General features: G+C 37.8%; 2 protein-coding genes across 4 annotated transcripts in view; one reads left to right on the top strand and one right to left on the bottom strand.

Moving 5' to 3' along the window:
- Nucleotides 1-3,904, top strand: part of SPIRE1 (spire type actin nucleation factor 1) — a 248,136-nt gene extending 244,232 nt beyond the window's left edge. For both annotated transcript variants that reach the window (XM_044667073.1, XM_044667065.1), the window contains one exon: nt 1,948-3,904. In XM_044667073.1, the coding sequence (XP_044523008.1) occupies nt 1,948-2,206 (259 nt within the window). In that variant the 3' untranslated portion in view covers nt 2,207-3,904. The remainder of the gene's footprint in view (nt 1-1,947) is intronic.
- Nucleotides 3,905-28,335: 24,431 nt separating this feature from the next.
- On the bottom strand, nt 28,336-42,506 carry PRELID3A (PRELI domain containing 3A). 2 transcript variants are annotated; one of them, XM_044658071.1, is made up of 5 exons: nt 42,342-42,503; nt 42,025-42,114; nt 37,083-37,153; nt 36,868-36,970; nt 28,336-28,407 (listed from the first exon to the last, which is right to left on the bottom strand). In XM_044658071.1, exons 1-5 carry the CDS (start codon nt 42,477-42,479, stop codon nt 28,336-28,338), a joined length of 474 nt encoding a protein of 157 aa, XP_044514006.1. In that variant the 5' UTR covers nt 42,480-42,503. The 2 variants fall into 2 exon arrangements, with proteins under 2 accessions (XP_044514006.1, XP_044514007.1); XM_044658072.1 differs by lacking the exon at nt 28,336-28,407 and adding an exon at nt 33,006-33,105 and having other exon boundaries at nt 42,342-42,506.
- Between the last annotated feature and the right edge of the window lie 29,583 nt (nt 42,507-72,089).

Raw genomic sequence — 72,089 nt, 5'->3', positions numbered from 1 at the left:
AAACAAAATAGTCATAAGGGACTGTGCTAGGTTATGCCAGGGATAGGGCACTGGGCTCGAAATCAGGAAAACTCATCTTCCTGAGTTCAAATGCAGCCTTAGACACTAGTTTTGTGACCCTGGGCAAATCACTTCACTTTTTACCTCAGTTCTTCATCTGGAAAATGAGCTGGAGAAGGAAACAGCAAATGACTCTAGTATCTTAGCCAAGAAAATCCCAAATGGGGTCACAAACAGTTGGACATATCTGAAATGACTGAACAGCAACATAAAACATCAAATAAAGCTTGATACCAGGGGTTGGTAATGTCATAAAATAGTGCAGTGTTAAAAGCTACTTTCAAAGCAGCACCACATCTTGAGTAGGCTAGGATAGGTTAGGGACTGAGTCAGTTTTGGTTCTTGAGAAGGGAGATAGGTAAGACAACACTAGCTACAGACTTTCAGAGAAAGAATGATTTGAGTATTGACCTCACAAGCCTGAAGTAGATTGATGCCAGTTATTAACTCTTGCAGCTCATTGCACTTCTACAGGGAGAGAAGAAGGTTAAAAAGAAGTTATTCTATAAACTATTTTTGGATCTTGTGCTAGAGGCTGAAAATCCCCATTTTAGACGCTCTCTCTTCAGATATTGTATTTGAATCAAGCTTTTGCTTTTGAATAATTAGTGAATTTAGGATATGGAATTCCACAAATACTTAGAATTCATAAAATAGCACATGGTATTCAAGAAAGAGTTTGCATTGAGCGCAGACAGATTGAAATCATTTTACTGCTGCAGTATTAAGAGTTATATTTATTTTCAGCTTAAATGAAATGATAAATATTTTTTAATTTAAGCTCTAAGTCTTTGAAAACTATGAAACTAAAATAGCTTAAAATATAAAAATAACTTCCATTATGAAGGTAGAAGAATAAACTTCTTTTTCTCTAGACTCCAAACAACCAAAAAACAAATCAGCAGAATTTTTCAGAAGTGATATTCTCCATTTAGCACTCTGTTTTTATGAGAAAGAAACAAATATTGGGTGAACTGATATATCATGTATTTACTCAAGAGAACAACTTCAGGTTTTGTTGATTATGTCACTTAGACAGTAATGCTAACTACCTTCTATTATACAATGTTAATTAATATTCATAGTGAAGAGACTATGCCACTGCAAGATTCTGAAAGGTCATCTAGAGAATCAAAGATTTTAAAGTATATGCAATGTGGTGTTAATATTGTGTATTTTTTTAATCTTTGTTTTTTGATTCTTTGAAATACAGTAATCCATGTATTCCCATGTGTGGTAATTCTGTTAAAAAGAATATTCAGTTAAATAAAATATCCTATTTCTCTAGCATTCTAGTTTGAAGATCCATTACATTCTACATGTAGTAATTTTGAGATTCTCAAGCATTTTACATAGCAAATTTCCCAAGTTTCTTGGACTTTGTCTTCGGTGCCTGATGCCTTGAAAGTACTTCAGGATTTGAAGGACCCTTGGTTTTGAGTCCATTGATGAAGATGTAAACTCAGTGTGTCTTTCCAGGGGATTAATGAGTTTCTATAGCTGAAAAACCTTACTATCTGGTGACCAAACCCTTTGCAGATGACTTCAAGGTATCCTTGTATCATTTTTAGTTTTGTAAGATCTGCCAGAGATTGCCCTCTGCTGGCATAATCTTCCATCATTCTGGTGTTCCCCAAAGTTAACCTCTTTGTCACAGTGAGATTGGAGTAGGAACGAGTGGAGTGGACCTATATAAATGGGCCCTAATAAATAAATGAATAAGAAACTCCTTCTTGGTAAAGCAAAATATAAAATTTTCCTTATTATTTCAGCAATGTCATAAGTTTTTTACCTTCAGGATTTATATTTGTTTCATCTGATGCTCTTAATTCATATTAAGGTATTAATTCAAATAGAGGTATTGATTCTGGCTTTTTTTTTTTTTAGGTTCTCCTCAAAATCTAAATCTGTAGATAAATCAGATGAAGAACTACAATTTCCCAAAGAACTGATGGAGGACTGGAGTACTATGGAGGTGTGTGTAGACTGCAAAAAGTTTATTTCAGAAATCATCAGCTCCAGTCGGCGGAGTCTGGTGCTGGCCAACAAGCGAGCTCGTTTGAAAAGGAAAACACAGTCATTCTACATGTCCTCAGCAGGTCCCTCGGAGTACTGCCCTTCGGAGAGAACTATCAATGAAATCTGAGCCTTGTGCCTTTCCAGTTGCTCTTGTTCACAAAGTCAGCATTGGTGGGAGAACACTAAGAACTGCATTGTCTTTCCTTTCCTTTCCGTGGTTTTATTTCATAGGCTTGAATTTGCATTAGATCAGATATTTGTCTCACCACGTTGCTCTACTGACTGAATGCAGTGTTCATATCTGTTACTGATATGCAACAGGTCAGCCAATCAATCATTTGCACTGAAAGAAAACAGTGGTTTGAAACTTGCCTTCTTTTTAATTTGTACATTTGAAGGTCAGAACAGTTTTCCCTGAGTTTAGTTCTTTACTATTTCTTAAATCGTTTTCTAACCAAGGCTGAAAGGTTCTTTAAGGAGAAACCAATCTAACAAAGGAATCAGTGTTAGCTCAGTTCTAAGCAGTAAGTCATATTGGCATTTCCACCTAATAGTGTTCACATGTAGTGTATACAGTAATCCAGAGCCCTCATGGAGGACACTAAGCTCCTGGCATGGGCCATAGTAATTATTGTCTCACAGCATAAAATCTAGGATTTGCTAATGCTAACAAATTGATTTTTAAATTTATTGTTAATCTGAGATTTTTGTTAAATAAGGGACTTTATGATGTCTGTGTTCTAGTGTAAAACACCAGCATAAGCTGTACACCCAAATGGGTGACTCTTTCCCTGAAGCTGCTGGACTTGTCAGCCCTAGTGTAACTGACCAGTGTCTCTCCTGGAAGTGACACCTTATTCCTTTGAATGTATTATGATTATTGGTAGTATTAGTAATAATAGACTGGGTGATAAAGGTTTGGCAGAAGTTTGGGGACTAAGGTATATGGCAACAGTTTGAGTGTACTCTTGCAATGTCAAAAGAGCCTGTGATTCTGCTTGAAAGGTGGCTGGTCTGTTTTGAAACTCTACAGGTTGGCAGCCTCTGACTACACTGGTGTGGCTCTGGTAGCAGATACGTTATCAACTCTGTTTTTCATATCTTAGGAACTTGGCCATCAAGTCTAAACTCGGCTGTAATTTGGTACCTAAGGTCTTAGACTGGAAACAAATTTATTTATTTTTGTAAATGAACTTTTTAAAAACAAACAAGGTTGTTTAGCTGTTTTAAAGTTACGAGAACATTAACCTGCTGACTGGCTTCAGATGCTTTTTTTGCATTTTTTTTCTCACAGATGGCTTCATGTGTGTATTATTGGGGGGGAGGGCAAGGGTGACCATTGTGCATCTGAAATTTATGAGCTCATTTAAGATCATAAAATGGGTTAGATTATTTTGGTATGCTTAAAAACAACCAACCAAATAACCATTGATGTTTGTCAGATCAATTAATGCACATGCACTGTAATTTTCATGAAGCAGTAGTAGGTACATCCATATTCAACCTGGTGACAGCACCATAGGTGGCATGATAAGTATTTGTTATTGTATCAAAATATAGTTAACATTTCTATATGAAATTAACATGCCTCAAAATTGTCCCAATACTACTTTAAAATGGACTAAAATTTTATGATTTCATAGCTTAAAATTTGCAAAATAAATTTTAATGATTAATTAAATGCACGTTAACAGTTCCTCCATATTTGCATGTGAAACTATAACGTCTCCAGGGATTTCTGATCATGTAGAAGTTTAAAATTGTTTTAAGGGCTTTGAAAAATATATTCAACGAAACTTATTTGTAAGATTTTCTAAGAGACCAAGTTGTTTGAAATTTATATTCAGGAAAAAATTTTATGTGAGCCACAATATTTTGGGACCCTCTATTCAAACTTTTAAAATAATTGCTAGCTAGAAAAGGGTATGTGAAGATCAGGGATAAAGATAGCTCCATTAAGTTCCTTAGTGTGTGTGTGTGTGTGTGTGTGTGTGTGTGTGTGTGTTTATAAATATTCCCACAGCCATGCTTGTCCAGTTTTTTGTTTGCTTGCTTGTTTTTCGGTCCGGACCCATAATTTAATCTATATGGAAAGATTCTAGTGTTGAAACTCCTTTCATTGATGCAAAGCAGTAATACAACTTTCATCTATAATCTTAGATAGTTGCTAGGACTACCAGAGTTTGCTCATGATCATATAATCAGTATGTATCAAGACTTTTTCCCAGAACTTCCTGCCACTAAGGCCAACCCAGTAGCCATTATACCTTGCCTCCTCTCATAACAAGCTATATAAAAGCAAAAGAAGGTAGCATCCTAAAATTGAGGGATTTGCTTCCACTCTCAAAAATAAATAAAAGTAAATAACAAGAGGTGACCTTTCTAGCCTATCTCCCTCCTTTTAGGCCCATGACATTACAGAAGTTTATAAAATTCCAGTCACATTCAAATGCCCTCTTGATCTTTAGAATACAAATGGGCAAAGTCAACATAATAGGATACGTGATGGAAAAAAATTAAACAAATTTCAAAGTGGTCACTATAAGAAAAAGGCCAACTTGTCATTTATATTAGTCCTATTGGTGTGCTCTTTTGGGGTGCCAAAACCAATCCTGGTGTTTTAACCCTTTGTTCTCTTTTGCTAAATTCTATAGTGAGTTTCCCATAAGAAACAATTCTTGACTTAAAAGGCTGGAATTTAAAATCCTTTGCCTTCTCTGACTTTAGGAACGTGTGCCCATTTTTACATTTAAAATTGTTCAGCATCCTTCTTTATACTATTCAGCATTCACCTTTATTCAAATTTTGTTTTTTTAACTAAAAGCATTTGTGCTGCCACTTTCATTTGGAGTCTAAGGGTTCTTGGAGCAATGTGTGCTCAATGAAATAATGAAATATTTGGGCATGCTTATGCTTAAATATGAAATGAAATAAATGACCTACTGTATGTGATGCCCTTTATAAAACCTGAAAGTGCTGTCTTCAGTGTTAGGTATTATTTCTTTTGGTTGGCAGCACTATCTGATTTCCACTTCCCTCTTTCCTGACTCTATTTCCCCACTCACTCTAGGTTTTGAGTGCCACTTCTTTTTGTTCTCATACCTCATGAAGTTACCCTGTGGAGAGGTCCATGTTTCTCTCCCTGCGGTTTAACTTCATATCAGTGTCAGAATATATGAGAAAGTTTGTAAATACATGTAATATATTTATTAATATTTGAAAGGCTGCCATCCAGCAGACACTGGGAATAGATTTTCCCAAGATGATTTAAAATGAAAACAAGTCTTATTGATATGCAAATTGATTAAATTATTTCACTAGATTTTGAGTTTTGAGCCTTTTAAGTCAAACCTTGGAGACTTTATGGCACGTAGCATTTTAAGAATTAAGTTGCAAGAGGATATGTGACTAGCAACATGAACTCACCACCATGAACTTCTCTTAAAGCTTTTATTTTTCTAACTGTATTAATAAATGTAGGACTTGGTTTTAAGGAACACATAGGAGATATGAAGGTTCCTAAAATGTGCCACCATTATTTGCTGACAGTGAAAAAAACAGAGAATTTGATACCGACGAATTACTAAATTAAGGCCATGAGGAATGTACTCCCAGCTTTCTATGTGTACAAAATCCCAGGTCTTACTGGTTTTCATGGTGATAGTAATAAGCATTTTTCATTAAGGCCTCTTATTTGAAAATTATCTGGGAAAAAAAAATAAAAAAAGCCTTTCCATCATAGCCTCTGTCTCTGTTCATTTTCCTGTTCTGTACTATTTTGTCCAACTAGATGACTTTTTTCTGTTCATAACTAGTAGGAATCATCTGGTCTAGAAAAGGAAGAGGAATTTTTATCACTGATAGTCTTAAGAATACTTTGTGCCAAGTACTACCTGGTATTGAGTGGCAGTTCATGTTTCAATTACTAAATGTCTATGCTGATCAGATCATTAATTTTTTAAAAGGCCACCTTATTTTTTTCTGAAATGGGATGTACCAAATGTATGTGTATATCTGTGTCAATAATTAATGGCAAAACTAAAGTTTGATCTCCCTTTTCCCATGCCAAATAAAATCCTATTTTCAAAGCTTTTCTCCTTTTTACCCAAAGAAATGAAATGTTGACTCTGTGATTGAAACTCCACTTACACTAGAGTTTAATAGCTAACAAACACCTACTTGATAAATTCAATATATATTTAATATTGCAAAAATTTCTCCCTTTCAAAGTGATTGAGCTACTCTGATATTTTTAAATTTTATTTAAAAAATGTTTTCTTGGGGACAGCTGGGTAGCTCAGTGGATTGAGAGCCAGGCCTAGAGATGGGAGGTCCTAGGTTCAAACCTGGCCTCAGGCACTTCCCAGCTGTGTGACCCTGGGCAAGTCACTTGACCCCCATTGCCTGCCCTTAACACTCTTCTGCCCTGGGGCCAATACACAGTATTGACTCCAAGACAAAAAGTAAGGGTTTAAAAAAAAAGTTTTCTTTTAAAAATTGTTATATTGATTGGGGAAGCTGGGTAGCTCAGTGGATTGAGAGCCAGGCCTAGAGACGGGAGGTCCTAGGTTCAAATCCGGCCTCAGACACTTCCCAACTGTGTGACCCTGGGCAAGTCACTTGACCCCCATTGCCTACCCTTACCACCCTTCCACCTATAAGTCAATACACAGAAGTTAAGGGTTTAAAAAAATAAAAAAATAAATAAATAAATATTAAAAAAAATTGTTATATTGAAATTGAGCTAAAATTTAAAGACCGAGAAGAAAATATTATGGTACCTCTAATTTTAAGAAAAATAGATGTTTTCATACAGGAAAAACATAAAGGAAATAAATTTTTTTGCATTACAAAAAGAAAGGAAAGAAAAATAGACTAAGTTTGTGTCTTGTTAAATGAAAAGTGAAACATAGGCTGCCATTAACACATTTCTACCTTTTTATTCTCAAGGAACAAGGAGTAGATTCCATCAATTATGGTTACTGATAAAAGGCAATGCAAATGAAAGCATATTTTGTTTTAAAGATCTTTATTAAAAGAATATTGCAAAGTGTTTTCACCATTTAAAATGTGTAATCCCAACCTAGTTTTTACCTTAATCTACACAAGAAAATATTTTATATTTTTTAGCTTTTTATCAACATACCAAATTTAGTTTTAAAAAAATCACTGTAAAGAAGAATTTACCATAATTTTCTCTTTATGGAAAAATATTTCCCAAACGTATCTTCCATCTAATTCTGGGCCTCAGTTTTTTCATGTAGAAAAAGGGGATTGTTATTGAAATTCTCCTTATGTTCTGTGATTCTACGATTTTTTTCATAAGTCTTCTCTGTTGTTTCCAAACTGTGAAACTTGATTTCTAATGTATGTAGTTATACTTTATATAACTCCTTCAAGGGCCTCCATAAGGCATTTTTGAGCTTTACTTGACTTCCTTTGGAAGAATATATATCGATAACTTGATTATCCCTGAGACTGAATGGGATAGAAAACAGTAGCCTAAAAGTAACATATAGCAGTTATTCCCCAAATACACTCATTATCCCTGTCTTCATCTCTTGACAAGTCCCCTAGTCAACCTAAAGGTCAAGTCCATATGATCCAGCTGTGGCCAAAGAGTATAGATAATACTAAAGCTAGCAATTAATAGTTGACTGTTAGTGTCTTTCTTTTATTGAAACACATATAAAATACAATGGGGATCCCAATAATTCTTTGTGGAAGCAAGGCAAGTCAGTCCTATATTCTAATTCTAAAGTTTTATTCCCTCTCCCAAAAATGTGTGGATTTTTTTTGAAAAGTGAAATGATAGAATATTTCAGGGCTTTAGACAAAGTTGATTGACACCAGTTCAACCTCATGACCATAGGCTTAAACTTAATCCTGTCTTAAATCATGACCAATACATGCCTTTAACTCTGGGCATCCATCTTGCTTATGCTTAACCCTGGGCACAAATGTAAATAGGCAAGAATATATAGAAGGAGGGAGAAAAAAACTCTTCCAATGCCACTTCTAGGAAAAAAACTGGGAACTTGCACCCAGTTGAACCCAATTACCAAGTTAAAAATCTTAGAGTAGAGCCTATCACTTAAAATAGGACAGTGGCTCAGTGGATTGAGAACCATGGCCTAGAGATGGGAGGTCCTAAGTTCAAATCTAGCCTCAGACACTTTCTAGCTATGTGACCCTGGGTAAGTCATAACTCCCACTGCCTAGCCCTTACTGCTCTTCTGCATTGGAGCCAATATGTAGTACTTATTAAGAAGAAAGGTAAGGGTTTGGGTTTTTTTGTTTTTTTGTTTTTTGTTTTGTTTTTATGAAATAGGAGGACCTGAGAGGTCTTTCTCCCACTAAGTTGAGAAATGTAAACAAGTTGGTGAAAAAAGAGTTTTGTACAGGTAGAACAGTGGCTAAGAGGAGAGGCCAATGGCTTTGTAGCTTTTGTTGAGGTTTTCACAGTTCTTTGTTATATAAAAGATGGCACATTCTAGAGTTTCAGACCTGAGGCATGATTTTGAAATACCTCTAGTGTGGCAGTTATTATGTCAGTATGACAATTTATAACAATTATAGCAAATATATAATTTTTCACAAAGTACCAATTATTAGTCAATCATTAGATAGATTATTCCCAGTCATTTTGAAAAAGCACAGTAGGCAGAGGGGGAGAGAATTGGGAGCTCACTTTTATTTATATATTTATAAATACTTCCCTTCTGTCTTAGAATCAATATTAGGTATCGGTTCTAAGGTAGAAGAGTGGTAAGGGCTAGGCAGTTTGAGATTAGATGATTTGCCCAGGGGCACATAGCTAGGAAGTATATCAGGCCAGATTTGAACCCAGTTTCTCCCAACACCAGGCCTGGGCTCTCTATCTACTAAGCATGTCTAGCTGCCCCTGAAGTTCACTTTTTTTTTTTTAATAAATGTTAAATTTGTTTGTGTGTAATTGGGAAATATTTAACAAAAGATTTTTTTAATTTTAAAGAAAAAGAAAAACCTTAGTAGTCAAGATATTGGACTTGATGATCTCTATGGTCCCTTCTAATTCCAATGATGAGTTTATTATCAATTCCAGATGAAAGAGCCCCAAGAATGTTGCCAGATACATATATGTGGCAGTTGCCTTTGCTCTTTCCCTAGAAGCCTCTCTTTCTCTCCGCCTTATATAGTTTGGAGTTTGAACCCAGTCTCCCACAAGTCTCCAGAAGTACTATTACTCGTCCACCAGCTGATTCATAGAGTCTAGTCTTTCATCACATCTTGCCTGCCTTGAAGTGTCTTTCATTTACTGCTCTGAAAGACCAGACCTAAGAACAAAAAATAAATCTTTTCTCCATAGCAGTAACACTAGTAAAGAACCACCCTTCTAGGTGGCTGTATGAAAACTTCAACAAAAATTTCACCCACATACTTGCCACTCTCAATTTAGCAGAAGGTGGGGACAGCTGGGTATCTCAGTGGATTGAGAACCAGGCCTAGAGATGGGAGGTCCTAGGTTCAAATCTGGCCTCAGACACTTCCCAGCTGTGTGACCTTGGGCAAGTCACTTAACCCCCATTGCCTAGCCTTATTACTCTTCTGTCTTGGAACCAAGCATCAGTATTGATTCTAAGACAAAAGGTAAGGATTTTATTAAAACAAAAACTAACTGAAGAAGAAAACCCCCTCGGATCCTTTCTCCTGTCTATTTCATTTTTAAAAATGATAGACAGGATTATAAGATTCCATCAATTAACTTGGTAACCTAGTGATATCAGTTTGGGCACAGAGTAAGAGATGAAAAATTTTAAAGATATATATTTCAAGCCCAAGGGCCAAAATAAAAGGTACCATATCACTTTATGGATACATTTTTCCATTTCCTTATTCTTGGGAAATCCAACTGTTAAAGCAAACAAAATAAAATGGATTTTATATTCTTTATATTATCATTTTATATCTGTCTTATTCCTCATTCTTTTCTCTACCTTCCCCAATAGTTGTAACCACCTTAAGAGCAGAGACTATGTGAGCCTTATTTGTATCCCTGAAATACATAACATAGTACCTTGCTCATAGGAAATACTCAGATTGCTCATTGAATCAAATTGAAAAGTTTGGTTTAGATCAGTGGTTCCCAAACTTTTTTGGCCTACCGCCCCTTTTCCAGAAAAAATATTACTTAGCCCCCTGGAAATTAAATTTTTTAAATTTTAATAGCAATTAATAGGAAATATAAATGCACCTGTGGCCATCACCAACCCCCTGGATTGCTGTAGCACCCACCAGGGGGTGGTGGGAATCTCTGGTTTAGATCATTGTTGAACTATTTATCTAACAGGTAAATGGCAAAATGGAACATTTGGAATAGAAAATATAGAATAATATATTAAATATAATTAATAAAATAAGTAAATAAAATTTAAAATTAATGGAATATTTGGAATCTGAAGCTGTTCCAGGCTAACAATCCAGCATTTTCTTGGATGCTTATGGGCACTAAAATAAGCCTTGTATGGTGCAGCTAGCAATTAAAGAATCCTTTATGAAATGATGGATCAGGAGCTCTTGACGTGTCATGTTCCTAGCCTGATGCAGTAAGTTTGGGCTGGAATAAGCAAAGACTATAAAAATTGAAATTAGATTTGGGGCTGATCTATGATTTTAATGGAGAGAAGAAAGAATCTCTGATATTTGACCAATTGTTTCTTTCACCTATGCAGTTGATGAAAAGTCAGTTCGACTGTTAATTTCAAAAACTCCCCAATTCTCTCCTCTTTGTGTTTATATTTTTGGTGTGTGTTTGAGGACATTTTATAACTTTTTACCAAAAGGCATTTGTTCTTTATCCACAGAAGATATTGCAGAGAAATCAATTACATCCTAACTTCTTTCTGAAGTAACATTTGGGAAAATAGAAAGCACAGAGTTTATGGTACTATATTATCTGACAATGAATAGTAAAATTATTATTGTTATTATTATTATTATTATTAAAGCCTTTACCTTCTGTCTTATAATCAATTCTAAGAATTGTTTCCAAGGCAACAGGAAGAGCTAGGCAGTTGGGGTCAATGGACTTGCCTAGGGTCACACAGCTAGGAAGCATCTAAAGCCATTTTTTAACACAGGATCTTCCATCTCTAGGCCTGGTTCTCTGATCCACTGTGTCACCTGCCTGCAAAATTATTGATGAACAAATCTGAACCTCTCATCCTTGGGCAGCTATAAAGGGGAAAGCGGCAAGAAAGAGTAGCCAGCAAAACTCTCTGGAGGTGTGTTTTCAGAACTAAGAAGCCACAGCAGGGCAGAATCTAATTCCCATGTAATGTGTCAAAGGATATAACTTCTGTTTTAACAACAACTAAAAGAATTATGTTCAAATAGATAGTATATAAAAGATTCCCCAAAGGAAGACCACCAAATATAACCAAGTGAAAAAAAAATTAGCATCTCTCTTAAAGGGAATATTAAGGTGGAAAAAAATAAACAAATCATGGAATTGTACTATCAGCATTTCCAGATAATTCCTTGAATGACAGATGGAATAAGTTTCATGCATTCCTTTGACAATAACCAATGATAATGACAAACTGTGCCAGCAATAAGAATTGGCCACCACACCCACAAACAGGCAGGCAACAGTGCCTTTCCTCCTGGCACTGACAAATTATAAAGGTCCTTCAGAAACCATCAGATTTCTGTAGTCTTCATCCCATTGAAACGATTCTGTTCTGTCACTAAATAAGAAACTTCTCCGTAAAATCCTTTTCTGGTTTTTAGATATTTTCGTAGTTCTGAATAAATGATGTCTTGCCTCTGCCACCAATTAGCTACGTGACTTTTAGCAATTCATTTAACCCCTTTGGGGCTTCACTTTGTAAAAGGGAGAAAATGTACAATATGATCTTTGGCTTCTTAACTCTAAAATTCTTTGATTCTATGACATCAATAACAGATCATTATCATGGTAATACAGAGAGTTTGGGTACTCTCTAAATTTGTGAAAAGTACAGAAAAGGAGATCGTGGTGCATTGATTCCATAGTTAATAGCAAGAGCTGATTGTGACAGGAACACAAAAGAAAATTTATGATCAAATTTCTAAATTAGACTGTCTAAGGAATGGCAAGTCAGAGGAAAGTGGACAGAACATTTAAAAATATTTGAGCAATATTTAACATTTGTCATTAACACCTTTAAGATTAACAAAGCATCTTAAGCAATTATCTAATCCTCCAGAGATCTGGGCTTACTGGGGGGAAAAAGATTCTGTTTTAGGGAAAATTTGAAAAAAAAACAACAAATTAAACCTTACTATATATATATATATATATATATATATATATAACTTTGTCATTTTTAAATGCATCCAGTAACTAGAATTGGAGAAACCCCTGCTGTCAAAATGGGTTCAATTAGAAAGTCATTTTTCATGAATGAATATCATGGTTATCATAACTTCCCTTTCAACCATATGTGTGGACGCTTCTAAGGTAGTTGAGAATCCTTGAATATAAATTTGTTCTTTTGAGTGGTTTCAGTGGCTTCCCTGAAATAATTAATTTGCTTAGCAAGACTTTTCTTCCTAGATGACACAAACTTTAGCCCAAAATTGTGGAAATGGTCACAATTTCTAAACTAATGAAGTTCTACTGACTCTCCTTTTTTATACAATATACTCTCTTGCCTGTACAAATTATGTCTCAAGTTCTTTTGTTAATAAAGTCATATTACTAGGTTCAAATCCTTTCTGCAAAAAAAGGCTTCCCAGATAAAATTCTATTTTCTGATTTCTACTGTTTATCTTTGGAGATTGTGTAAGAAATGAGCACAAGCATATCCTGAGGGCAAGCATCCTTAGACATTAAGAAAAGTTTCACTTAACAAAAATGATCTTATTACATGAAGAAAATGTAAGAGAGCTGATCTATCTTAGTAAGACTTCCTTTACTTTGACCATAAACTTTGTTATACATTGAAACAAGGCATAAGCCTGGAAAACACCAGCTGCTTTACTTGTCACCGGGGAGAAGCAGAGGCTAAAATTCCTTTAGTTTTATGTTATCTCTAGAGCCGTACTGTTCAGTATTCTATAAAGTTTAGAAAGAGAGGAGCTGGGCCAAATTAAGAACAAACAAACCCCGCTTTGAAACCTGGATGATGTTTTAGCAGCTGCTGCTGCTGAGAAAACAGCCTGCTAGTTTCCTTCCCCGCTTGGTCTCATTTCATAGAAAGGCATTGTCTGCCTTGGCAATAGCAAGCAATAGCCATTTCTTGGGAGATCTTACAACTTTTCATTTTTTCTCCATCACAAATATGTGTTTGTTGCAACTGCTTTATGGAGTAACCAAGTAGCACACTTCCAGTCAGATGGCAAGTCTTCTTTGAAGACGGAATCCACATTTCTCAAATTTGTTCCCATCTCTCCAATCGCATGGCCACTCTCACAGTTCAGGTCCCCATTGCCTCTCGAGTGTTGACAGCAATATCTTCCCAATTGATCCTCCTGGCTTCAACTTTCTTCTCTCCAAAGCATCCTGTACCCAGCCACCACATCGATATTCCTAAAACACACTTCTGATCATGTGTTCGCTTATCTTTAGAGTTCTTCCTCAGTAATGAGTTCCCTATTGCCACTGGAATTGAATTCAAACTCTTCTGTTTCACTTTAAAAGCCTTTGTAGCCTCTCTCAAACTCACTTTTCCAACCATATTATATATGACTTCCCTTCACTTCTACTATGATCTGGCCAAACAACAAATCTGTTGTTCCTTCACCTGTCCCCATCTCCTGCCTCTGGGTCTTTCCTCTTTCCTCCATGCCTGAAATATATTTTTTAAAACTCTTACTTTGTGTTTTAGAATCAATACTGTGTATTGGTTCTAAGCCAGAAAAGCAGCAAGAGCTAGGCAAGAGGGGTTAAAAATGACTTACGTAGGGCCACACAACTAAGAAATTTTCAAGATCATATTTGAACCCAGGACCTACTGTTTCTAGGCTTAGCTCTTAATCCATTAAGCCACCTAGCAGCTATTCCCCTAAATATATTTATTTCTCATTTCAGTTTCTTAGAAACTTGACTTTTCCTCAAAGCTCAGATCAAATACCATCTCTTACAAAAAGCCTTTCCTGATTCCTCTTCCCTACCACCCCCAGTGACTTTATTAGAATAGGGAGTTCCCTGTGATGAAACAGCTACAGCCAATGCAGACCTGTACCTACCTGTTTTGCAACTTAGAGTCTTAGAGAGTTGCCCAGAAGCCCTTAGGTTAAGCATCTTGCCGAGGGACTCCAAACCAATATTTATTAGAGGTGGTGCTTGAACAAAACAAGTGTTCTTGACTCCAGGGCCAGCTCTTTATTCACTATTCCACACAGATCCCCAAATTACTTTGCATTTACTTGGGTTCTTGTCTCTACTTTGTATCTACAGGTGTCTATACATGTTACCTCTGAACTTAATGGCAGGGACTTTTTGACTCTTGCCTCTGTATTGTCAACCATCTGCATAGTGCTTGGAACACTATAGGCACTTAATTAAAAGTTCTTGATTGGTTGTCAAGAGGAAAACAGATACAAGAAATACTCCCAAGCAGAATCAGGTATTTAGACCCAAAATTACAAGATACACAGGGCTTCCTCAATGTGGGTAAATCATCGGTTTTAGGGCTATAAAAGACCTTTAGACATCACTTAGTTCAATCCCCTCATTGTTTGTTGAGGAAATTTAAGCTCAGAGGAAGGAACTTGTCCAAGTATACACAGGGAGTAAATAGTACTTGACAATCTAGAATCTGAAACTGGATGCTGTGTAAAACCAGTGCCCTTAACCCACAATGTCCAATATACATACCTTATGTACCAAAAAGTTACCTGTAGGTACCATCCTTTTTATACTCTTTTTACACTCCTCCTCCTGCTGCCTGAGGAATCTAACACCCTGCCCTGAAAGCCTTTTTTTTTGTCCCAGTCCCAAGGCCAGGACAGGCAGCAGTGAAAAGGAAAGAGAGAGAGGATATAAGAGCAAATTCAGATGGAAAATCTTTCCCATTCTTACAGCTGCCAGCATGAGTTTTAAAATCAGCATCTCTGTTCTCCCTTCGTTCTCCCTTATTTCCTCTCCAAGGTCCCATTCTAATCCCTACTACAAAAAACAAAAGACAAAAAAAATTACCCACTTTCCTTATCATTGTGACGAGATAGCTACTAAGTTCAGGATCACAGAATCTCCAAGTTAGAAGAGATCTAGTCCAATCTGGACCCAAAGAAAGAAACCAGACAAGTGACCATCCAGAACTGACTTGAAGACATCTGGTCATTGAGAACCATTTCCTCCCTGGGCAGTTTATTCCATATTGAGATAACTAATTATTGGAAAGCTCTTCTGTAAAGTTCATTGTTCCTATTTCTTCTGCCTTTTAAGGCCAGTGGAACAATTCTTTTCTTTTTTAATTAATTAATTTATTTTTAAGTGTTTTTTCCACGGTTACATTATTCATGTTCTCTCCCTCCCCTCTCTCAGAACTGACAAGCAATTCCACTGGGTTATATATGTATTATCACTTGATACCTGTTTCCATATTATTCATTTTTGTAATAGAATAATCTTTTAAAACCCAAACCCCAAATCCTATACCTATATAAACAAGTAATAAATCATATGTTTTCCTTCTGCTTTTCTACTCCCACAGTTCTTTCTCCTGATGTGGATAGCATTCATAAGACCCTCAGGATTATCCTGGATCATTGCATTGCTACTAGTAGCAAAGTTGATTACATTTGATTGTTCCACAATGTTTCAGTTTCTGTGTATAATGTTCTCCTGGTTCTGCTCATTTCACTCTGCATCAGTTCATGGAAGTCTTTCCAGTTCATATAGAAATCAAGTACTTCATCATTCCTTACAGCACAATAGTATTCCATTACCATCAATTTGTTCAGCTATTACCCAATTGAGAAACACCCCCTTCATTTTCCAATTTTTTTGCCGCCACAAAAAGCACAGCTATGAATATTTTTGTACAACAACTTTTTATCATCTCTTTAGGGCACAAACCCAGGAGTGGTATGGCTGAATCAAAGGACACACATTCTTTTAAAGCCCTGTGGGCATAATTCCAAGTTGTCCTCCAGAATGGTTGGATCAATTCACAACTCCCCAGTGGAACAATTCTGACCCATTTTCCCCATGCCACCCAACATAAATTGAAGACACTGGAGACTGGTGAATACAAAGTAGTGCTCCTGACAGAAATTATCATACTTATTGGGAGTTTCTGGAGTAAGATCAAAGCTAAACATAAAATGTTATATGCTTATAGATGATTCTTGAAATTTGGTGACAAGACAATAGGCATTTCTTAAGTACTTACTATGTGCTAGGCACTGTGAATAAAGTACCAAGACTTAAGAGTACCAAGGAGTTTTGGGGAAAGAGATAAAGAAATAGCTAAAGACAAAAGAGGAGAATTAGCATAGCACAGTCAAAAGGATACTGGACTTGGAGTTAGGGACATGGGTCTGAACCCTACCTTAAATATTCACTAGTCATTTAATCTTTTGGAGTCTTGGTTCTTAATCCAGGAAATAGTGATAATATTCATATTATTTTTTTGCCTTCTTTTTTATTATAGAAATATTTTATTTTACCAGTTACATATAATAACAAATTTCCACATAAGTTTTCCAAAGTTTTTTGATCCAAATTGTCTCCCTCCTCCCATCCAGTTGGCAAGAAATTCAATCTGGGTTACACATGTATTATCATGCAAAACATATTTCCATATTGTTCATTTTTTGAGTGACTCATCTTATGAAGTCAAAACCCCAAAACATACACCCAAATAAACAAGTGAAAAATCATATGCTTCCATCTGCATTCCTACTCCCACAGTTCTTTCTCTGAAGGTATATAGCATTCTTTTTTATAAGTTCCCAGATTTGTTCTGGATCACTGTAATGCTAAGAGTAGCTAAGTATTCCCTTTTCCTTTTTTTAAAAGAAGAAATAGGAGGTGGAATTCGGAATTATGCATGAAATGAAAAGTGACTAAAACATCTATTCTCTCAGACCCAGAAATCTTACTGCCTTGGTCCAAGGTAGTCCATAGACAAAGTTCCTTTATTCTTAGCAACATTTTTTTTTTAATCAAAAACTCAAAATGAAGTAGATACTCACCAGTAGGAGGAAATGGCTGATCAGATTGGGATATCTGAATGTTATAAAATATCACCATGTAGCAGGAAATATGAAATTAGTAACTCAAAAGGCCTGAATCGATTCAAAGTAAAGTCAACAAAAGCAAAGAATATGGACAAAGATTGCAACAATGTAAATAGAAAAAACAACCACAACAGAAACTGAAAGCTATGTAATTAGACTGGTCAATGCTGGCCCAGAAGGCCACATTTAAAAAATGGTCCTCCCTTTCCTTCACAGGCTATGAGGCTGCAACACAGCATCTACTTTCAGAATACTGACATCTTGGTTAATTTTGCTGAACTGCATCTTCCCCCTGTTGTCTATTCTTTATGACAAGGGATAGATTGATTCATAGAGGAGTGAGGAGAACATATTTAGAAATGAAAGTGATCCAAAACCAAAAGATAATAAAACATTTTTAAAGGAAGGAATAGTAATAGTCCTGCATAAGCAGAATAGTATGTACACTGACTACAAGTATAGGGAGGGGGAAAAAAAACACAGGGTGGAACTTGGATATAGGCAAAGAACCACAGAACAAAAACCTTTTCTTTTTTTGTTTGTTGTTGAATACATTTGGTGCTACCTTATAAAAGGCTAAAAGTTTGGAGTTAGATTTCACCTCGTGTTTTTATTTTTTTAATGTCCCTTTGATTGTTATTCAAGATTAAATTTATGATCAGAATTTTTTAAAAAGAAAAATATATAGACACTGAACCTGGGTTTTTCTGGAGAGTACAGATGACTTTCATTTCTCTGTGCCCTAAAACCTACTATTATGTCCTCCATAGTCTTTCTGTATTTAATCAGTTCACCAGTAAGCATTTGTTAATCGCCTGATGGAGGAAAAAGGGGTTTTGGGGTTGAATATATTAAAAGGTTAGGTCGCCAGGGGATTGAACAATTCTCAATCCCCAATTAAAGAGTAACCTCAAGTTAAAATGACTTTTATGGAAATTTATTTACAAATGAGAAGAGGAAGAAGAAATAAGGAAACAAGAATCTAACACAGTAGGTAATTTGCTCTGATCCCCTAGTTAATCCAGATAGCTCTAATTAACCCAAGACGGGAAACTCAGAGAGCCAGGGGGCCCAGAAGCGAATGAAGCAAAAGCTTCAGTCACAAAGTCTCTATTAAAAAGGAAGTTCCTCAAGAGAAGTTCAGGAAGATTCAGTCTTACACTCACCACGTGGAATGCCCTGGTCATGAACCAGCAGAGCTCCTTCAGGTCCCCTTCACAAACCAGAAGAGGGGGCCCAGCAGACTGAGGTCTCTTTTTAAAGGGGCCTCTTTTGCATCACTTCCTGTGGCCTCCTCTTAGTTTACGTGTCCAATCACAACGGACGCTTTTCTTAGGACTGTCCACAAGGCAGTCAGTAAATTCTGATTTGTTACTCTAGCATACGTGGGTTACAGACCACCCGAAATGGAGATGTTTTCACCTTTGGTGATTAAATCTAAAGAAGGGCAGTATAGATTTAATCTCATTATTGCAATGCCTATCAGATATAGTTTTGGAAATGGGATTCAAAGCAAAAGGGAAAACAGTCTCTTCCCCCAAAGAGCTTACAGTCTAGTCAGGGGAGACAGTAAATTCTCTCTCTCTCTCTCTCTCTCTCTCTCTCTCTCTCTCTCTCATAGAATATATATATATATATACAGATGCATACAAATAGTTTGTGTTTGACTGCGGAGGTAAAAGAGAGCCACAGTGATATTTGAGTTGGAGAGTGACATGGTCAGATTTGCATTCTTAGAAGATCAGGTTGGCAGTTGCATAAATGATTTGAAGAGGGGAGAAACTTGAGGCTGGGAGAACAATTAAGTGACTCCTGCAGGTAGTAGTATGTAGGTTAGTAGTATCAAATTCAATAGAGGGTATATAAGGATAACTACATATTGACTTAGAAAACCTCAAATTAACTTCATCCATGATGTGTCATACTTTTCTTCATTTTGTTAAATATTTCCCAGTTATATCTTAATCTGGTTCTGGCTGCTTCTCTCCAAGTATTTCAGGCCCCATGTAGCCTGTGGGCCAAGGGTTTGATATCTCTGGTGGAGGCAATAAGGACTGAAGCAATAGTGGCGGCTGTGTGAATGGACAGAAATGTTGCTTCTAATCTAAAAAAAAGAAGAAATGGAGCTGTAGGAAGAGATCTTTATCAAAGGACTGGGACTCACTTTCTTTTCTTTTCTTTGTTCATTTAGCTCATCTCCCCACCCCTAGTAATATTTTATTGTATTTTCCCAATCACTTGTAGAAACAACTTATTTAATTTTCAAAGATATTTTATTTTTCCAATTACACATAATAACAATTTCAAACATGCTTTCCAAAATTATTAGGTTCAAATTGTCTCTTTCCCTCCCTTCTCTTCCCCCTCTTGGAAATGATAAGCAATTTGATCTGGACTACATATGTATTATCATGCAAAACATACTTCCATATTGGTCAATGCTATAAGAGAACACTTATAAGAAAATTTAAAAAACACAAGTAAACTAATGTGAGAAACAGCATGTATGCTTCAATCTGCATCCAAATCCAGAAGTTAGAAAACGATTTATAACATTTGTTTTCTGACACTTTGCAATCCAATTTTTCCCTTCCCTCTCTCCCTTCTCCCTTCCCTGAGACAGTAAATAATTTGCTATGGATACATATTTTTCTATTTGTCATGTTGTGAAAAAAGACACATTGCAAATGCAAGAAAAAACTTGGGGAGAAAATAAAGTGAAAAAATGGTATGCTTTGATCTGCATTCAGACACCATCAGTTCTCTCTCTGACAGTGGATAGCATTTTTCATCATGAGTCCTTTGAAACTGTGGGACCAACTTTCTAATTTTTCTCTCCTTTCATTTTTATCATATCAATTTTCTATTTTATCTGCTCCAAAAGTCATATATTACCAGACTGAAATGTGGTTGAAAGAGTAGCCCAGTTATACAATTACTAATTTATCTAGGATATTTTCTTTCTTTCTTTTTTAAAAACTTTTAGCCTCTGTCTTTGGTTCTAAGACAGAAGAGTGGCAAGACAATTGAGGTTAAAGTGATTTACCCAGGGTCACATAGCCAGGAAGTATCTGAGATCACATTAGAACAAAGGTCCTCCTGACTTGAGGCCTGGCTCTGTATCCACTGAGTCACCTAGATAGCCCTCTGGGAAATTTTCAAAAGGTATACATGAATTCAGTTCACAAATAAGTAGGAGTAGTAGACTAGCCATGGCACTGAATGCTGCAATGAATTAATTAAAAGTCTTGTTAAAAGCCATTCCCAGTTGACAAATGGTCAAAGGATATGAACAAGCAATTTCAAAGAAGAAATCAAAGCCATCATTAATTATATGAAAAATGTTCTAAGTCACTCTTGATTAGAGAAATACAAATTAAAACAACCCTTAAAAACATTTGCCTCACACATAAGATTGGTCAATATGATAGTAAAGGAAAGTGATAAATATTAGAGGGGATGTGGCAAAATTGGGACACTAATGGATTGTTGGTGGAGTTGTGAACTGATCCAACCATTCTGGAGGACAATTTGGTACTATGTCCAAAGGGCTATAAAACTGTGGATACCCTTTAATCTGGTAATACCACCACTGGGTCTGTATCCCAAAGAGATAACTACAAAGGAGAAAGGATGTACTTGTACAAAAATATTTATAGCAGCTCTTTTTGTTGTGGCAAAAAAATTAGAAATTGAGGGGATGCCCATCCATTGGGGAATGGCTGAACAAATCTATGGTATATGTTGGTGATGGAATATTATTGTGCTGTAAGAAATGATAAGCAAGATGATTTTTTTAAAAGCTGGAAAGATCTGTAGGAACTGATGCAGTGTGAAATAAACAGAACTGGGAGAACATTGTACACAGTAACAGCAATATTGTACAATGATCAACTGTGAAAACTTGGCTGCTCTCAGCAATGCAATGATCTGGGATAATTGTGAAGAACTTATGACAGGAAATGCTTATCCACCTCCAGAGAAAAGCTTTGAGTTGGATGGATGCGAATCAAGCATACTATCTCTCAGATCAGTGTGTATTCATTTTATTATGGGATTTTGGTTTTATATGAGTATTCTCTTACAACAATGATCAGTATGGAAGTCTATTTTACATGACAATTTTTTTTAAGTCTTGTTAAATTCTCACAATATGCACAGCACTCTGTTGAGCATTGGACACTGGGTATATAAAACAGAGAAACAGGATGAACCTGGCAGTAATCACAAAATGCTCACTTCTGCAAAACCCCATCTCTTACAAAATTTTTTCCCCAGAGATGCTATGTGGCTACAAATCATGAAATATCAAATCATAGATGGATTTTTAAAAATTCCCAGTGGCACAAGAGAGAATGGAAAAGTATAAGGAAGATGTTAAAAGTTCCAGGGAATGACTTATATGCAAAATGTGGTGTAAGACTGGCTAAAAAAGGAAGCAGGAAAGGAATGTATTGAGATTGAGGAGTAACTGCATGGTCTAAGGTCAATGCTACTGCCCTCCTCCCCCAAATGAAAAGAACTAGAAAGAATGGTGCTGCATAATTAGTGAGTCCTTCATAGAAGGGATCCAGAAAGTCATAAATGAGAAATATCTGCAGTGATATACTGTGGAGGAACTTCTGGCTATATTTAGTGAAGAAAGTAATCATATCAATTAGCAATCAATCAATAAACACTAAGGGCAACTAGATGGCACAGTGGATACAGACTCTTCTTCCTGAGTACAAGTCTGGTCTTGGACATTAGCTGTGTGACCCTGGGCAAGTCACAACTCTGCCTCAACTTCCTCATTTAAGTATTTTGGAATCTCTAAATAGGGTCACAAAGTCGTACACAACTATAGGATGGAATAGGAAAACAACAGGAACCTACTAAGTATCAGGCAATAGGTTTAAGAAAAAAATACCCTATGGATCCTGAGCTCAAAAAGCTTGCCTTCTATCAAGATAAACAACATGTACACGTATAATAAGCATGCCCAAATAAAAGGAAAACAGTTTTTATTATTTATTTGTTTGTTTTAAAACCCTTACCTTCCATCTTAGGGTTAATACTGTGTATTGGCTCCAAGGCAGAAGAGTGGTAAGGGTAAGCAATGGGGGTCAAGTGACTTGCCCAGGGTCACACAGCTGGGAAGTGCCTGAGGCCAGATTTGAACCTAGGACCTCCAGTCTCTAGGCCTGGTTCTCAATTCACTGAGCTACCCAGCTGCCCCCAAAAGGAAAAATGTTTAAGAGAGGGTACATACCACCACCATTATCATCTCCTTCTCCCATCTCAGGCTTTCAATAATAAAGTAAAAACTTACTGTGAGCCTGAATAGAAAGACTTAAGTGATAATAACATCAAAACAACATTGTTTGATTATGTGTCATAATTTTTAGTTCATAAAATATGGCTACTATGTTTATGGGTTTAGCTGAATTGAATCAATTATTGGTATTGATAAAATGTTGAAGTAGTCAAAAAAGATTTCCAGTAGATAAAAAGGTAGATAAATCAGCTTCTTTGTATCTTTATTGTACCATGAAAGAAACCTCAAGATCCAATTAGTGAGTGTTTTTAAACAGATTCTTATATTGGGCCAATATCGAAAGTAATTTATTTTTCTAAAAAATAGAGAAGCTATAGGCAAAAGGCTCTCAAGACTACATGATCTGAGCATTGTTACCCTTTTGCTTTAACCCTCTGTAAAAGTAACCGGTGAATGCACTTATTTCTAAGTCTGAGCACAGAATAAAATTCAGCACCAAGGTGCTGAATAGAAGAGTTGAAATCTAAAGCTGCTTGGTTCTGGGGCTCATCCCATCAGCACCTTTGGGTATTATGGCCTAATAATCTCTACTATTCATATTTTGTTTCACATCACCTCTTACTAATTTATCTGGGACATTTTCTTTCTTTAAAAAAAAAAAATCCCCTTACCTTCTGTCTTAGAATCAATACTATCTACTGGTTCTAATGCAGAATTGTGAGGCAATTGAGATTAAGTAATTTACCCAGGGTCATACAACAAGGAAGTGTCTGTGGTCATATTTGAACCCGGGTCCTCCCTAGTTTCTTCAACAGCAGTATCTATTTTATTATTGAGTTAGCCTCCCCAAATCATCAATCTTCTGAGGTAGCACTCCATTTTTAGCATTTCACTGCTGAGTTTCCATATATGTCTCCTCCTCTCTTGAGTCACTGATCCCAATTTGTAAATCAACAATTAGAGTTTGAAAAACTCTCTGGAAACTGTAATTTTCTGTAAGGCTGTTGTGCAAATGCACAAGAGATTCTTTTTGTTGCCTATATGAAGGCAGTATTTAATATGGCCACAAAGTTTATATGAGGGTACATATATGAAATAAGGTAGAATACTTAAGACACGATTAAGTTAGTATTTGGCATTATCTTTACTTCACCTTGAGGACAATCGGGTCAATATAAGCTTGAAATATACAGAGGCATTTTTTGATGATAATCAAAGATTCTATGTTGTTATGTAGTTATGATTAAATTGCAACTTACTCCTTTCCAGTGAGCCGCTAATATAATTTGATTATTCAGTCAACATGTAACTAAATGCCTATTTTGTCTGTGTTGGAAATCTAATCCATGCCCTTAAGCATCTTAACAATTTAGTTGCTATATAGTCCCTTTCCTCATGGAATTTACAACCAACAGAGGTATAGAACACATAAAAGAAAGCCTCAACTTAGAAACAATATTTAATTTTCCTAAACCATTTTATCTAGCTATAATTCCTCAGGTCTAATGGCCCATGACCTTAATTAAGGCACACAGCAATTAGCTCCCTCCTGGACCCAAGAAAGTAGTGTATTTTGCTCCAGAATTTCCCATTACCAGTTTTGATTTCATCCCATGGGCAACTGGAGTTGGAAGGACCATTCGACAATATCAGCCTTTCATTTTATGCTCATCAAGATTCACTGAGAGGGCATTTAGGGTTTTGACGTATTCCACTGATTTCTCCATTTGCTCTCTAGTCACCACCACCAAGGAAAAGAAATCGAAGTCCAAAGCTATTCTAGGTAGTGTTTTCAATGCCTCAAAATCAAAATAATTCATGAACACTCATAAGTTTTAAAAGGGCGAACTCCACAAAGAACTTTTAAATTTCAAAATTCAAAATTCTGTAATAGTTTTTCCAATACTGGTATTGATTGGTTCTATTATAAAGTGAATTGCTCTCCAAAGTTTTTTTGGCATGAAGTCTTACGTTTCATTATGGCCAAAAAGATCCAAATATGGTTCCAAATTCAAAATGACATTTACTTCTCTCCCAATTGCAATTCAAGTCTCCATAAAGAAGACTAGATGTAAGATTTCATCAGCTGATATTCACATCTAAGCAACTCTCCAAAGTCCAGCTCTTGGCTCTATGCTATTAACTCTTTTTTGGTTTTCAACAACTTCAAATTTTAGGGTATAATTATTTTTTGTGGATGTTGCATTAAAAAACACCTTTTTACCAAACAGTAAGAAACATTTTTAATTGGGAATTAAAGACAATTTACCAGAATGAAATGGTATTTTTACACTAGGTTATGAATGCCTTCCATTCTGCTCTTTCATATCTCTAACTCAATGCTTGGCATAAAACTCAGCTCATCTAGATCTTAGCTTTCCATTTCTCTCTTCCCTAGGAAGGAACTCCTTAGCATTTATGTGCTTAGCTTGAAGGCTAATTCATGACTATTCATATGTTCTTAAAAAAGATTATTGATTTTTCTATGTCTTATCTTCTCACTTAACCAAAGTTTTAGACAGCCAAGTCAAAGTCCAATTTCTTATGTACTTCTTGTGATGTCTAAAAACAGTGTTCTGCATCCAAGTTCCTAAAGAGTAGCCCCAGATGGGTCAATGAGGACCATGAGGAGGTCTCTAGTGGATGGGAGGGCACTGAGATCTCTCTGTAGACTGGATCTCTGCTGCTGTCGAACATTTTTATCACTGACTCAGAGAAAGGTATGTAGATGGAAAGCTTATCAAATATGAAGGTAACAAAAAACCGAAAAGGACAGTTAACACACTGGATAAAGTCAGGATCCCTAAAGATCTTGGCAGTCTAGAACTTTAGACTGAATCTCTGAATCTAAAAATATAAACCTGATTAAGGACAAGGGTATAGACTTGTACTAAGGCTCAAAAAAAGGACCAAATTCACAAGTATTAGATGGAGGAGACACGACCAATATAAAAATTCATCAAGAAAAGATCTAAGATTTTAGGCCAACCCAAAATCTATCAACAGAATGATGTCTTCACTAGGAAGGCTAATGTCATCAAAAGCTGGATTAAGAGAGGCACAGGTTCCAGGATGGGAAAGATAATGGCCCTGTTCAGAACACACTGGGAATATCAAGTTTCATTTGGGGCTCCATGTTTTAGGAAGAATAATGATAAATTAGAGCTTATGTGGAAGAGGGCAAATATGTGTGGAGTCTCTGTGTGTCACCCCCCCCCACATACACACACACCATATAAGGGTTTAGTTGATAGATCTGGGGACAGGAAGACTTAAATGAAGGCATGATAGTTGCTTTCAAGTGTTTACAGGACTGCCATAATGAAAAGAAGACTTAGAAGTGTTCTATGTGGCCCCAGAGGGCAAAACTAGGTGCAATGGGCTGGATAATAGTAGTAATATGAGTACGAGTATACTTATAGATAGCACTTTTAGATTTATAAAATATTTATTCATATATGCATATCTACATATGTATTATATATACACATATCAAGTATCTATGTATATATACACAAACATGTGTATGTATATATAAAATATCCCTTGTGATCCTTTTAACAGGCTATGAGGTAGATGCTATTATTAAAACCCATCTAACAGATAAGGCAACTGAACCTCGGAGAGGCGGACTAACTTTTCCAGAATCAAAGAGCTTGCAGGTGTCCATGCCAGGATTCAAACCCATATCTACCTGATATCTGGTCCATCAAAATCACTTCCTTGTTTCTGAAACACGTCTCTAGGTTCTATGTTTTTGTGGGGGGCGAGGATGTTGCATGCACCTCAGACAGAAATATAGAAGACTTTATTCTGTTTTGGAAAGAAATATGATATCAGGTATGGTAACACATGCCTGTAATACTGGCTACCAGGGAGGCTGAGGCTGGCAGTTCTCTTGAGCCTGGGAGTTCTGAGCCGCAGTAGGTTAAGGCCTACCAAGTATCTGCACTGAATCTGTCTGAGCATCCAAAAGCACAAGATTATTAGGCTGCCTAAAGAGAGGCGCGGTGACACCAACTGGAAGCAGCAGATCAGACTTCCGTGCCAGATGGTAGTACGATCAAGTTCATGAGTAGCTCCTGAACTCCTAGCCTGGGAAATATGGGTAGTCTTTTTTTTTTTTGAGACAGAGAGAGAGACAGAGAGAGAGACTGAGAGAAATGGGAACAGGGAGGAGAGACAGAGATGGGGAGAATGAGGGAAAGAGGGAGAAAGAGAGGAGAGAGAGAGTGAGTGAGTGAGAAAGAGAGATGGGAGCAGGGAGGAGAGACAGAGACAGAGACGGGGAGAATGAGGGAAAGAGAGGGAGAAAGAGAGGAGAGAGAGAGAGAGCAAGAGAGAGGGAGAGAGAGAGAGAGAGAGAGAGAATATCATGCACCCAAAGCAAAGAATATGTTAGCAAAATAGTCTATTTCTCCTTGAAGTATCTGAAACAACTTAACTGGTCATATTAATTATAATAAACATAAATTAAGAAAATATAGTCCCACTCCCATTTCCAAATACTAGAATAAAATAAGGATTTGTTATTCAAGTTATTAATTATGTAATTCTAGCCAAGTCCTGCCTCTTAAGTTCTCCCTAAATTCTGCTGTTAAGGTGAGGCAATGAAATCTCCCTAGTGGGGTCGCTGTATGTGCAAAATGGACATAAGTCCCTGGAAGGTCAATAAGCCTGACAGGAAGATGCTTGCTATAGAAAGGAGTGCAGAGACCTTCCAGTAGTAGAATCTACCTGCAGCCCACATTCAGTTGTGCTTTGCCAATGCCCCTCTCACCCAGGTATTATTTTTACCTGGAGTCTACGAACTTAAAAAAAAAACAAACCACAACCTTTTGAGAAATGGTTTTCAATCTCCTTGGCTTCCTTTGAAAGGCTAAATATTTTATTTGATGCATTAAAAATCTGTCTTCTGAGGGCAGCTGGGTAGCTCAGTGGATTAAGAGCCAGGCCTAGAGATGGGAGGTCCTAGGTTCATACCTGGCCTCAGATACTCCCAGCTGTGTGACCCTGGGCAAGTCACTTAACCCCCATTGCCTACCCTTCCCACTCTTCTGCCTTGGAGCCAATACACAGTATTGGCTCCAAGACAGAAGGTAGGGGTTTTAAAGAAAAAAAAAATCTGTCTTCTGAGAACTCAGGGCTCCACAGGCTTCATCAGCCTGCCAAAGGGATCTGTGACCCAACAGAACTAAACCCCCTGCTCTAGTCCATGAAAATGACTTTTTGTCTCAGTTAGATGAAGGAAGCTTTTCTGTCTATGATTGCAGTGAATTTTCAAGATCTAAGGATGTACTTTAATGAATTGCTGTGTTACAATGTGAAGAAATTAGACCCTTTCTTACTTTGGGACTCACAGAGAATATGTCTTTTTTGTTGGTTTTTGATATCTGAATTTCAACTTCATAACTCCTAACTAATATTATTTTCATCCTCTGAGGGGGAAAAAAGGTCAAAGATTTACGTTTAACTCACTTGGTAAAAAAGGTTAGTTTTGCTTAGGATAAAACCAAATGAGCCTCCCCACAAGCCCCACCAAAAGTCATCATATGGTGAATTCACAGGCTCCTTTAGAATTAATTTCCTAATTCAACTCGCAATCATGTTCTGGGTGTGCATTAATAGCTGATGGTCTGATGAACCGAGTAGAGCACAAATTGCACAAAGAGTCCAAGAGGGTACTAGGAAGGGAAAATGATATCCTTGACCTATCCAGGCTTCTGGATGTTCCACATTGCCTGGGCATCTTGAGGCTGCTGCTGTTGCGGATGCTGCATGCTTAGTCAAGGAGGTGCTGCCAGTTCCTCCAATTCTGCATTAAGTCTGCTGATCACCCACTCCAAGCCATCTCGACCCTGCCAGACAAAGGAAGAGGAGTCAACAACGTGCCGATGGATGAAATCCCCAAAGTTAAACAAACAAAAGGCATAACTAATCAATGTTTCCTCTTTGGAGTCCATTACCCCTCTCTTCTAATGCCACTGCCAAAAAGCTTCTCAGTAAAGGACCGATCGATCAGTCTCGTCTTTATGTTGCTATAGAAACTACAAAGCATTAAGGCAATGGCAGCATAAAACATAATAATTACAAAGCTTCATTATTAATGTCATTTAGACCGATCAGAGGAATAGAGTCAGGAAGTCGGGGCTTGGGATCAGAAAGACCTATGTTTGAATCCTATCTCAGATGCTTCCCAGCTCTGTGACAGTGGGGAAGTCACAGAATTTCTTTCAGCCTCAGTTTCCTCATCTGTATAATAATATATTATAATATATAATAATAATCTGGGGATAATAATAGCATCTACCTCATAGGGCAGGTGTGAGGATCAGATGAGAAAACACGTGAGAACAAAATGTTCTCATCTACCCATTCCACCAGAAGAAGTCTCCACATGCCTGGGGTAGACATTCCCCAAACTCATTAATGAGCTTAGGGTCTATCTGTTATCCTCAACCTGGTTTAACCTGTCTGCCAAGAAAGTTTTATCAATATATGTATAACCCAGTGGAATTGCTTTTCAGCAACAAGAGTAGGGAGGAAAGAGGAGAGGGAAGAGAACGTGAATCATGTAACCTTGGAAAAATACTTAAAAATAAATAAATTTTTAAAACTAAAATAAAATAAGTCTAAAAAAAAGATAGTTTTATCAGCACGTGGCTGCTGTGCATGTGCCAGTTTCTTGGAGCCACAGGTGAGTATGAAAGGTGGATGCTAAAGGTGGATGAGCCATCCTGAAGAAGTCTTGGCCAGCTCTCACACCAGGGGTGCTAGTCCCCCCCTAAACACTGGTGGTGATCAAAAAGAGTCAGAATGGCTTCATCAAAATGGTCATTCCAGACTAAATTTAAAAAAAATTACTAGGATGAAAGATCAAGGAGATGTCGAAGATATGGTTTACCCAGCTTTTTACAAAGCACTTGACAAAAATTCTCCTGCCGTTCTTGTGGATAAGACAGGAAAATGTGGGCTAGAAAATACTAGCGTTAAGTGGATTTGGAACTAGCTGAATGGGCAGATCCATGATTTAATACAGACTTACTTAGAAGATCCCCACTGGAGTGCCCCATAGATCAGGCCCTGGCTATTTTTTTTGGATTGAGACACACATGGTGCACCGATCAAAACTTGCAGGTCACAAAAAGTGAGTAGGGACTGTCAATACAATGAATATTAGAGACAGGATCCCCAAAAGCCCTGATAGCATTTAAGAGTCGGAAGGAAGCTCCAGGGTCATCTAGTCTAACTTCCTCATTTGACAGATGTAGAAACTGAAGCCCAGGGAGGGTAAGTGACTTGCAGTAATTGGCAGATATGGGATTTGAACCCAGGTCACTGACTTCTGAAATAGTGTGCTTTTCTCTGTACCAGGATGCCTTCCTTGGGCCAGAGTTTTGAGCCAAATCTTTGAAAATAAAATTTAAAAAAATTGTTGTAAACTTTCATATCTGGATTAAATATATCCATGTCACAAGTATAAGATGAGGGAAGGAGACATGGTTAAATGGCCACTTATCTGAAAAAGATCCACAATTCTGGAAAATTGCAAACTCAATACAGTACAATAATAGAGTGCAATGGCAGCTCAGAAAGCTCATGATGCATTATGGGAAGTACTGCTTCTAACACAAGGGAGGAGATAATTTCCCTCTATTCCACTCCAGTCAGAACCATCTAGATTGGGCTGTATGCTACCACACATAATACTATATTCAGTTTGGGGAGCCACATGCCAGAAAGCATTCTGTAAAGGATTGGATACTATGGTGAAAGGTCTTGAGAAAATGTGAGATGAGAAATATTTGAAGGAATTGGGAACATTAGCCTGGAGAAAAGAGCTCTTGGGGGTGGGCAAGCGATAGTATCTGAACTGATGTTATACAGAAGAGGGTCCAGATTGTTCTGCTTGGCCCCAGAAGACAGAATTAAGAGCAATGGATAAAAATGAGAAAGAGGGGCAATTAGGTAGCCCTGTGGATAGAATGCCGAGCTTGGAGTTGGGAGGATCTGGGTTCAAATCTGTCCTTGGATGCTTCTTAGCTCTGTGGCCTTGGGCAAGTCACAGCCCCAATTATCTAGCCTTTACTGCTCTTCTTAGAATCAATACTTGGTGTCAATTCTAAGACAAAAGGTAAGAGGGTTTTTTTTGTTTGTTTGTTTTTTAAGAAATAAATGATAGAGAGGAAAATCTGGGCTTTTTTATAAAATAAGAAAAAAAACCTTCCCAATGATTAGAGCTATCCCAAAGTGGAAGAGGCTGCCTGAGTAAATAGATGGGCTCCCCATCCATCACTAGCGGCCTTCACTCAAAAGCTGGATGACTACTAGTTGGCTATGCTAAAGACAGGGTTTTTATTTAAGTTCAGGGAAGACAGACTATCTTCTGAGATCCTCTGCTACTTTGAGATTTTATGATTATATTCCCTTTTTTGGAGTTTCCTCTTAAAGTAAAATTAGGGCACTTAATTATTTAATGAAAAAATGTAAAGCTTAAGTTTATTCACTCTTTAAAATGGGAAATCTGCTCACATGGGGCAAACACATGAATAAGCAAGCATGCTATTATAATTTTTTTTGCAGATATCAAAGAGAAGAGCTCATAAATCATAAAGCTGGCTTCAAGGAAAAATTCTTTGACCACCATAAGCAGTCTAAGCACAAACTTAATGAAATAAGCCATGGAAGCTGCAGAGCTTGTTTTTAACTGATGGGACGATACACACACACACGCTGAACAAGCAAGTCCTAGAAAGCTTGGCAATCACAGAGAATGTGGCTCAGAAGGTTATTACAGGTGCAAAGCTGCAGGGTAGGAATTTGAGGGTATCAATTCATCTAAAGAAGCAGGAAACTATTCTGTTTCCAAGCCACTATGCAAAAGTAGCACAAGCTACCTAGTAAAACAGAATCAAAAAATAAACCCACTCACAGACCAACTGCTATTTCAGTTGTCATTACACTGGCTAAAAAAAAAAGCAATTATGCACCACCATAAGAAACGATAAGCAGGTTAATGAAAAAAAAAATTACTAAGACCTACATGAAATTGGGAAAAATAAAAATGAGTAAAATTAAGAGAATATTATATGCAGCTACAGAATTGATGTTTGAAGAATAATTTGTCAGTGTTCACCTCCAGAGAAGGAACTGATAGATAGAAACATGAAAGACATAATTTATATATATTGTTTTTTATATGTATATAATTAATATATACTATATTTCAACTAAAATGAAAGATTTCCATCATCAGTTTATAACTCTGCCTATATATTATTTTAAAAAGAATAATTATTGAAAGTAAGAATCAAAGTTGACTTTCAGAGAATGAATTGCCTTTTAGAAGTTGCAAAAAATGAACTAATATGGTTTTCATCTAGAAATAAAATATTGTCATGAAATAATATCTTACATTTGCATAACATTTTAATCTTTGCAAACACTTCCCCAAAATTATTTCACTACTGTCAACCAATGAATAAATGCTTAGTAAGTGCCTACTATGTGTTGGGCTCTGTGCTAATAAACACTGGATCCTTCCAAGGACTCTGTGGTATTATTATTCTCACATGATAATTGAGAAAACAGAGGCTCAGACATGTTAAATGACCTGCTCATGGTCACAGAGGCAGGAATGCTGGATTCCAACTCTGATCTCTCCTGATCCTTCTTCCCATTGAACCATGTTGCTTTTAAGTAGAAAATGCAGAGTATAAACCTGCATGTCCTTTTTAGCATTGCTTGACAAATTTGCTCTCAAACCAGGAACGAACTTCATCATTTAAGAACCAGATTACTTTTTCAGCTTTCAAGATATAAAAATGGCAGCATGTACTCTAAAGTACTTGCTTTGATCCATAGATTGACTCAAATCAGATTCCCAATGGGCTATAGTAGTGATGGCGAACCTTTTAGAGACCAAGTGCCCAAACTGTACCCTCATGTCGCATGTGAGCTGCCCCCCTACCCCAGACAGGGGAAAAAGGAAGTGCTCCCATTGGGCTGCTGGGCAGAGGGGTAGGTAATGTGAAAAAATGTCCTCAGTGTAGTGGAGAGGGGGAAGGAAGTAGCCCCCTCTGGCACATGTGCCATAGGTTCACCAACACAGGGTGTGTGTGTGTGTGTGTGTGTGTGTGTGTGTGTGTGTGTGTGTGTGTGTATATATATATATATAAAATAGAATTTGAAGAGATCTAAGAAACCGTTGATGTCATCTCAACAAGGCACTTCCTGGGCCATATTCTAGTAAGTGGAACTGCTCAGGTACAATGATTACCTGGAACCTCAGATTTCCAACCCCCGTCTTAGAATATGAGTAAGGTGCCAAGGGAATGGTGTTACACAATTCATGCAAAGGAATTTTTAAACTCCTCTCTTCTACCTCCTCTCCCCCCAAAAACATACCATGCAAACATTCAATAAAATGGTAAGATGCTATACCAGGGTTAATGAATGCTGTAGTTGCCACTATTTATCCCAAATGGTAGGTGTGGATGCAGTTAGCTTACAGCATTTTCAGAATTTTGAATTATCCACTCAATAGCAGCCCACCCCTGGAGCAACACAGAAAAGATTTACAAAATGGAGTGAGACACTCTTTATCTATCACTTTAGACCTCTAGCAATAAAGCTGCAAAAAAAGAAAATTCTCAGAATGAAAAAAAAAAATTCCTTTCACAGTTAAATGAACAGTAAAGGCTTTACCTTCCCCAGCAAGCTTTTAACATTGAATAGATTGTTTCTCAAATTCAGAAATAAGATGCTGTTTATTCAGTACTTGCAAATTCTTCCCTCTGTGAACAGACCATCTGTTGGATTCAAGATCTCATATACCAGGGGTCTTAATTATCAACCTGAATTTTTTGTCATTTCCTTGAAAAAATTGGGAGAGATAAAGGAGCTTCCTCACTTATGACATGCACAGCCAGTCAAGTGAAAGTCATTGGCATAGCTCTCATTGGAAAAACTCTGATCTGGGAACGATGTTCCCTCAGCTTTCCTAGAAGTTGAACAATGGGACCCAGGATGTCTAGGTAGGAAGGGATGGGTAGGAGGGGCAGAGATCTGAAGGAGGCTCTCTAGGCCCAAAGCAAATTGCCACCCCTCTCCATGACCCTGATTAGATTCCACTAAAAATCAAAACACAAGTTTTCTACCCTATTATATACCAACAATTTTTTTCTATGTCAAGACCCACTTAGCAGTATATGAGGCCTATGGAACCCTTTTCAGAAGATTTTTAAATATGTAAAGTAAAATGCAGTTTCACAAAGAAAAGCAACTGTATTGAAAAACAATTATCAAAAACTTTTTAAAAAATAAGTTTACCAACTCCAGAATAAGAACCTCTCATTGTCCCACCTTAAAGGAAATAAGGTCATTATTACTATTTATTATTATTATTATTATCATTAAAAAAAACAGAAAAACCCTTCAGCCGTTGAGTTTAATTGCCAAATGAGAGAAATATTTTCTAGCAACTCCTAAAAAAAACTGGATGGAATTAGAAACAATTTGGCACCCTCAGTTTCCTGAAGTATTTCCAGGCATTCACAGGACAATGTTTAATCCAATTCTTTGATTGTAATTTCCCAAAGTCTCCCTGGACAAAGCTCACCTGACTATTGCCTGAATTTCTCAAATTCTAATTTCTCTGAAAACAGAGTAAACTCATCAGTCAGTGTGGTGAGACGGAAACAACCTTGCATTTAGAGTAAGGAGACCTGGATCCAAAGCCTAGCTTTCTCTATTTACTGCCTAGATAAATCATCTAGTGTCTCTGAGCCCAATCTGTAAAATAAAAAGGTAGGATTAGACGGCCTCTAAGTTTGTCTCTGGCTCTAAGACTATGTGCTATGATCCTAATGTTAATGCAAGCTACTGTCTTCAACTGGTTTGTGACTTAGGGGTTGGTGAACACAAAATATGATTGGCATTCCATTGACCTTTGAAAGAAGAAAATTATGATTTTTATATGGCAAGAATCAAATAAGCCCAAGAAAGTGACCAAGAGATAGGATTGAAAGCATGGGACCCGAGTTCCTAAGATTATCTTAGGTTTCTAAAGTTCCTCTCTTCCAATGAGTTCAAGGCATTTTATATGCAATAGAAGTACAAGGAGATCATTGCTGTCGACTCTCATGGACATTCCTAGCTGTTTTTCCAGTTGTTGTCCTAGATGGCTTTGCTTTTAAGTGGGAGAAATTGAGGGAACCATGAATGGCATACTAGGATTTCCACTCCACTTTCCTTTCTAGTCCTGATGCTATAAAGCGTATTTTCTGCTGGAACAGTTCCATTCTCACTGTCATTACTACCTGCTGTTACTCTCATTCCATGAGAATCGAGATGCATTGAGGTCTCAAAGGATACTAACAGGTAGTTTTCAGATGAAAAAAATCAAAGCTATCTACAGTCTTTTGTAAAAATGTTCTAAGGTACTATTATTAGAGAAATGTGAATTAAAACAACTCTGAGATGCCACCTCATACCTACAGATTGGCTATGACAAAAAAGCAAAATGAGAAGTTGGAAGGGATGACAGAAAATTGGGACACTAATGCACTAATTAATGTTGGTGCGGTTGTGAACTGATCTAACCATTCTGGAGAGCAATTTAGAACTATGTCCAAAACTGTTCATTCCCTTGACCGTTAATAGCACTAGTAGGTCTGTCTCTCAATGAGTTTTTTTTTTAAGTACAAGAGCCTATATGTGCAAAAGTATTTATAGCAGCTCTTTTTGTGGTAGCAAAGAATTGGAATTTAAGGGGATGAACAAGTTGTGGTATATGATGGCATGCTGTTCAGTCGCACCTGACTCTCATAACCCTATTTGAGATTTTCTTGGCAAAGATACTGGAGTGGTTTTCTATTTCCTTCTCCAGTTTATTTTACAGATGAAGAAACTGAGGCAAACAGAGACTACTATTCCCTAATGATACTATGATGGAATATTATTGTGCTACAAGAATTGATAAGCAAGATGCTTTCAGAAAAACCTGGAAAGACTTGCATGAACTGATGCAAAGTGAAGTAACACCAGAACACTGTACGCAGTAATAACAATATTGTAAGGAAGAACAATTATGAATGACTTAGCCATTCTCAGCAATACAATGATTTAAGACAATTCCCAAAGACTCATGATGAAAAATACTATCCATCTCTAGAGAAAGAACTGTTTGGATCTGAATGCAGACCAAAACATACTTCTTTTTAGTTTCTTTCTTTTTTCCCCTCTTTTTTGGTCTGTGTTTTCTTTCATAACATGGCTAATGTGGAAATATGTTTTGCATGACCTATATCAAATTGCTTGCCTTCTCAATGAAGGGAAAGGTGAAGATGGGAGAAAATCTGAAATTCAAGAAAAATTTTTTTAAAGTTAAAAAATTTTACATGTAATTGTAAAAAGAAATGAAACATATTTTTAAAAAGATGCAATGGGGTAAGCAGTCCTTAGGAAAATTATACTGCTATAGCCTAAAACAGTGATGGGCAAACTACAGCCTGAGGGCCAGATGTGGCCCCCTGGAATGTTCTAGCCAGCCTTGTGACATTATTCCTAATCTGACGAATACAATGAGTAGGATACAATACAATGAAACTTCAAAAGAGTTGCCTTAGAAACAGACTGGCAGATGAGCATTTCCTTTCCTTTGGCCCCCTCTTTAAAAAGTTTGCCCATCACTGGCCTTAAATGTAGCAGAATGGACTTGATGGCATTAAATATGAAACTATTGGAAATCTATACTAACCTTTCTGGCTTGGTTAATGAAATATTAATTCAGTCTGTAACATTTCAGTAGAAGCTGATTTAATATGATTTATTTGCTAACTTTACCTGATACTTGAGCTGAGAGGCACTGGGTTTCAATACTGACTAAATTACCCTCACCTAAGACTGAATCTGTAGGCATCCCTTCAGGTTTGTTTTTTTTTAACCCTTACCTTCTGTCTTAGAATTGATACTAAGTATGGATCGATTCCAAGGCAGAAGAACAGTAAGGTCTAGGCAATTGGAGTCAAGTGACTTGCCCTGGATCAAATAGGTAGGAAGTGTCTGAGATCAAATTTGAACCCAAGACCGCCCATCTTTAGGCCTGACTCTCTATTCACTGAGCCACCTAGCTGTCTCCACCCAAACAACTTTTAAAGTAACCAAGGCATTGATTGTACTGCCAAGAACTTTGCTTAGTGGGAACTGTAACTCTCAGAACTCAGAGCAAGAGAACAATGATTAAAATGTTTCACACGTTTAACTTTAGCAGCACACACAGCCCATGCACCCATGGCACTGGGGTTTGCAATACCTACCTTCCGGGCATTGGATGATATGGTGTTTGCCATTAGGCTTTCCAAGTAGCTGCCTAAACTAAATCCCTTCACAGTGATGACTGCTTCGTGTGTCAGCACCGTCCTATGGAGAAGCAAGCCAAGAAGACTTCACTGGCATCCAAAGAAACATTTCCCTACCCCCCTGCCCTCACCCTTGGAATTTGACTGGCAAAAGTTAAGTTGTGATTACTTACATTTCAGGGTTGTCGGGATGAGGTGTGTACACCAACCTCTCCTTCACCAATACCAAATTTGTGAGTGTGATCTTTAAGAAACAAACAGTAACTTCCATTTTTCATTCCTCTTTTCGGTTCTCCCCAAGTCCTAGTTCATTAGCTGTCTAGGCTCTGTAGCTTTAAATAACAGTATTTATTGACACCAGAGCAAAAGCAGCATCTGGTCATTGGTGCCAATGGTTCCTGAAGCCCCAGGGAAATTATTTCCTATGCGTTCCTCGCTGCTGACTTCCACTTTGAGAATGGTTTCCAAACTATACCCAAGAGGTTCCAACAGTTGTGGAAGAGGAAAGAATATTCTTCAGTTAATTCTCCAGGGAATGAATTAGATATTTTTCACCACATGTATCCAAAACATCCATTCCGTAACACAACTGCTCCCCAGGAACTCAAGAAGGTATTTTAGGTCTATGAACAAAGCTTATGACATCTGGGATAACATCTACATCTTAAAAGCAGTTAAGTGGTTCAATAGATAAAGAGTCAGGCTTAGAGACAAGAGGTTCTGGGTTCAAATCTGACCTTGGCCACTTACTAGCTGTGTGGCCCTGGGCAAGTCACAACTCTAATTGCTTAGACCTTATCAATACTTACTATCCATTCTGAGACAGAAGGCAAGGGCTATTAAAAAAAAAAAAAGCAACATGCCTTGAATCAGTTCAGGCAAGATTTATCAACTACCTATGCAAAACTTTCCATTAGTGAGAGCCTGGAAAACTAAAGTTTTGGAACTGATAGCTTTATGAGCTTTTCAACTCCCTTAATGCTAACTCCAGATCTCATTTTCAAAAGTTTTTTAAACCCTTGCCTCCTTCTTTAGAATTGATACTAAGTATGGATCAGTCTCAGGGCAGAAGAACAGTAAAGCCTAGGAAATTGGGATTGAGTGATTTGCAAAAGCAAAACAAACTACTGGCGGTACTGAGGTCATATATAACCTGCAATTATGGGACTTTCACAGCCCTAATATGATCAAAAGCATCCTCTCAAGGAAAGGAATCAAGTCTGAAATCTTTGGTGAGCTTAGAATTGCCCCATAGACATAAAGTAGTCAAAAATGAACTTCTGAAGATGCAAAGAGAAAATTCTGATGAAGAGGAAAATGCAGTTGACTAAAGAGACTTAACGTATATGTCCAGGGAACTCACTGGCCAACTGGAAAGACATATGCCAGGAAATGAAATGGAGAATTCGTACAAAAAATTGACAGTGTGAGAAGAGAGAAACTCAGGAGCAGAGAGGGAGGAAATCTAAGAACCACAAAACTGGGTTTTTATTTTCTATTCTGATGGGGGAGGGAAGGAAAATCAAGGAAAGAATAGCAATGGTGCTGCTCACTGTTGATGGAATGTTAACAACAGAGGGAAGGCAGAACTGCAAAATTCTTTTGTTTCTGTTTTCTCTGCCAAGAACAACTTTGGGACTGGAAAGGGAAGAATAAAAAATGATTACTATGAACCTGAAACTATAATAACTGAGAAGACAGTGAAAGAACACTGAGCTGTCCCTGAGGAGTTCAGATCAATAAGTCTAACTGAGCCATGACTGTCCAGCTACTTTCTGTGAGATCTGAGGGTTCATAGAAAATCAAAGAGTTGTAATAGGCTAAAAGAGTAAATGTCCTGGTTTTCAAAAAATGGATAAGAGTGATGCCTGCAAAGTATAATTCTCTGATTTTGATTCCTGGTGACACTCTACAATGTGTTATAAAGGAAGAAATTAATAAACACTGAGAAGAAAGCGAGATGGTTACATGGAGCAAGCATGGATTTATCATGAATAGGTCATGCCAAACTAATTTCATTTCCTTTTTTTATAGGGTTACTAGACTCAGAGATAAAGAAAATGCCATAGGTAAAATTTATCTACAATTTTAGCAAATTGTTGACAAAGTCATTCATGTTATTCTTGTGGACAAGATGGAGCAGTGTGGGCTATATAACAGAAGAGTGACATGATTCATTAAATGACAGATATAACGAGTAATCAATAATTGTTAGATATAAACTTAGAAGACCTAAAGTGGAACTTGTCCTTGGATTTGTTCTGTTTAACTTCGTGTGTATAGAATTGAAGGAGAAGGGAACTATCAGTATTAATGACTGAAAAAGAGAGAAATGAAAGGAAAAAAGTCAGTGAAACATTTCTTAATAGACATATGAAAATAGAAGGAAGTTCAGAGGGAGACAACGACAAGCAGAATTCTTGAAACCATGATGTTGAATTTATTTATATGCTTTTAAAAAAGCAAACTTCATAAAAGAAATTCACAATTTCATATATGACCCTCTTTCTGTTCTTCTTTGTATATGGAAATGCTCATGTTTGTCAAGTTCAGAATAATATAAAATAAAATTTATTTTATAAAAATATTTTTATCAGAGACTTAAATGAAGGCCTAGATGGCACAATTATCAAACTATCAGATGAAACAAAGCTAGGAGGCAACACTAACTTGCTAGATAATAGTCAGGAGCCAAAAAGATTCAGATAGACTAGAACACTGCACCAAATATCATGAGAAAAAATTAATAGGACTCAATATTAATAAAGTTTTATGTAGCCATTGAGAAGAAAATCAAATTTCAAAAGAACAAGATAGAAGCAATAGAGCTATATAGCAGTTTAGCTGGAAAAGATTTTAGATTTAATAAAGTGAAAAATTAACAAGAGTTAACAGTGTCCTATGAGATTGGTCAATATGGCAGTGAAGGAAAGTGGTAAATATTGGAGGGGATGTGGTGAAATTGGGGCACTAATGCATTGTTGGTGGAGTTGTAGACCCCAACCATCCTGGAGGGCAATAGGAATTATAACCAAAGGGCTATAAAAATGTGCATATCCTTTGATCCAGTACTACCACTATGGGGTCTGTATCCCAAAGAGATAATAAAAAAAGGGGAAAGGACATAATTGTACAAAAATATTTATAACAGCCCTTTTAATAGTGGCAAAGAATTGGAAATTAAGGGAATATTCATCAATTGGGGAATGGCTAAAGAAATCGTAGTACATATTGGTAATGGAACACTTGTGCTATAAGTAATGATAAGCAAGATGATTTCAGAAAAAGCTGTAAAGATCTGCAGAAACTAATGCAGAGTGAAATAAGCAGAACTGAAAGAACATTGTGCACGGTAACAGCAATATTGTACAATGATTATCTGTGGCTATTCTCAGCAACGCAATGATCTGAAACAATCCTGAAAGATTTATGACAGGGAATGTTATTCGCCTCCAGAGAAAGATCTGTTGGGGTAGTTTTTCACATCAATATATTTTTGGTTTTATTTTGGAGTTTTGGTTATGTACGAGTGTGTTCTTACAACAATGACCAATACAGAAGTGTGTTTTGCATGACAATAAAAATAAAATTTTAAAAGAGTTAATGGTATCATGATAGGCAAAAAAGCAAATTTGACCTTAGGACAGGTTAAAAAAAGATGTAGTCCCTAGGGCTAAGGAGGTAAAAATTCTACTATTCTCTGTCACATTAATATCACATCTGGAAGATTATATTTAATTCTTGTTACCACATGTTAGGAAAGATTTTGATGAAGTTGAGGATGATAATTGATGATGACAGCAATATTTATCCAGGAATTTAAGTGTAAAAGTGCTTTTTACATATTAGCTCTTATGAGCCACACAATAAACCCTAAGAGTTAAGGACTATGGGTACTAGGGATAGGGATAGGTGCTCCATCATTGGCATAAGGACTTCCCAAACGAGGAAACTCCCTCTGCCAATGAAACTAGCATTTTTTTAGCAACTTAGATCGTTGCTTGGGAGCATTAAGAAGTTAAGTGATTTGCCTGGTATCACAGAGCCAGTAAATGTCACAGAGGGAACTTGAACCCAAGACTACTCAGCTTTGAGACTGGTTCTTTATTTGCCACACCACATTGCCTCTCATCTGATGAGTATTATCATCCCAATTTTATAGATGTGGAAAATAACATGCAAACTTGCCCATGATCATACAGGTAGTTAGTATCAGAGACAAGATTTCAATCAATTTTTTCTAAGTCCAGAACTTGATCAACTAAAGACCTGGAAGAGAGTGGCCATGATGGTCAAAAGCCTTGAGACTATGTTACATGAGGAGATGATAAGGGAACTGGTAATATTTAATCAGGGAAAAAAAAAAGTTAGATGGAGGACATGAGGACTATCTTCAAGTATTTACAGGGCTGTTTTCTGAATAAGAGATTAGTCTTTGTTTGTTTGAGCCCAGAGGGAAGAATGAGGAGCAAACCCTCAAAGTAAATTTAGTCTGGATGGATGGGGAAACCTCCTGACAATTAATGTTCTTCTGAAGTGGAACTGACTTCTTGAGAATTAGTGAGTTCTCTCTGACTAGAAATTTTCAAGCAAAAGACTTGTCAGGCACATGAACGAGATTCTTGTTCACGCATGGGTTGGATCAGTTGGACAAGAAGGAACAAAATGTCCTTTCCAATTCTGAGATTCAGAGACTCCATAATTTATAGTTACTATTCTTGGAACTATTAGACTATTAAGAGTAATAAGAGCTTCTATAGTTTTTTAAAATTTTATCTATAGTATTCTTAAATTCAAGACTCCTCTAATGATGTGCACTTTTCATTGTTTGCCCAAAAGCAAGGACACAGTTACTTCCTTTCTGTTTTTTCAGAAAAAAAGCAACAAAAACAACTGTACCCCAAGCTCATGCACTTTTCTCATGTTTTCTGCCAGAAGGAATATAAGGCCACTATTGTTTTTCAAAATGAAACAACAAAAAATACTCATGAATATCTTGTCTCAACTAAGAAGAAAAATCCTCTTAGATCAAAGTTTGAGAGTATTTGGGAATAAAACAGCAAATTTATTCTACAAAAATATTAAGATCCTTTCCAAATGCAGTTATTAACTTACATTGGTAGAACATAGCTCCATCTTTTTTCCAACTGGATCTACAACAGAATGCTCTTGAATGTATGTCAAAGTTCTATTGGTTCCCAAGACCTGAAAAACAAAAGCACTGGAGTATTGGGAAAATGCATGAAAGAAACTCAGACAGAAGGTCAATGTGTCAGTATCTAAAGAACAGAAAATACTTGAGAAACCAGGATTTATGTCAAGATAATCACATCCTTAACTGCTCACCAGATGACTTGACTGACACCTGTAGAGCAACAGATACAATAACTGAGAGAGCTATTAAAAGAGAATATTTTCATATGAGAACTTACCGCTTTCACCAGAGCTGGGAGTCCCCACTCAGTGCTGAGAAGACGATGGCTATGTAACCTGCCTCGGTTATCAAGGCTCCTGTCCAATACATCCACTCCTACCACACAAGGGTTCATTGGATTTGGATATTTCCTCATAGCAGCTTTGATGACAGTGTCCCATGGGTGGCTATGGAGAAAAAAAATGCAATTGACCCATACAAAGAGGCATACCAGAATGTTCCAAAATATGCTTATAGGTGAGCATGTTTGGACTATTAATATACCCAACTCCCAAATCAAACCTACAGATAGGAGTAAAAGTAATAATAGCTAGAATTTGTATAGTGCTTTAAATTTCACAAAATGATCTATAAATATTATTTTACTTAATCTCCATAACAACACTGGAAGGTGGGTACTCTTATTATCTCCATTTTACAGAAAAAGAAACTGAGGCATATAGGTGAAGTGTCTTGCCCAAATTCACATAGCCAGTAAATGTCTGAAGATGGATTTGAACTAAGGTCTTCCTAACTCTGAGTCCAGCATTCTCTCCCCTGGGTCATCTAGCTAGCAAATCCCATAAATAATAAGATGTTCTCTTGCCTGACAAGTCTTCAACACATTTTGGGAATCATCATTATTTTATTTACTTTTCATTTATATATATATATTTTTTTTTAAATTATTTTTTTAATCCTTACTTTCTGTCAGAATCAATTTTTTCCCCAGGGTCACACAGCCAGGAAGTGTCTGAAGACAGATTTGAAGACAGGATTTCCCATCTCTAGGCCTGGCTCTCAATTCACTGAACCACCTCATTACCTCCTTTATCAATATCTCTTGTTTTTGACATTTCCAAATATAGTATTCCTTTTATCCATACAAATTAAGCTATTTTTATAAAAAGAATAGAAAACAAAGATTTAAAAAGACAATTCAACAAAATTAGCCAGAATATGAACCAAGTCTGATTTTATATGCATGTTCCATACCCAGAGTCCCCACCTGTACAGTGAAAAAAGAAATACATTTTCTCTCTTCTACGCTGGGTCCAAGTGGTATCATCATAATGACTCAGTGTGCAGTTTCAGGCTTTTTTGTTGTCGTTGTTCTTTCCATATATATTTCACTCTATACTATGTCATGTTTTTTCATACTTCTCTGATTTCTTTATATTTATCATTTTTAAGCATAGTAATAGTCTCTTACATTTATGAAACAAAATTTGTTTAGTTGTTCCCCTAAATAACAGGCATAGTCTTTCTAGTTCTTTGCTTCCAAAAAAGGCTAAAATGTATATTTTGTCTTGGGGCATGTGTTTAACAGTGTGATTTCTGGGTCAAAGCAATATGGACATTATAATCCCCTCCTCTTTTTGCACAATTCCTCCTGTTTTTAATATAGTCGTTAGCTAGAAAAGCTGTTAAATAATGCTGATTCATTCAATATCCTACTGAAGCCATTATTTGTTTCAATCAGTTTCTTTGCTAGTTATATATGTTTTCTAAGTAATTCATTACATTAGCAGCAGACAGGTCTCTGCTTTACCTATTTTTATGTTTGCCTTTTTTTTTTTTTTTGCTTTCTTTCTCTTTTCTTATTGTTACTGTTACTGCTGGCATTTATTCCCAAAACAATAAAGAACCAATAAAAGGGGCCTCCTTATTTTACCTGTGCATTTATTTGGAAGTCTTCTAGAATTATTTGAGCCCAGTACAATGGAAAGAGTGCTGAATTTGGCATCAGAGGGTCTGAGTTCAAATTCCATCTCTGTCACTTACTACATAAATGACCTTGAAGAAGTATTGTAACCTTCATAGGTCTCAAATCCTTCAAACATAAAATAGGGAGTTAGATCAAATAATCTCTAAAGTCTCTTCTGAGTCCAAATCTGTGTTCCTGTGTGTAATTCTATGATCCCATTGCAAATAATGCTAGTTCTTGGTTTTAGATATAGATTTTCAAGTCATATTATTATTTATTGTATTTATCATTTATTCTATCACATAATTTTTCAAATAATATTTGTCATATTGCTAATGCTATCACATCAAAATGACCTTTCTAAGATTTTATTTATAGTTTTTTAAAATATAATGTCTTTTGTTAAATTTTTTTGCTGAATCTATAAATATAATCATATAATTTGGATATTTTTGTTTTTAATAAAATTATGTTCATTGCTTTCCTAATTTTGAATTTATACAATGTGTGAAAATAAAAAACCTCTATCCCTCAACACCCTAACAATTGAACATAGGTGTCACAGAGGAATGTCATATCTAACAGCCTGACACTGGCATCTCAAAGCATAGCATCTCTGCTGGTTAGGTTGCTCAGTTAAGCTCTCAAGGTCTGCCCCCTCCAAAGGGCAGCTCCTTTCAACTAGGAATAATTTTCCCTTGAATCCATGGTTAGCTCTCTTTTCTACTGACATAAATCACTAACCTTGAATCTGCTCTAATAACTCTGTGTCTGTGTGTCTGTGTATCTGTGTGTGTGTCTGTATCTGCGTCTATTCCCTCCTAGAAGCAGTATCTTTGTTGGGGAGTAATTTTACTGCAGAAAATAAATAAATAAATAAAACAAAACCCAATTCCTACTCCTAAAGCATTCTGGTGGAGACACACACTCCACAAAACTGCTCACCAAACTGGACTAACTTGACTGGTGGACCTACTTCAGGCATAGCTATGTAAAAGGCCTCCAGGGACCACAGTAGGAACTTAATAAAAACTGAATGTTGGATTTACTCAAATATAGCACACAGGATCCAGGGGAGGGGAAAATCAAGCAAACGAATGATTATGGTATAATGGAATACAGAGGAAATGAGGCATGATGTACCTCTGTACTTGATTCAACAGGAATATAAAATGCCAAAAGTTTAAAATTTAACAGATCACGGTTACTTGTATTTATTAAAGAAAATAACTTTGAAAGGAAAAAAGTTGATGAGGAAGCAGAGGACTGAGATTTCTGTGTAATTAAATGATCCATTAAGAGGCAGCACAGACTGTAGAAGAGTTCTAGATTTGAAACCAGAAGACCTGGAGTCAAATACTGCCTCTGTCTCTTGCTACCATGAGCAATTCTGGTGATTTCTCAGGCTTTGATTTCATCTTCTGCAAATCGAAGGGGCTATTCTAAAAGCACTCTAAAATCCCTTTTAGGTTAAAAATCTATGATCCTGGGGGCAGCTGGGTAGCTCAGTGGAGTGAGAGTCAGGCCTAGAGACAGGAGGTCCTAGGTTCAAACCCGGCCTCAGCCACTTCCCAGCTGTGTGACCCTGGGCAAGTCACTTGACCCCCATTGCCCACCCTTACCAATCTTCCACCTATGAGACAATACACCAAAGTACAAGGGTTTAAAAAAAAAAATCTATGATCCCATGATCACTCAAGTTTTTAGCATGGCTGGACTAGTTTCTATTTATCTAAAAATATTCAGGACCAGGCATAAGCAAATTGTAAAGCAAGGGGAAAATGTTTAATGGATACCACCTACCACCCTAACATTACCTTCTTTTGTCCTTATTCGGTTTTCCTTATTATCTTCCCTTCCAAGAACCCTTGAGGCCAACCAAATTAGGAAAGGGTCTGATATTTATCAGTGATACTATGAAACATTGTACTATTGAATTAATTTGCTTCAATTTACCCCTCTAATTCAAAGAATATTAATTAATGTTGGAGAAAATTGGAAGCACAATTATTTTGCAACATTTTGATGGGCTAATCTCCCACCCACCTACTGTCCAAGAGTTGAAAGACCCCAATCCCTATTGAAAGACAAATAAAATGCAAAGATAAAGTAAAGTTGTCTTTTGTAACAACTACTTGTTGTCCTGGGATAAATTTTGTCTAAAAGAACTTCTTTTACAAGTGTAAAAGTATTTGATCATTTTCCCTTTGAACAGGGAATGTTTTCTTATAATAAATCCTGCCAGTTGCATTTAAAATAATCCTCTTTTCTCTCTTAGGTGATCTCCTTCTTTCACTACTTCTCCCTTTCCTCTAAAACACTTTATTTATTTAACCTAAATTGACTCAGAATACTGCTGGTTAGCTGTGTACTCTAAGTGGGCATGAAAAAGGACAAAACTCAATCAGTACTCTAGGAAGTTAAAGCTGCTATTGTGTAAGAGCAACCTTCCTTAGTGTGCTAATAAATCTCTGCTTTCAGCTTGGCCTTTTCTCTTTGACATACAGTCATCAGAATCCCACTGATGGGTACACTTCTCCCAAATATTCCCATTCCTTGATCAAAAGTATTCCTTGATGCTAAGTATTTAACTACACATTGAAGGCACTGTGCTAGTCCTAGGATACAAATGCAAAAAAAATAATAAATAAATTACACGATTCAAGATTTTTATTCCAACTTCATCAAATGATAAAAGTCTTCTTGATGGAGAATTTTTAAACATTTGGAGAAAAAGAAAGTTGAGAGATTTGGGAGCAGAGCAGAGCAGAGCAAGGCAGCTATTCTCATTGTTCCAGGAATCACAGGATGCTTAAAGCAAGCCCTAAAGAAAAACTTGCTATGGGTTGGCTATTGAGTGGGTTTAATAGTTGCAGGCTCTACCCCAAGAGAAACTTCTCTGCTTCTCTGAGGGAAACTCAAGATGCCAGAGGCCTTCTCCCTAAGGCAAAAGGACCAGGTGTCCTAGTATAATTGATTTCTTCTTGCTATCTAGTTAAGGGCATCTGGAGTAAACCACGACCAAGTACAGCTACCCTGTTTCACTAAGTCTTCTCCTTACAGAGCTTTCTTTTCCATTTAAGAGTCCCAGAAAATGGAAATGTAGAGTCAATTTTCAATGTGTCCTCACCCCCTCATCTGTGCTGCTGCCCCAGATTTGGGTAGGGGTATCTCCCACTCAGTCCCACAGCAGAGTGACAAGGCTTTAATGAGTACCTTCCTACCATCATGTCTTGATCTCTCTCATCCTTAGAATGGCGAGTATAAATGATATCACTGTGCTCCTCAAGGGCCCTTCAGAATAGATAGGGGCAAGGATAAGGGCATGAGGGATGTCACAGAAAAATTTAGACCTGGTCTATGGTGGGGCAGGTAGTTAGAACACAGAGTGACCCATTTATTGAATTATATATTGCATATTCATCCCCTTTCTCTCTGCTCACCATCACCACCCTGTTAGGCCTTCATCGCCTGTCCATTTTTAAAAGGCCCAACCATCTTAAAACATAGCTAGATGGCTACTCTTGTTAGTGTTTCTAAAAAATTCTCTATTTTGGGGGGCAGCTGGGTAGCTCAGTGGATAGAGAGCCAGGCCTAGAGACTGGAGGTCCTAGGTTCAAGTCCGGCCTCGGACACTTCCAGCTGTGTGACCTTGGGCAAGTCACTTGACCCCTACTGCCCACCCTTACCACTCCTGGGCCAAGGATGGTCCCTAGCCCGGATGAAAAAGGAGGAGGGTTGGGCGGGGGGGGGGTAGCAACCCCACCCTGTAAAAACTACATCTGCTAATGAAACTGCAACCTAAAGTAGGGGCAGCTGGGCTAGCTCAGTGGATTGAGAGCCAGGCCTAGAGATGAAAGGTCCTAGGTTCAAACCCGGGCTCAGACACTTCCCAGCTGTGTGACCCTGAGCGACTGTGTGTCCCATTGCCTACTGGTTGTGGCCCTATGCTCCTAGAATGGAGTCCCAGGATAAAAAAAAAAAAAAAATCATGTCATTCATAAACCAGACCTATGAAACAGGATGTAAACAATAGTTCTTAATAAGCAGCTAAGTGCATATCTGTCAAATTCCATTTAGCTTTTGTTCTAAAGCTAGAACTCAATGACAAGACAGTTAGCTGAAACAATTTCTAAAGCCATCAATAGCAACTTTGTTTATAACTGACAAATCACTTATATCTATGACAAACATTTAATGTATTTCCACAATGTACTATAAAATCTATACTAAACTAAAATTAAACTCAATCACTCAGGAACTACACTAGGTACTAAGGCTATAAATACAAAAAAAAGAAAACAATTTTTTAAAACTTCCTTCTGACTTTGTAACAACTCTAAAGCAGAATGGCAAACAAGATTAAGTGACTTGCCAAGGGTCACCCTGCTAGGAAATATCTGAGGCCAGATTTTAATCCAGATCCTCCTAACTCCAGGCTTGGCTCTCTAACCACTATGACACGTACCTGTCCCTGAAACAATTCTTAATCTCAAATAGCTTGCATTCTATAGGTTTAAAAAAGTGTTTCTATATGTATACATTATACATATAGGGCTATATGGATATACATATTATACATGCACATATACACATATTTTCTATCTATGCTTACAGAATACAAAATAAATACATCAGTCATTAAGCATTAATTAAACACCTACTGTGTGCAGGCGCTGTGTTCAGTGCTAGGGATATAAAATACAAGGTAGTTAAGTATAAGGGAGAGAGGGCATTGGTAGTTGTAGGGCTCAGGAAAGGCTTGATATTGAAGGTGGTGTTTGAGCAGTCTCTTGAAGGATGTGAGGGATTCTTTGAGATGGAGGGGAGGAGGTTGTGCATTCCAGGTATGAGGGAAAAATCTATGCAAAGACATAATGGACAGAGATAGGGGAGGTAGAGTTGGAGTTCCATGTGAGAGAAATAAAAGGAAGGCCAATTTGGCTAGACTATAGAGGAAGGTAAACAATGTATAATAAATCTGGGAAAATAGGCTGTGATCAGGTCATAAAAGGCTTAAAAGGCTCAAAAAAGGTGTTTATATTTTATCCTAATGGTAACAGGGAACCACTGTAGTTTACTGAGTCTCAAGGAGTAACCTGGTCAGATCTTAGCTTAAGGAAAATCACTTTGCAGTTATGTAAGGATGATAGTGGGGAGAGACAGGAAAAAGGGAAGTCACTATAAAAGTAGACTGGGGGGGGGGGGGCAGCTGGGTAGCTCAGTGGATTGAGAATCAGGCCTAGAGATGGGAGGTCCTAGGTTCAAATCAGGCCTCAGACACTTCCCAGTTGTGTGACCCTGGGCAAGTCACTTGACCCCCATTGCCCACCCTTACCACTCTTCCACCTAGGAGCCAATACACAGAAGTTAGGGGTTTAAAAAAAAAAGTAGACTAGGTTACTATTAGTAGCAGCTAGGTGGCTCAGTGGATAGAGATTGCCAAGCCTGGATATGGGAAGTTCTGGGTTCAAATGTGACCTCAGATACTTTCTAGTTGGGTGACTCTTGGCAAGGCATTTGACCCCAAATGACTAGTCTTTACTACTCTTCTGCCTTGGCCCCATACTTACTATCAATGCTAAAACAGAAGGTAAGGATTTTTATTAAAAATTTTATTAATTAAAAAATTAAAAAAGAGGTAATAAGGGACTAAACTATAGTGATGCCTTTGTGAGTAGAAAGAAGAGGTAGAAATGAGAGATGCTATGTACAAGATTTGAGAAATGATTGGATTTGTGGAATGAGGGAGAGTGAGAAGTCCAGAATAATGCCAAGATTACTAACATTCAGGGAGGTGCCATTTAAAAGTATCTTACAAACTTCCTGTGGACATGTGGGGACTTTGAGACTACATTCCCCGTGATCCAATGGGTTTCCGGTTCCTGACGTGATTAGGTCAAAGAATGGGAACCAACGTTGAGCTCGACTTAAATTCGGAGGGCGGCCTTGAGATGGGCTCTCTTTGCTAATTGAGCCAGCTCTCTGGCATGTGAGAGGAGGAAGATGGGTGGAGATAAAGACGGGCGGCATTTTTAAGGATAGTTAGGCGTGGTCGAATATATTTTACCAACATGACCATGGCAATTAAAATATTAATTTCTCTTATAATATCAGCCTTTATCAATTTTAATCGTTACAGAGCCTAGAAAAATGATGGTGCCCATTGAGAACAATAGGGAAGTTTTCTAGGATAGACTTGAGGAGGAAAGATAACAAGTACTGTTTTAGCTTTGCTGAGTTTGAGATGTTTATAGGATATATTCATTTTAAGATGTCCAAAAGCTGTTGGTGATGCAAAACTGAAACTCAGGAGAGAGAATGGAACTGTATATATAGATCTGAATATATAGATCTGCATAAAGATAATAATTAAATACATAGGAGCTGGTAATCATCAATCAAGCAATCACTAAACATTTCTTAAGCACTTAGAATGTTGATATAAGAAATACAAAGGAAAAATAAAACACTTACTGCCTTTGAGAAATTTTCATTCAAATGGTAGAAGACACATGCGGGCATGTGTGAATATATTTTTAAATATATAAAATATGTGTAGAGAAGAAACTGGAAACAGTCAATCAATAAACATTTAAGTGCTTACTATGTTCATGTCACTGTGCTAAACACTAGGGATATTTTTTTTTAAGTGGGGGAAAAGCCTTTCTGCTCTCAAGGAGCTCACAGTTTAAAGGGAGAGTCAAAATGCAAACAACTAGGCACAAACAAGATGTATACAGGAAAAACTGGAAGTGATTTAAAAGGAAGGCACTGGAATTAAGGAGACTGGGAGAGGCTTCCTATAGACTATAGGAATTTAGTTGGGAATGGAAGGAACTCTGGGGATCTAGGGAGGCAGAGATAAGGAGAACATTCTAGGCTTGGGAGGGGAGGAAGGGAAGAACAGACAGTGAAAATACCTAAATTTGGGAGATGGGGTGTCTTGTCTTGTTCAAGGAACAGTATGGAGACCAGTGTCTCTGGATCAAAGGGTATGTAGGAGTAGGTGTAAGAGTTTTAGAAAGATAAGGGGATAGAAATAAAATTTGGCAACAGAGCCCAGGATGACCCATAGGTTGCAAATCTGAATGACTATAAGAATGATGTGGATTGTGTTGGGGGTGAAGAGATAACATGTTCTCTTTAAGTCACGTTGAGTTTGAGGTGTCTTGTGGGACATTCAGTTCAGAATGTCCAACAGAGAGCTGGTAATGGGGAACTGAAGGTCCAGGTAAAGAGTAGTATATATGTATGTAGATTTGGGATTTATATACATAGAAATAATAGTTGAACCCATGGGAAATGATGAGATTACCAAGAGAATAAAAAGTAGAAAAGGTCCAAGACAAAGAACTTGGGAAATACCCACAGTTAAGGGGCATGGTATGGATACTGATCCAGCAAAAGAAACTGATAACTGTTATTAGATAGGTAGGAGAACAGGAAGAGAATAATGTCTTGAAAAACTAGAGGGTTCATGCAGCAATGATGTAAAAAAGGTTCCAGAATGAGAAATGAATTTCAGGTCTGATAATGGTAATGTAATTTTAGGAAGGCCCAGTTTTAGGTGTGTTATGAGGTCAGAAGTCAGGCTTCAAATCGTCAAGATGGAGAGCAAAGGTACAGTGGTCTTTTTAGGCATTTGCCTGACAAAGAGAGGAGGGATATAGGTTAACAGTTTAGGCGAGTGACAGGATCTTATTAAGCTTTTTAAAGATGGGGATAGTCATAGTCATGTTTGAAGACTGTAGGGAACCATTAGATAGGGAGAGATAGAATATGAAGGGACAGGGAATGGTTGAGGGAAAAATCTGCTTGAGAAGACAGAAGGAAATTAAATCAAGTGGTGGGGGTTTTGGTAAGAAGAGTCACCTCAGCATTGATAGAGAAAAAGGAAGAGAATGGAGGATAAAGAGATTTTGAGATAAAAAAGAGAGAGAGAAAAAGGAGCTCACTGTATATCATCTCAGTTTTCTCAGCAAAGTAGGAGGTGATAGTTTAGAAAATAGTTCATAAATTGAATTACTTCCTAGATTTTTAAACTACTTAAATTATTTAATTTCTTTTCTTTTTTTTTTTTAACAAAAGTTGTTAAAGAAGAATTCTATTGCTGAGGTCCAGTTCATACATTTTCTATCAGAAATGGATTTGCCTCTCCTAACAGCTCAATCACTCTTATTTTTGAAGGAATACTGTAACACAGTCTTCAGGTATCATGACTGGAGGGATTTGATTTCCAAAAGTATATTATCATGTGCCATAATATATCTTCTTTCCTTCACCATTCCTTCTCCCACCAGTTTGATTTTTCCCCTCCTTCCTAACCCCTGCCTCATCTCTTTATTCCCTGAGGACTGGAGACAATAATTGTGACACTCTTAACCAAGCAATTGGCACATAGTAGGCTCCATATAAATGTTAATGACTATTATTATTAAATTGTAATATTTACCAATTATTGATCAAGCATTGTGCATAATGGCTCCCTTACTTATTTACTGTGTTTGCTCAGAGTGACTCATCTGATTAATTTTCCCCAAAGTTGGGGGTATATGGGTGTATGTGTGGGGAGTATGAACTAGGGAGAAAGAGACACTCTACTTAACAGATCCTTTGACCTTGGATCTGTAGCTGTAGACAAGCCTTTTTGAGGAAAGTCAGATCTGATTTTCTGCCCTATTTAAATTAGGCTGTCCCAAAATCATTTTCAAATGGGCTGCAATCATGGGATTGAAATAAAGAGGGTACTAGGCCTCTCATTCCTTGTATTCACTTTTTGGTTTATTAATATAACACTAACCCCTCTTCCCAAAGCCTCATCCCTCTCGAATAGTTAAACGTTCGAAACGAATTGCCAAGCAGCTGCCTTGACGATATGCACATCACAGGCAAGATTCTTAATTTGGTAGGCTACGGGAGAAATGTATGTCCTTAAAGGGCATTAGACAGCCCCCTGACAATTTTTATTTATTTATTTTTCCAAGATCGAAGGGAACACTAAAGCCCTGGGCAAACGTCAGCTGAGCTCACAAGCAGATAACACAGAGAGGGCGGACCGGTGGACGCCGGCATCTCCTGAGATCCAACTTCCCAGGGCCCCAGTTTGGCCACTTTCTGCACCCCCACTTCCCTTCCACAAGCCACGTCTCCCTCTTTACCCAAACACGTGCTCCGAGCTCCAGATCTTCATCTTTCCCCTGGGGCAGCTTCAGGGACCAAAGGTACTCCTCAGCCTCTGCGCTGGGTCTCGGAGCCCGCAGGAGCACCTCTCCGACCAAGACCTCACTCCGAACTGTGCGAGGTTGCCCCGCTCTCCTGCACGCCAGTCTCTCGCACTGGGCCCCGGAGCACTAGCCACTCACTCGGATCCTAGGGCCCAAGGGACCGTCATGGTATCTGCGTCATGCGCGCCCGTTCTGAGAGTCCCTGGGTATCCGCAGGGCCCGAGGGAGTCATCCTACTCTGGCTCGGGCTCTGGATCCCACAGCCGCCAGCCCCGGGCCAGAGGCGAGCGCGTTCTCCCAATCTCACTCTGCTTCTTTTTCCTCTCACGTGACCCGGGCTGACACCCCTCCCTCCCCCCAATTTGCCCTCCCTTCCCCAGCCTTCCCAGGGATGCTTTCCTTAATGCATGTGTCAGAGCTAAGGCTAAAAATAGGGATGTCGCTGCTGTGTCCCGTTAAGGAATGCAAAGAGAACAATGGGTCGTACGAAAGGAGGCGGAGGCGGATTTAGGGTCAGGGTGCAGGGACTCGAGGCGGCGGGGTGGATATTGCGCTATCAATAAGGAGAAAGGGGACACTTTGGGAAAATCATCATCAAAAACCCTACTATAAAAGTGATCCATCAAGTGCCTTACTGCCCTTCCTGGTAGTCATTGCTGTGGCTTGCCTGCTGTATATTCACTAACAGTTTAATTTTGTAAGCTTCATTCACATAAGGGAAACCCTTAAATCTCATTCAGCCTCACCTATTTTCCTGGGTACTGCCCTCACTATGGCATATCTTTATTCAAGCATGGAATTAGCTGATACAAATGGATACAGATATAAGAAATGCCCAACTTATGACACTTCTTCATTTTTTTTTTATTTCTGAAGCCTTGAGAAATACAGGTTCAAAAAAGTTCTATGCTTTTCTTCTTGTGGGAGATCTAGGTTCCATTCTTGACTGCACCACTTCCTCTCCTGGGATCTTGGGTAAATCACTGTCGGATTAGGGTGGGGGCAGTTTTTATACATGGTACCCAGAAAACCATCCCAGGGGCTGAGGCACTTAGTGGGTCAGCTCATTCAAGACTGTGGGGCACATGATGTTACCAATGTGTTTATGCCCAACAGAAAAGTCATATTACTTCAAAGAGAAAAGCTTTTAATCAAATAGCAATGCAAATAAAGTACTAAGAAAACATCCTCCTTTCCCAAAGGTTACCACATCGTCCATGGCAGAGTGCATAGCACTGTGTGACCAGGGAACAAGAGGAGCACTGATGTTAGGACATACCATCTACTGTGTTTGGTCTCTAGCTGTGGTACTCACCAAGTGACTACCAGCTGCCCATCAGCTGATCTATTATTCAGTATCATTTGTTACTCTCTGCTACCATCTGCTGGGATTTGACTGCTAAATCTCACTCTTGAAAAATAACGTTAATTTTAATCTATATCATTGCCCCAGGTCATAACATAAGCAATATGTATATTGTTGTACCCAAATTTTAATACTTAACCCAGGTTCGATCATGGCCGGAGGAAGAATCACACTGACAATGCAATATGCAAGAAGAGGCTCATTCTTTACTAGCAATAATAGCTAGGGTCGCTAGGCAGAGAGGTGTGCCTGAACGACCCCTTGGAATTCTCAGCCAAGAGTTTATATAGAAATGTTTGGGGAAGGGGGTTGGTGCATACATAATTATCAAGGTAGTGTCAGGGACAGGTGGTCAGGAAGCATCTGGGGAGGGGGGGGTTTCAGGGACAGGGGTCTGGAAGCATTTGGCAAATATACATTAAATAGGCAAATATTGTAAAGCAGGCAAACATAGACAAACATTCCTCAAGACATCAGATAAGATAGCTTCAGTTTTAGGTTTATGATAGGGGGAGATAAGGAAGACTGTGCTGGGAAACCTTGGGGGCTGGGGGTAGCTTGTCCAGGCCAGAAATAGTTTAGTAGACTGCCAGACTGATTTTTAAATCCAACAATATAAGATATTGTTAGTCAGTATGTTTATGACCCCATTTGGGGTTTTCTTGGAAAAGATATTGGAGAGGTTTCTTTCGCAAGCTCATTTTACAGAGGAAGAAACTGAGGCAAACAGGTTTAAGTGACTTGCCCAGGATCACACAGCTGGTAAGTGTCTGGGGCCATATTTGAAGTCAGGAAAATGGGTCTTCCTGACTCCAGGCCTGGCATTCCATCCATTATGCTACTAGCTACCCTCTATTATATGTAAGGGAGCAACAAAAACAAATACATAGCATGGCTAGAATTGCCTGGGCATGTAACCTTTTACCTTTGACTACCCCTAAATTCTGGCCCTAGCCAGTTAACTGACTTAGGGTTAGAAAATTCCCTTGTAATTCCTTACTGGTTGATGGGCATATTACCCTAGGTTGAGAACAAAAGAACAAGGTGAAGCCTCTGGGCCTCTACTTGAAATCCTTTGTTCTATACTTTAGAATTGATTATGTGCACCTCTCAGTAACAAATTAGTCTTTTCTTAACACTACTATCACTAATCAAATTCAGTGGTCTGGAATTCAGTTTCCTGAAGAAACTTGGGCTATCTAATAGAAGTTCCATTTACCCTTTTCCAATACCCCAAATTTCTGTTTTCACCCATCCTCTGTGCCTTTGCCCCACTATCAGAGAATAAGTGGTCCTTTTCTTTTTCCACTAATCATTATTGGCATTGCTTGGTTGTAACCTTCAAGAACACCAACCCTTTATGTCATGAAGCCATTTGAAAGTCCTAAGAATGCTTTTAAATGCATAAAATAAAATATATAACATTAAAAAATAAATTCAATTATATAAAAGATAAAGATGTGATTCCCTTCCCCTTGCCCCCAGCAGACCCTAGAATTTATTCATTAGTCCATGAGCCCCAGGTTAAGAACCTAATTTAGGACATGCCTGTTTCTTCATGCTTCACAAAACACAGTAATACAATATCTCAAATCTAGATTATAAACTCTTTAAAGGCAAGAACTCTGTCCTACTCCTTAAAGAAGGAAGAAGTTAGTCCACATAATTCCTGAACAGTGTTACTTGAAACACAAAGCTGCCAGGGATTTCAGTTCATCCAAAAGCTGGAATTGGTCAAGACTAAGACTAAGCAATGCCCTCTGGATCTGGTGGTGACTGCAAGATCAGGGTGAATAGAGGCACTATTAGGTCTTCAGAGGCCCTGCAGGCAGGAGTTGCCCCTTCTTGCATAAGCCTTAGTTTTAGAAGTTCCCACTTTGTATACCTCTCTTCCTCACCCAGATTTTTTCTACCTCTTTTATGTGTGTCTATAGTATTTGCTGATCTTGAATGTAGGTTTATTGGGAAGATGTTTTGTTGCTACATTCTTACAATGTCATTTCAATAAATTCCTTTGCTTTGAGTTGTGTCCTTTGACTGATTCCTGAAGATAAACACATTGATGGGGGCTCGATATCTGTAGTTTACAAATTCAGTCCCACAGAGTACTTTGATCTTGAGGTAGCCATCCTCCAGGGAACCTAATCTCTGATTTGGGAGTTAGGCAAATGGGAATACATATAAATTATAACTAATATTATAATGAGATACATTGTTAGATTCTAGCTCAGTAAAAATCTCCATTAGTACCACTAACATTTCAAACCATGAGTCAGAAAATGAAATAAAAGGATGGATTTGTATCCATTATTTTGTAAAATATTTTGTTAAGGCAGTCTCATATCCACTGGCAACTTTTTGCTTATTTGTTTATTATATGTAAGACCTCTCCCCTTAGTATTGACAATATGCAACAATCAAATAATATAATACAAATAGTTTTATTTCTCTTCAATGATACCTTGCAATGGATTCGGCAGATTGATAGACAGGGATCTATGGGTATAAACTGATGAAATTCCCCTAAAATCACATTTTTTGCAATATGATTACCATAATTTCCTTCTACATATATTTTTAATGGAAAACTAACAAAGAAATGGAAATACTGGCCTATGTTCCATATTAAGAGATCAATTCTTTAAAGAGCAAAATAATTAAAACTGCATAGCACTTAAAATTTGTATATTTTATTTTTATTTTACCATTATTTATAGATAGACCCTTTTCCTGTCCCTCTTCAGTCATCTCTTGAAATAAGAGGAAAAAAAAATCAGAGTGGGGAAAAGAGTTCAGCAAAACTACCCAACAGATTAACAAAGACTGACAGCTTTGTACAGTATGGATAATATTCCATATCCATAATGCCCCAAGTTCCCAGCATTTTTCTTTTTTCTTTCTTCATTTTTTAAAACCCTTCCCACTCTTCTGCCTTGGAGCCAATACACAGTATTGATTGCAGAAGAGTGGTAAGGTCACAGATAGAGGAAGTATCTGAGGTCAAATTTGAACCCAGGACCTCCTGTCTCCATGCTTGGTTCTCTATCCACTAAGCCACCTAACTGCCCCTAATTATTTTCATTATTATATAGTGACAGGCACAGAGTAGGCATTTAATAGTTGACTGACATATATTAACAGTATCCAGTGATCAAAAATCCTGCCTTTACCTAATTCCTGTTATTTTTGGAAATGATAAAGGCTGATATTATGAGGAAAAGTAATATTTTAATTAAGGCCATGTTAGTAGAATAAAATAGAACAACCCACCTGGGTATTTCAAAATCCCACCTCTGCCATTACGTTCAGTACCTTACCTAATCTTTTTCTATGTTCCCCAGGGAGCACGATCAGGTAGCAAAAAGAGCCCCCCTCCAATGACCCCAGGAGTCTTATATCATTCTCTTACATCATCACACTTCCTGTCTGCTTCCATTTTTTACAAGAGGAATCATGGGAAATGTAGTTTCCAAAGTCTCCAAAATGTCCACAGGAAGTTTGTCATATATCTACGATATATTAAGGCTCAAATGAGCCCCAAATACTTCTAAATGGAACCCCAGAACTTATTTAAATAACACATTCCAAAGTGGGAGAAATAGCATTTTTCATTATAGTAACTGACACTCATCCAGATTATTCACAATAGAAATGTACTAGAGAGCAGTCTCTAAATTTGTCTTGAAGATTTAATCTTTTTCAGAAGTTCAGAAGCTTTGAAGAATGCTCATAATACAAGCCATCCCCCAATTGACAAATGGTCAAAGGATATGAACAAGCAATCTGCAGATGAAATCAAAGCCATCAATAATTATATGAAAAAAATTTCTAAATCACTCTTGATTAGAGAAATGAAAATTAAAATAATGCTGAGGTACCACTTCATACCTATCAGATTAGCCAATATGGTAGTAAAGGAAAGTAGTCAATGTTGGAGAGGATGTGGCAAAATTGGAACACTAATGCATTGTTGATGGAGTTGTGAACTCCAACCATCCTGGAGGGCAATTTTGAATTATACCCAAAGGGCTATAAAACTGTGTATCTCTTTGATCCAGTAATACCACTATTGGGTCTGTACCCCAAAGAGATAATAAAAAAGGGAAAAGGACCTACTTGTACAAAAATAATTATAGCAGCTCTTTTTGTGGTAGCAAAGAACTAGAAATTGAGGGGATGTCCATAAATTGGTGAATGACTGAACAAATTATGGTACATATTGGTGATGGAATACTATTGGGCTATAAGAAATGATGAGCAAGATGATTTCAGAAAAAGCTGGAAAGATCTGCAGAAACTGATGTAGAGCAAAATAAGCAGACCTGGGAGAACATTATGCACAATAACAGCAATATTGGACAATGATTATCTGTGAAGACTTGGCTACACTCAGCAATGCAAGGATCTGCAACAATCCTGAGAGACTCATGGCAGGGAATACTATCCATCCCCAGTGGAAAAAAAAAACTGTTGGAGTCATCTTTCACATCAGTGTATTTATGGTTTTATCTTGGGGTTTTGGTTATGTATGACTTTGCTCTTACAACAATGACTAATATGGAAGTGTGCTTTGCATGTCAATAAAAATAAAATGAAAAATAAAGAACTCTCATAGGCTGTACCTACTCTTACATGATACTGATTTCATTTCTTCAGCTCAGAAAGTATATCCCAAATGAGAATATATTTCTTTCATTTGTTCTTAAGCATACTAATAAGATTTGCTCTTATTATTAAAAACTTTTTTTTCCTACACTGTCCCATTGGAATTTATTATTCAGGGTCCAAATGTAACTAGCATACAGATCTTTTATTATCATCATACACACAGCTGCTTTTCTTCACTGATATCCATAGTTACCTTCTCTAGCAAAATTCAGGATTCCTGATGAACCTCAGAATGTCTAAGATGAAGTGGCAGGCACATTCCTGAAAAATAAAATAAATTTCAAGAAGCCCTTTTTTATCTTCCCTGATGTATGTTCTGGTATAATTCCTCTTCTATCCTGCACCCCACCCATATTTCTCTATTTGCCCTCCCCAATAAAGGATATTTTCTGCCTTGCCCTTTCTTCCTCATTGAGTCTCTTTGTTTTGTGATTCAGCCTGACACATTTAGACTGGCTTCCTCCTAGCAATCTAGCAAACGAACTTCTTCCAAATTTCATAGCCTTAAAATTGGGACACTATTGCATTGCTGGTGGAGTTGTGAACTGATCCAACCATTTTGGAAGGCAATTTGTATGCCCAAAGGGCTTTAAAAGAATGCATGCCCTTTGACTGGGTTTGTACCCCCAAAGAGATAATGAAAAATGTTTGTTCAAAAACATTTATAGCCATGCTTTTTTGTGGTGGCAAAAATTTTTGAAAACGAGGGTTTGTCCCTTGACTGGGGAATGACTGAACAAATTATGGTATGTGGTAGTGATGGAATAATGTTGTGCTATAAGGAATGATGAACTGCTCGATTTCTATATGAACTGGAAAGACATCCAAGAACGGATTCAGAGTGAAATGAGCAGAACCAGAAGAACACTGTACACAGTAACTGAAACATTGTGGCACAATCAAATATGATAGACTGCTACTAATAGCAATGTAATGATCAAGGACAATCCTGAGGGACTTATGAGAAAGAATGTTATCCACAAAGTAAGAACTGTGGGAGTAGAAAAGCAAAAGAAAAACATGATTTGTCACTTGGTTATATGGGTATATGATTAGGGGTTTTGGTGTGTAATAAAAAAGTAAGGAGATATGATAAGGAATAAGGCAAGCTCAACCTCTGTATATCTTGTGTTCTCTTTTGGGAAATCCTTCTGGAGCCTTTTTCTAAGATGAATCCTAAATAATTTACTTTTTCCTCACAAATTGAAGCTTTGATCTGGAAATTTTATGGACCCTTTTGCCTAGCTCTTTAATCAAGTGCACACTGTCTGTATAGCAGACTTCAGCAGATGGTGACATTAGCAGGATGTCATCAACATAATGTACCATTTTGCTGTTTTGGAAAGTGATTGACTCAAGGTCTCTCTGCAAAATTTGACAGAAGACTAAAGCTGAATCTGAAAAACCCTGGGGCAAACGGGTCCATTGGATGGATTTGCCCTCCCATGTGAAGGCGAACAGCTTCTGGCTGTCTCTGTGCAAGGGAACAGATAAGTATGCAGAGCTCAAATCCAGAACAGTAAACCAAGCAGCTTTGGGTGGTATGGCTGCTATGATTTGTGATGGACTTGTACCATGGCATAGGTCTTTTGCTCATGGTCATTAATTGCTCTAAGATCTCGTACTAAACACCATTGAGTCTTCCCATCAGGAGATAGTTTGGCTTTCTTCACAGGCATGATTGGAGTGTTGTATTGTGAGAATATAATGATTAAAAATGATGAAGGCCGAGATCAAAAGGAAGAATAGTATTTTAATAAAAGCCATGCTGATAGATAAAGTTATCAGACCACGCGCTTGTAAGCATTCAAAACTGCCGCCTCCATTACTGTCTCCTGTTTCCTCGCCAAGAGCCTACTGGCAAAGAGAGCCACTCCCTCCTAACCCAGGAGATTTAAGCTCTTCCCTGCGTCAAGACGTCGGCCTCCCCAAGCCCAAAGACCCGGAAACGGAAACCAGTTGGACCATGTTGGATCACGGGAAATGTAGTTTTGATACATTTCCCATGTCCATAGAAATATATACACTTATAGAATGGCATTTCCCAAATTTCACTTTTACAATTCCCCGTGAGGTCTGGCAAAAAAAAAAAGGTTAGTCCTTTTTTCTTCGCTGGACCTGTAAAAATAAACAACTTCTAAAATTTTCAGGAATTTGGGGATAAAAGAAATAGATGAACAAATGGTTAAAATTAGACGCATTGACAAAAAACCAATTTGGGGGGAAGTCCCCCACTGGCACAACAGTGTACAATTAAAACAATACATACAACTCAATTTCAACTCCCCATAGTTCAATCAACTGCACCCCAAAGTTCAAAGTTTGGTCTTCATGGTACAGTGAAGGCTTTTCAGACATCTTCATGTGTCCTTACCAAACAAGTTCGTCGTCTGGATTCTGGGGAGATGGCAGGATCCTTATCGTGAAATTATTCTCAAAAGAATTTAAACTTTACATTATAGATTACAAAACATACATTTTCTTCTAAGATTCATACAATTCCCCGTGAAATTACTCCTAAAAGAGTTAAATATTAATATATTTTCACATTATCGAATTTTAAAAAACTTAACAGATATCCCCGTGAGGTAAATCTTAAACACACCTTTTTTTTTTTTTTAAAAAAAGTACCTCAGGTCAGCTAAGGATGACAAAATACAAAGAATAGAATTCAAGAAAAAAGAAGAAAAATTAACTTGTGAATGAAATGTAAAATCTGGGGAAAATAAACTTAGACCTTTGAATGAAGGTCTAATTAAAGTGAATTCAGCAGTGTGCAATTACCCATTCAGGGCCAGGACTTAAGGAAAATGTCTCTCTCTGATCTGACTTATCATCAGCTTTTTTAGGGAAGTGAGCCAAAATAAATAACCAATCTTAGGTGCTTTCTAGGAATCTAAGTCGAGGGGACCCACGTCCTCTAAAGTTTTAGAAAAGATTGGGACTCCAGGACTCAAACCCCAATTTCCAAGCCCTAAAGTATTGGCATAGAACTGCTATTATGCAGATCTTAGTCAGTCAAGTCTCTGACCATGTGCTTTCTTTAGCACTATTAACAGCTTTCATATTCCCTTCTGGAATCAGAGAGGCATTTAAATCTCAGTCCTATAGGCTCAGGTATTTGCTGTAGAATCAGAAAAAGGATAAATAATGATTATATATGTACTTCCAGTACAAGATGATAAAAGGGGAAAATCAATTGCTCTAATTAAAAAAAAAGTCTTAAAATTCAAAAATATATATATAGCTTAGAACTAGAAGGGTTTTGTTACCCCAAAATGAGATTCTCTGTGAGAGAAAGTGGGTTTTACAAAATAGCAGATTCACAATGCACATTCAAATAGAGTACCATTATTTCCAATAGCACATTTTAAAACAATAAATAATGATGTTTAAAATTATATATTTGTTACAACTTTTAACCCTTGGCAAATGCTGTTATTGCTTCCATAGCAAAGAATATACAGGAGCTCTTGACTCTCTGTATTTAAAAAAAATCCTGGATAGGAAATGCTTCTACCCATTTAAGTCAATAATATCTCTTATAATAAAATATATAAGAGCTTATCCTTTAAGACAACAATTCTTAAGGATTTTAAAGTAAAAGTTAAAAAATACCTCTTGTAAAATTACAAGGTAATATTTAAAGCATGGAAACTTTCAAGGTTCTTTGCAATTACCAAGGCAGAATAAATTTTTAAAAGACATGTGCTTCTATAAATCCAGTAGTATCAGATCAACAAGCTGGTCAAAACCTCTTATCAGTTCTAATAGATTTTTCTCATTATTTGGGAGTTATAATAAAATCATAAACAGAATTAATCTAGCAGCCACAAACTACATTAACTTAAAATGATTCAGTGTAACAGGAAAATCAGCGAAATAAGCAAGATTAATTAACAAAAGTAATTAGCAAAATACAGTAAGATACAGTCTTTTTAAAACAGAAATAAAGCTCATTCAGTTCCGAGGTTTTAAAAGTTCACCCCTGGTTTCAATTTAAGGTTCTTTTGATTGAGTTCTGCTGAGTTTAAGGGTTTTTTTTTTCAAAGTTCAAGTTCTGAGCAGTTATGGGGTGAATATTCTTCCTCTGAGTTCAGTTTTTAATCACAAGCAAGTCTGAATAGGCCATTCGGCCAATTAAGGGTAAACGCTAGGTCCACGTGGTGTCGGGTCATTGTAGAAAATCCCACATGTAGAACTTGTGTGGGTGGCTAAATTAGGTCTTTAGAGAAACACGTGGAAGGCTAGAATGTCTCCTATAAGAAAGTAGAGAGAAAGGGGAATATACCCAAACGTTAGCGGCAGAGCTGAAGCAGTCTCTGGAGGTCAAGATCTCGGCAAGTCAGGACTGGGTTCCTTCCCGGAAATCTCAGGAAAAGCAGCCCGGGGTTCTGGACTCCAGTAGCACCAGTGAGTCAGGATCGGAGATCACAGGCACTGGAAGGCTTGCTGGCAGGCTTGTAGGCTTTCGGCGCGGCAGGAATGGAGATCAAGTCAGGAGTCAGGAGATCGGCTGCGAGACGAAACTGGCTGGGCACAGGCAGTCCATCAGTGCCAGCAAGGGCCACCAGGCCCGGGGCATTGAGCAAAATAATTAGCAGCCCAGCGGCAATTAAAACCATTGTCTCTCTTCCCCGTAAAACAGCCTCTAGGCTGGGGAAAATTGGGAGAGGACTGGGCAAGGAAAAAAATCGCTTCTGAGACTCGGGGTCCCAAAGCCGCATGGCTTTTTCCTCTTAGGCTATCTAGAAAATTGAGAATTCGAATTTCGACCTTCTGGTTCGCCAAATTATAAATATGAAAAATGATAAAGGCTGATATAATAATATAAATTAGTATTTTAATTAAAGCCATGCTGATAGATAAAGTTATCAGACCACACGCTTGTAAGCATTCAAAATTGCCGCCTCCATTACTGTCTCCTGTTTCCTCGCCAAGAGCCTACTGGCAAAAAGAGCCACTCCCTCCTAACCCAGGAGATTTAAGCTCTTCCCTGCGTCAAGATGTCGGCCTCCCCAAGCCCAAAGACCCAGAAACGGAAACCAGTTGGACCATGTTGGATCACGGGAAATGTAGTTTTGATACATTTCCCATGTCCATAGAAATATAAACACTTATAGAATGGCATTTCCCAAATTTCACTTTTACAAGAAGCCATATCTTAAAATACCCTGCTGCAATAAACTCTCTATGATTCACTACCTCAATCGCCTCTTGACTTAGTCTGAACTGAGGAATTCTTGGTAGTAAACTTTCTTTTACCTCTGTTCTTACAGGTTTTGCAGACAAAATTCTGCCCACCTCATTAGAATTTTTAGCCCACATGTAATCAGGAATGTCATCAGGAACCTCATAGATGTTATCATTTGATTAGTAAGTTGGTTCCTCACTACATGGGTCTAAAAATAATATAGGGTGGTATTTCAGAGATCTCTTGGGTAGGTGGAGATAGATCTGCTCATCTGGTTGGCATGGTGGCAGTCAATTTACACAAGAGATCCCACCACATGAGGTTCAAAGGACACGATGGCATCAATAAAAAGGTGTGATTGAGAGTTAGAGGGCCAAATTTTACCATTTTTACTTTTAGTTTTGGGACTTGTTGAGCTGTCCCAGAAGCTCCTCTCACTCTCAAACTACCCTGATATTGGCATCCTTTGGGTGCCTTGTGCAAAATGGAACAAGTTGAACCAGTGTCCAGTAGTCCATCATAATATACCCCCCCCCCCCGATTTCTAAGGTAACAAAGGGTTCCCAATTGTTATTGGACTTCACTGGTACTAGGGGTAATAATGAATCCTCAGTTTTATCTGTGCACTTGGTATCGATCCAGTGTTGCGTATGGTCATTTGCAGCTAAACCAGAACTTCTTGTAGCACCATCAGGCAAGTTGAGTTTAGAAGAGTTATCAGTACCGAATGCAGGCTTAGAGAGCAAGCTCTCTCTCTCACTGAGAGCTGGAGAGTCATTATCTGTGGTTATTAAACTGTGTTGTGCAGATTTGATTGCTCTCTAACCTCATTCTGAGACATTGTGCCTAAAGTAAGTGAATGGGTTTGGACTTTGGGATCTAACTCCTCCAAGGTTACATACAAATAGTATTCCTTTTTGAATACATTGTAAATCCTTGCCACATTGTTCTTTATCCAAGTTGCCCCATTGTTTTGTACTTGGAATAAAGAGAGGAGTTAGAGATTTTGATGACTCCAACCAAGATTGCAAAGCTTCTTGATGCAAACTGTTGCAAATGCTTGGATGGTCCCTGTGCTTCTCATCTAATCCTTTTGTGGTGGAATGAGAAAACTGACCCCTTTTGAAGTCATCCTCACTAGTCTCATATATCTCTCTACGCATCTGCATTATGTCCTCCCAATGTTGGTCTTCTGCCACAGAAATATCTTTGTATTCTGTGCAGCTTGCTAGAGACATCTGTTCTGTTGTGCCCAGTCTTTCAAGATTTACCCCACTCATACTACATATCCTAACATCCAAATTACAATCATTAGACCTTTTTGTTTTGAGAATAGACCTTTTTGTTTTGAGAATCTTGGTTGATATCGACTTTGGCTTGGCTCCCTTTGGCGAATATCTCTCCATTTCTTCAAGGGATGGAGACTGACTATATTTCTTGCATGAATGGCTACAGCACGGACCATCATGCTTATTATCCTCAATTCTCTTTGCATCATTATTTTTAGACTATTTTGGGTTGTAGTAGGTCCTCTTTGTACCTCTGTCTCTTTGGCTGGAGTTGTCATTTCTGCTGGAGTCAATTTGCTGTTTAAATTTACAAAATCTGACAATATGGCCTGCCCGTCCACAAAGGTAACCATGAGGGGAAAAGGATTTTGTTTTTGGGATGTTAGTAGGTTGCCTGGATTGACTACGGCCCCTACTAGCCTGGAGTGCAAAATTCTTTATTTATTCTAATTCCTTTTCTTTCTTTGTCTGTTTGAGTTGTTTTCTAAGGTCTGCAATAATTTCGTCCTTGTCTGAGTCTGTCTGCCTGACTGCCCTTGTTTCCTTTTGCTTCGAATCATGTATGTAGGAAGCATGCTGTCTTACATCCTCCAGTGGCAATGATTCCCACTGGGGACAGTTCTGTCTGAAATAATGCTGCATGGGTATTGATGCACCTTTCACAAACTGCCTATGGATATGATCGATCGTTTCTTGGGCATGTGTATCACGGAGGCCTAAGATAGTCTCAGCTGCCTCTATTACTCTATTAAGGAAGCTGCTAGGATGTTCTTCTTCTCCCTGTCTCATCTTTTCAAACTTCTGCCATGAATTTGGCCTCTTAGCATGTATATGCATTGCTTCCAAGAGATCAGTTCTGCACTGCATTAAGTATCTAAGATTAGCATGTTGTGTAAAGTCTAAGTCCTGGTGGACCAATGGCCAATCAGTTAAATTGGGGTTTGATTGAGTTTTGGCTAGGAATTTTTCCTTTTCTGAGGGAGAGTAAAATTCCCCTAAAAGAAATTCCACGTCATTAAAGCTCAGATTGAAAAGTGTAAAGACCCTTTTTAATTCCTTAATGCTCTTGAAAGGATGCTGGAAGAACTTTGGAAAACGTCTTTTCAGCACCTCCATGTCACTTGGGGTGAAAGCCTTGTAGGTTTTTACATGCATTACCCCTTCCCCAGGTTGTATGATCATTCTATCTACAATTGGCAAAACTGTAACTGTGGATTCAGCAGATGGTTCAGATAAAGGTTGGGTTTCATTAGCCATTGTAGTTTTGTTAGTGGTGGTGCTATTATTGCCTAAATACTTGGACTCCACAATCTACAACTGGAGAATTGTGTGTTTGTCCAGTTCCTTTCCTTCCCTTATTTGCTTTAGTGTTGAGATCTATTTATCATCTCGGATAATCTGATAAGGACAGTTTAGTTGATGAGAAAATAACAGGACAAGAAGATCTTTTAACTCATGCTTCCAGCTCTGTCTCCAGGAGCATGGAGTTTATTATATACTATTTTCACACAAAGAACACAAAGAAAAACTTACAGCTGATAGAGGTTACAAATCACACAAAAGAAAATCCTTGGAGACTTCAAAGTAAAGATAGAACAGGATCCAAAGCCGAATTCTAGCCGCCCAGATATTAGCAAGCAAATTCTGAGAATTGTAACTATATTCTATAGATATCATAAATGAATTGAGTCTTGTATTTTTTATCGGGAGGACTGCACCTGGTTGGATAAAGTTTTGTCTGGCTCTGACCTTGGCTGACTTAGAAATATTCTTAGAGTTTAGGGATCCTAATTTTCTTGTAGAGAAATTGTTAACCCAGTAACTGCTGGTTTGTTTAAAGCTTTCCAATGGGACTTATAATGTTATTAAGAAAAGGTGTGGATCTGAAAAGAAGTCAAAAGAGGAGTCTCAGATTTTCACTTATTTAAGACTCTGTTTCTTATTGGCCTCCCACACTTTAGAACCTAAAAGAGCAGTCTAATGTTTTCTATAACTTCCCCAGAGTCAGTATCTTTTTTAGGTGTTGTATTTGAGCCAAACCATTGCCACAAGTGAATCAAAACCCTTTTTGAAACCAATAGGAATTGCCAGATTGTCAAGATAAGAGCTATAGCTATTGGAATGAAGCAAATGCACTCAGCTAGGGTCAGAGCACACGACTTGTAGTAATCATAAATATCCAGGAGTTGTTGTATAAAATTAGGGACTTTTACAAACCAGAAATCTATGACACCTTGCATTAAAGACCGGGTAATCAGTGAAAGGTTGGACAGGATAAATATGATTCTAGCTACCCCCATTTTGACTTGACTAGAAGATTGTAGGTTGATCACTAACTTTGCTTGCCAGATATGTAATGAAAAAGTAAGGAGATATGATAAGGAATAAATGGGGAATATAGGAAGGTAAGGGATGATTGGGGAATATAGGAAGGGCTAATCAAGCAGGCTAATCACAGAGGCTAGGTACTTGAGGGAACTGGGAGGCAATAGGCTGGGTTATTTAGGCATGGAGGCTATCTCTATGATACAAGAAGAACTGGGTCAGCTAGAGATGATATGGGTCTGGCTGAAGGGTTTCTGTTGTTATTTTCTAAGGTCCCTTGAGGGAGAGTCAAGAGGCCCCTCCCTGCTGGTGAAAACTGAAAGCTTACAGGAAGGGACAGCTGGCCACTTCCTGCTCAAGATGGATGCGTAGGTTTACCTTCAATAAATAAAGAAAGGTTATTCCTTTCCTTCTTCAGCCTTTGCCAGTCTACTAGTGGCTATGATGATTCACCAGAAACTCTTTGTGTAACTACCAAAGGGGTTTATTAATGCCAGGGGTAAGCTGAGGGGAAAGGGGATTAGGGTTTTGTAACTGCTGCTAGGGAGAAAGCTGTTTCTGGGGAGAGGGTCACAGAAGAGGGAGTCAGACTGAGGGAGGCCGGCTCCCTCAGTCAGGGATAGTTTCACTGCCCTAGGGTAAAAGGATTTATCAGATCACCAGATAAGGGGATGGCTTGATTTAGGTTGTCCTATATGCCTACAGAAGCTAAATCCCACAATTTCCACCCACCAAGCCACCCTTCCTCCCAGGGCCCAATGGGGAAATCTAGGGAATAGCAGGATATCAATGGAGAGGTCAGGGAGAGGTCCAGAGAAATCAGGCAAAGCCCAAAGTGCCCAGAAGTAAAAAGGCCCTTCAGTTGGTACTCCAGGGATATTTATAGACTCAGGCTCTAATGGTTTTTCCGTGAGCCCAGGGTTAACATTCTATCCCTTTCCAATTGCCAGGGGGTGCTACAGTTGGTTTGCAAAAGCAAGAGCTTTTGCTGCAACCCTGCATTACAGGTGTTAAAGATCACTCTATCAGAAATATTAATAATATGGAAATAGGTTTTGAGTAATAATACATGAATAAACCAGTAGAATTGTTTGTTGTCTCTGAGAATGGGGAGGGAAGAGGAGAGGAAGATAATGTGAATCATGTAACCATGGAAAAATATTCTAATAAAATAAAGTTAAAAAAACAAAAACAAATTTAATAGCCTTTTCTACAAAGCCTTCCTAGGTCTTGTGGGAGAAGGGAATAGGAATGTCTTGCAAGAGTTTTTCTCTGCTAAATGCAAACCATAGATGTTGAGTTTGCTTCCGAGTCCTACTATGGGTCTGATCTTGTATTAAGAATAGCTGAGGGGCAGGGTAGGTAGAACAAATATTTTATCTCCCTCTACTACTTAGCTACCCCTATGTGACTTTGAGGGAGTCACTACCTTTGTGGGGCCACAGTTTCCTCATCTGTGGAATACTGTATTTAGGCTAGGTAGTGTAGTCGATAGGAGACTGAGCCTGGAATTAAGATATCTTAGTTCAAATCAAGTTTCAAAAGTCAAGGAATCAGGAAGACTTGAATTCAAACCTGCCCTCATATTTTTACCAGTTACCATGTACAAGACACTTAATCTCTTTGCTTCAGTTTCCTCATCTATAAAATGGGGATAATATTTAAAGGTTGCAGAGAGGTCAAGAACAATGAGGATTGTTCTCTCTCTCTCTCTGAATCTTGATTTCCCAGAGTTGTTATGAAGATCCAACAAGAGAGTAATTGTAAAACCCTTAGCCCAGAATCTGACACATAGTATGTGCTATATAAATATTAGCTATTATTATTATTACTTGAGACTGGCTTTTTTTTTAGCTTTAAAGCTATAATATTGTGAATATTGATGGCCTAAGGCCATTCACACTTTGTCATTTAGACTCTACAATCAGTGACCTGTATATGAGTTCCTGGAAGATTTTAGAGGCTCAGGGGGTGGCCTGGATTATAGTTTAGTCTGGGGCTAAGGCTTAGATGGTATGATGAATAATGAGCAGCTCCCCATCACTGGAGGTCATCAGGCAGAGGTTGGATTAGAGGGGGCTTCCTTTTCAAGCATGAGTTAGGTTAAATATCAGGAATGGTGTCATAGATAGAAAATTGGCTCTTTGATGGGTGGTTCTGGGCTCAGATCCTGATTCTGACATAACAACACCTAGTATTTATGTAAGTCTTTATATTTCTAAGGCACTTATGTATTATTTCATTTGATCCTCTCTACGATTTTATGAGGCAAGTATTATTATCCCCATTTTACAGATGAGGAAACTGAGACAGAGAGAAAATAAGAGACTTTCCTAGGGTCATATAGCTAAGAAGCATATGGAGCAGGAGGAAATTCAGGTCTTCCTAATTCCAAGTCCCTCACCATTATATACTGTGCCACTTATCAGCCAATAATGATAGCTAGCATTTATATAATACTTTTAAGTTTGAAAAATGCTCTATAAATATCATTTCATATTATCCTCCCAACCACACCAGATCATACTACATAAAAGACCTACTGATCACTTCCCCCACCTGGGCCTCAGGTTTCTCATCTGTAAAATAAAGAGGTTCCTTTCAGTTCTAGATCTATGATTCTATGACCAAGTTCTACCTTTCTCACGTGGATACTTTTCTTGATATTCCAGGAATTTCATTTGGGGGGCATCTCTGAGGTAAGCTGGTGCTTTTAAAATATCAAATAGTTAAAACAAAAGGAATGTGCTTTGGTCCTCTCTCCAATCCATTTTTTCTTTCTTTTTTTTTTTTTTAAAGAGTTGTAAATAGCATTTTAAAATTCAAGAACAGGTTAGCAACATTAAGAATGAGTTCAATTGCTGAGATGAAAAGACAGTAAAAGGTTGGCTCACAGGAAAGCCAGGGGGAAAAAAGGAGTATCTTCCTACTACAAGAGACAGGAAGATCAGATCTGCTCCAGAGATGGGGGTTGATTCTGAATTCTGAAATGCATAAGAGGAAGTCAGGGAATTGTGTGTGAGGCTCAGAGGGATCTAGTTTTAGAGACAATCTTCATTCTCCTTGACCTCTCAGCAGACTTTACTATTGCTGATGACTCTCTTCTTGTTTCTCTCTTTTCTCTAGGTTTTTGGGATATCATTCTTTCCTGGGTTAACTAAATTGTTAGCTAAATAAAGAATGAATTCCTGATCCTGGTGTAATACCTCTTCCTACTCAGATCGGGAAATGCCCAGAAAGATAATGCTGTGACATGCTGTATATATGTAAAGAATGTGAGTCCTGATTGGCTGAGAGCATGCTGAGCATTGATGCAATGCACATGTAAAGGTGAATGAAGACTGGAGACGGTCAGAAGACTTTCAAAGAAGTTATCATGAGAGAAAACCACAAACTTTTGAATGTTAATGGGTGCCCTTAGAGCCAGAGATGTGAAGAACTGGCCTCTAACTTGTCCTTGACTTGTAGTCATTACCCTTTCCCATCTCTTTGCCTTTCTCATACTATCCACTATGTATATAGCATGGCTTCCTCCCTTAAACATCACTATCTCAACCCATTAAAGTTCTTCCTTTGACTTGTTAACTGGAAAAAAACACAGAACTATTAAATAGTCAGAAAAACCACTCTTTAATTAAAGAAAGGGGTACAGTGCTGAATTAGACCTCCTCCAAGAGCTATGTGCCAAACACCTATGCAGAGTCTGAGGATTGAACTCTGGTTGCTTTGGTCACTGACCGCTGGGATGCCAACCGCTCTAGATTGGACAATTCCAAAAAGCCATTAAAGTTGGGAAGCTTAAATACTTTTCTTGGGGAACATGGGGACTGAGGATGAGAGGGATAGTTGATTGACTTTACAATGGTAACAAAGGAAAATGAGTTCTAGACTGGAATAACTGTGATGGACAAAAAAGGGAAAGACCCTGCCAAGGACTGGGCCACCTTGGTAAAGTACTCTGGCCTGAGGGGAGAAACCTTTGGGACAAAA

This window comes from Gracilinanus agilis, chromosome 1 (assembly GCF_016433145.1).
Source record: "Gracilinanus agilis isolate LMUSP501 chromosome 1, AgileGrace, whole genome shotgun sequence".
Lineage (NCBI taxonomy): Eukaryota > Metazoa > Chordata > Mammalia > Didelphimorphia > Didelphidae > Gracilinanus > Gracilinanus agilis.
Note: the sequence above shows the minus strand (reverse complement) of the source record. Positions and strands in the feature narration are given on the sequence as shown.

Bases quoted from the DNA above. Each gene is read 5' to 3' on its own strand.
- PRELID3A (XM_044658071.1), bottom strand. From the start codon at position 42,479: ATGAGGAAATATCCAAATCCAATGAACCCTTGTGTGGTAGGAGTGGAT. The intron at 42,115-42,341 runs GTAAGTTCTCAT...TTTGTTTTTCAG, and splicing joins TCCCAGCTCTGGTGAAAGCG to GTCTTGGGAACCAATAGAAC. The intron at 36,971-37,082 runs GTAAGTAATCAC...GCTTCTCCATAG, and splicing joins CATCCCGACAACCCTGAAAT to GACGGTGCTGACACACGAAG.